At 32.5% G+C, this 52,327-nt stretch overlaps 2 protein-coding genes across 7 annotated transcripts; one reads left to right on the top strand and one right to left on the bottom strand.

The window, feature by feature from the left end:
- Nucleotides 1-964: 964 nt before the first annotated feature.
- On the top strand, nt 965-34,896 carry LOC148274144 (uncharacterized). Of its 2 annotated transcripts, none has more exons than XM_088237560.1 (20): nt 965-1,021; nt 1,278-1,404; nt 3,219-3,397; nt 4,738-4,816; nt 6,224-6,457; nt 6,934-7,064; nt 8,608-8,734; nt 9,369-9,474; nt 11,368-11,490; nt 11,866-11,969; nt 14,103-14,219; nt 15,763-15,888; nt 18,040-18,147; nt 19,174-19,359; nt 20,074-20,169; nt 21,131-21,237; nt 22,856-23,003; nt 25,615-25,725; nt 26,505-26,636; nt 28,273-34,896. In XM_088237560.1, exons 2-20 carry the CDS (start codon nt 1,279-1,281, stop codon nt 28,429-28,431), a joined length of 2,499 nt encoding a protein of 832 aa, XP_088093686.1. In that variant the 5' UTR covers nt 965-1,021; nt 1,278; the 3' UTR covers nt 28,432-34,896. The 2 variants fall into 2 exon arrangements, with proteins under 2 accessions (XP_088093686.1, XP_088093685.1); XM_088237559.1 differs by having other exon boundaries at nt 972-1,096.
- On the bottom strand, nt 33,089-48,271 carry TAF1B (TATA box-binding protein-associated factor RNA polymerase I subunit B). 5 transcript variants are annotated; one of them, XM_088237565.1, is made up of 6 exons: nt 48,022-48,238; nt 44,253-44,471; nt 43,174-43,372; nt 40,114-40,196; nt 38,585-38,693; nt 33,089-35,149 (listed from the first exon to the last, which is right to left on the bottom strand). In XM_088237565.1, the coding sequence occupies exons 3-5, from the start codon at nt 43,178-43,180 to the stop codon at nt 38,610-38,612; spliced, it is 174 nt and encodes a 57-aa protein (XP_088093691.1). In that variant the 5' UTR covers nt 43,181-43,372; nt 44,253-44,471; nt 48,022-48,238; the 3' UTR covers nt 33,089-35,149; nt 38,585-38,609. The 5 variants fall into 5 exon arrangements, with proteins under 5 accessions (XP_088093691.1, XP_088093687.1, XP_088093690.1 ...); XM_088237561.1 differs by lacking the exon at nt 40,114-40,196 and having other exon boundaries at nt 48,022-48,271; XM_088237564.1 differs by lacking the exon at nt 43,174-43,372 and having other exon boundaries at nt 48,022-48,259.
- Nucleotides 48,272-52,327: the final 4,056 nt, after the last annotated feature.

Here is a 52,327-nt window from a genome sequence, read left to right as displayed (position 1 = left end):
AATTATGGAACCAGAAAAATCTATCTGGCTAAGTTTATGAGACTAAAATAATATAAAAAAGTTCAGGAAGGTAAAAACTGATAGAAAATAGTAGTGTCCAGCAAAATATAATAGTTTATCAAATTTGTCGAAATATTCTTCTTTAAATACCATACTATATTGTTCCCACAAGATAAAACATTTTTTGATTTGTAATCAATGTTCGTTGGTGCTTCTAATAGCATATATCCTATCCTATTGCCAGGTTAGTTTAATCTTTTTGTTACTACTATTGCAAAGGTGTACAGTGAGATTTGCATGTGAGTGTAATCAGTATCCTGACAAAGAGACGTGTACGTCACAAAATTGGTATACATAGAAAAGTTTTCACTATTATGATATTTAAAGTATTCAAATGGTTATGGGACATGGGGAGTTAAAAAACAAGCGTCGTAAGCAGCGTTGCCAATTTCCATCAAGCTAAAAGCTAAAAACTAAAATCGATAGATTCAGAAAAGACTCGCCCCTGTTTCTGGCTATTTTTTTAGTCATTATTTGTACGAGCTTCTTTCGTTTTATTTTATTTTCAGCATAACAAAAAAAAGGATGATGTGTTAGCCACTGTCCATATGAGACATCACCCCCCTTCATCAATCTTCATAGTTTGTTTTCCTTAGGAATAATTTAGTCAACTCTGACAGAGTCCCCTGGGACTCTATAATGTCTTTAGACTGGCACCTGAATCATCGTAAGACTGATCACCTTTACTTTACTGTAACATATGATCTAGATAAACTTTATTCCCTTCACCAATGGAGTGTCCTATGCACCATCAGGTGCGGATAATGGTTTGATCAACCTATACTATATATTATTTGCACAGCCGATTATTCATCCTCTGGATAGAGACGTTGTCCATGGTCTACCCATATGACGTTTTGTCTATGTTCTTTAATTTAAATTTTATCTAAGCGCTAACGTGTTTGGGTTTTGAATTAATGTCAGATTCCAATTCTAACGAATTTCGTGAAAGCTAAAAAAGGTATTTTATTCGCAATTCGTATGCCTTTTAGTAATTCTATGATTATTTTCATATAATTATTTTGATAAATCTAACGTAAGCAAACCAAATAATATTAATAATTCATTTTTTCTTTAAATAAGATCTAAATGCAATGCAGATATTTCACGATTTTTACCGTTTTGTTTTGTTTAAAAACTTATGTATTATAACCTAAAACACTAATACATTGCTTTTATAAGTAACTGTTGCTTAATAATATTTTATTCTTATGTAGAATGAACGTTGATACTAATATGGAGAGTAATAAACTGCAAAATATGAAGGTTTTTGTGAGTTCAGCAAGAGAATACATTGCTTTTCACACCGATAAAGCTCTAAACACTATGAACAAATGTCTCATGGTAAGTAATATTAGAAATATACTGATATTTAGCATGTTTTTTTTGGATAATGAGGAACTTCAGCCTTATTAAGTAATTTTTTAATTATTTTTTAATAAAACAATGCTTATTTCACAACATTCAATTATTCTCAATGGTTTTTTTTGTTTCTTCTGTACAATGCAAATGTTTGTCGCAGTAGGCAAAATTAGCCGTTCGCCGTGGAGTCCGGGTGCTGACTCTTATGTATGGAATTGGAAAAGCAAGGATGTATGTAGGCTGAATGACGTTGAAATGCGATCTTTCAGGCAAATGTGTAATAAAACTATGGATAGGTGCACTAATGTCAAGATCTCGCATTGTGTAAGGCCGAGACGAGCATTATCAACAAAATCAAGAAAAGAGTGCTACTTTGGTTAAAAATGGCTAAAATTATTTACAATGTGGATGTTGATGGATGCAGAAATCGAGAATGACCGACGAAAACATGACACGACCAAATCCAACAAATTCTCGAAGATAGACATATCGAAAGTCGGAATAATCGCCGTAATCCAAAGAAATTTTTTGAACTCATGTAAAAACAACATTAAATTTTAATTAGTATGAATGTATTATTGTTTTTTGTTTATTCTTTATATATCCTATGTTTTTATTTTTCTTTTCATGTACTCGTATTAAAATTATATAAACTCTTATAAATAAACAACTAAAACAGTGTAAGTCACTCTCCAAGCACAAGAGTTAGTCTTTCTTTTTGGTGAGTTACAGTGATAAAATTGACTAGATGTGTAAAAGTAGTTATGTTTAAAATTTTACAAAAAACTTGTACTTTTTATGAAATTTATGAATTAAAAAAAAAAAAAAATTGTACAAGAAGATGTATGAATGTAGAGGAAGCGAGGTATGTATGAGGTTTTTCTGTAATTTTAATTATTTAATACCAAAAACACGTACGACTTTTGTTCAGAGGAATTTCTCTTTTGTGGCCCCAAGAGTGTTCGATGTCCTGGATGAACATATTAAGTTCTAAACGAAAGCCATTTTCGGAAAGAATGTTCAAGTTTGGATTTTGTCTAAGGGAGAGACCATTGCAGGAGACTGCTGTGAGATATTGCATAGATTTATATACTATTAAGCGTGTTGTCCAGATGTTTATTGAAATATATGTTTATGTAATAATTTTTCATTTTTATTTTTACTATTATTTAATAATGTACACGCTTCCACTTTCCATTATGTTGTATCCCAACTCAACACAGGCTCTTCGCCTCATAGAGTTTGGGATACGTTATTATTATACAGGTGTCCATTAAACCCTGTCACATCCGAAACCACGATGATTAGTATGAGGAAGACATATTGGAACATTAAAATATTTTTTTAGAACTAATAAAATTAAAAATAAATAAATATCAAAAAAAGTTGCTCACTTTTGCAGGGGAGAAGGGGGGAGGGGGGAGTCTGATACTGCGCCGCGCTTCCCTCACTTCTACCCTGCAGAAGTAAACAACCATTTGTTTTTTTTTATATTTTATTTTTAAAAACTTTCTTTGTTCTAAATATTTTTTTAAATATGCTAATATGTCTTCTTGCCCATACTGATCCTCGTGGTTTCGGATGTGACAGGGTTTAATGAATACCCTGTATTTTTGTAATAATTATGCATTTGTATGTATAAATAAAAAAGAGGAGTGATATGGCCCTTTATCCTCTCTGCCTACCCCTGCGGAGAAACAGCACGATGTTTTTTTGTTATACAAACAAGTAATTACTTGTATGTTTTCAGTTATTTTTATTTATGAAATTAAAATTGTGCAATGAAATATTTACAGAACATAAGCTCTCTGGATGCCTCGTCTTTTTGTCCCGGAAAATTAGAAGTGAGCGCTTTCTTTGCCACTCTGTGGGAAGTTATGGCTCAGGCTTCTGGGCCACATTGGGCGGGAATCTCAGCATTATCAAAAGCAGTTTTAGACCCTTCAACTTTACATGCGTTGATTCATAAATATAGGTAATAAATTTATACAGTCGAACGTGGTTATTACGGGGAAGATGGGACCGATTGAAATTGCTCGTTATAAGTGTTACTCGTTATACCAGAGAAAGGTTTTTTTTAATCAATCGCTATTGCACATTGTCACTAAGCAAACAAGTAAAACATATGTATATATATAATTCATACAGAAAATTTAAAAAAAATGTTAGGGAAAATTATAATAAATGCTTACAAACATACTTATCACATGAAGACATTATTACATTTAAAATCGTCGTTTCCGAATTGTTTTGCGAACTTTTCCGCATTCGCCTTCAATATTGGTCCATCGATGGAAAATCCTGCGTTTCTTTGGTTACAAAACCATTGGAGCAATGCTTTATCGACATTAGTACGATCGCACTTTCTAAATTTTTTTTGTCCGTGATATTCTTTTCAAATGCAGACAAATAAACATTCTTATTTTTCAACAATGTTGACAATGTGGATGAAGATAGGGAAAACTTTGTACACACTTCCTCATTTTTCGCGCCACTTTCAATTTCACAAATAATTGCCACTTTTTCACAAATTGAGATACACTTTCTCTTGTTACTAGACATGTTTATAATTCAGTGGTTAGGTATTAACTGATCATTTGACATCACCCACTTGTAATGTTTATTGTGTATTGAAATAAGCATAGAACATTAAAAAATCTAAAAAAACCCCGCAAAAACTTTCGAAACAAGCATGTCATTCATAAACTACAACAGCAACTGTAAATTGTAACAATGTGCCGAACCGGCACTTACTAAGTTCACAAAGCTTGGACTTTTAAAAAAACCATGTGGGTTCATTTTTCAATATTGTCGATGAAAAATCCAATTAGGTACCTAGACACTTACGTAGCTATCATAAACATAATCCGATCCCAACGCCCGGCGGTATTTATCCTTTACATTAGCCGACCCTTTGGGTTTTATTACTTAGGTTCTTATTTCGAGAATGATGTTTTTAACAATTGAAGATTTTTTGTGTAATTTTTGACAATATTTTTGTTCGGTATGTCCAAGTAGCTCATTATAACAGTGAATAATTGTATGGAAAAAACTACGAACTAAAATGTCAACTAATGTTTCCTCGTTACATCCGAGATCTTGCTATTTCCATGATCGTTATAACCGAGTTCAACTGTATTGTGTATTTTAACCATAGAACAAGCAGTTTTATTTCTATTATAAATTACAATGAACTTCTACCAAGAATTTTCACTAGCAAACTTGAATGTTTTACAATTGTTTACAATACCTATATGAATCTATTCATGTTCATATCCCTTTCATTCTCATTTGAACGCTTTTCATCATTTTCAGATTTTTACCAGTGCTAGCCAAAATGTTGACGGATAATTTGAGCATTGAGAAGAAAATGAAGTTGTTAGTATTAATGGAGGTAAATTATTCATAATATTTTTCTTCATTGTCTATAATTTATAGAACACCATTTTTATGATAATCACCTCAAGGGCGCGTACAGTTCTTACAATCTCATATGAAATAACGCAATAATTCACAATAATAAATAAAAAATCATAGAAAAATATTCCGTATGTGCAGACTGGAAGCTCCTCAGTCTCACAATGCTGCAGGAACAGCGAGAAAGGGGTGACTTCATAAGAGGTATAAAAAATACTTACCAGTCACGATAGCTTTGATTCCACGTTCAAACTAAAACAAGATACTCTGCTCCGAGACCATAGTCTCAGGCTGGAGAAAACCAGATTCAACCTAAACCCAGGGAATCATTTCATTGTGACATCATAGTTGAAGATAAATTCTCCCGAGCGATCATGAAGATACACTACTGACCCTTTATCTTCAAGTTTTGAGGTGTACATCGATAAGTATCGAGGGCTCAAGTACCCCACGGTACACATATCTACGCACTTAAAGTGACAAAAATTTTGATCCACTGAGCGATTTTAATTTAATTATGATTTATTAAAATTTTTAATCATTCTGAGATGGCCACTTTTTTTATTAAGGGCCTATTTAAAATACGAAAGAGAAACAAGTCAATTTTGGAGGCCAAATCAATTCTGACATAACTGTCAGTTTTCAAACCAAATGGCTAGATTCGGCTTTTTGTTTGACTTGAAAACTCAAGGTAATTTTGACGCATACGTAAGACCACGTAGCCTTCGAGATGTGGACAAAACATTGCCAATATGATAAATAAATAAAATTATTATATTTTTTCCACATTTTTTCCCATCTCCCTAAGAGCAAGTATCGACATATTGATAAAGCTGGTTTTATAATACGTAAGTAGATAGAGATAGTACAAGAGTTAACCATTTTGTCTTAGGAACTGTCAAACGTCGTATAAAAATCATGTTCAAGCCAGGGTTTTTTTGCTTTAATTGTGATTTATTCAAATTTTTTATCGTTTAAAAGCGGCTGATTTTTATCACGGAAGATAAGAACAATTTGAAAGAGAAATACTTAAATTTTAATTTAAAATTGAATGCAGAGTAAAGTTTCGGTGACACTTATTAGTAGAATTTGATCATATGACGTCTGCGGTGACATAATGAAAACACGTATCGACATGTCGGTAGAGAATACCGAGGTAGATAGAGATAGTAGGAATGTATACTTCGTCGGTATGTATCGATGAAGATAGCTTTTGTAATTGCGGCTCTAGTCTCAATGTGTAGTTTCAATAACTTAAAAAATAGGCAAGATTTGTTTTGGAAAAAATTAAAATACACCACCAATTACCTTTGTTATAGCTTATCCGCATTAAGCTGCTTTTTTACAAATAAAAATAATAGTAAATATCTCTTTAATTCTGCAGGTTTTGTCCTACAGTATAAAAATAACATGGGAGGAAGCTTATTTGGCGGATTTACTAAAGGTACTGGCCAGCTGGGTTGTGAATTACAATACCTCGGACCCACAAACTAAGTCTGTCAGCAACTTGGCACTCGCCGTATTGATCAACCTGTGTTCCGGCAACTCTCAAGTTGTTCTGACTCTCATGAGGACTGTGGATACTCGGGAAATGATCAAGAGACTAGTCAGTTTGAAGGTAAGACTCAATAAGCAATAAAGACGATTATTATTTGTCAATATTTTCAGGCATCGCTTAGTATGTTGCTAAAAAAATTCAGTCAGATGAATCTCACTGCGTCAATAGAGGTTTCAGCTCTTTAACTTCAATGTTAATAATAACTAATAATGTGCTGTTACTTGATCAGCACAGCACAAACTGCGCGATTTAAAAAAAAACATTCGTTTTAAAATGGTAAAATTGTATAATTTCCTAATTTTGCGAGCGTTTTACCAGACTACAGCCTTAAGTGTAGCTAAGTAAAATCCACAAAGTCCAAAGTGATTTTTACAGCATTTGAACGATGTAAGTTATTTTGATTTTATCGCCGTAAGAATTTTTTATTTCAAAACTGATAATGAAAAACGAAACACATCAGTTTCTCCATACTCGTTTACGAGCCATTCTAGTCTGACGATTGGAGAATTTAAACAGAAATTGTGTTAACTTTGCAGGAAGGAGATATAGCAGGTGTCCAGGTGTGTCGGTTGCTAATGGCACTTCAGGAATCACGAGGAGCTCCTACCTCTCATGATGTGAAGAACTTTCTGGCAGAGACAATGCAAGCATTTGTACTAGGCATCAAGTCGGTGAATCATTTTTCTCTTATCTCTTATTTACATGAATTAAATTTTATTTTCTTTTTGTTTATTTCAAAATAAGGTTTAGTAATCCTTAAAGGGGCCTTCAGACATACTCGACGTTTGACAATCATTAGGCTGTGAACAAGTCAGGACACATTGTTTTTTAATGTTGGCGGGCTCTGTGGTGTAGCGGTTAAGACATTTGACTTCCGGTTTCGTAGTTCGATTCCCGGTGAGAAAACAAAAATAATTAATTTGATTTTTCTCAAACCTGGGTGTTCTGTGCTGTGATTCACCACTGTGATTGGGTATCCTGGCCTGTTGTGCAAAACGGAAATTATTCATGAAAAAACATAAAACCAACTGATCCAGGAAGAAGCATGAAAATTAAAAAGTATTTTCAGGCGTTGCCTTGTATATAAGTGAAATAATTCAGTCGGATGAATTTCACCGCATCAATAAAAGTGTTTAACATTACAAAAACCAGCAGATCAGGGAAATGAAGAAATTAAAATATCCAAACATAGGATGAATGGTGAATGTTTCATAGTGTGTCAAGTGGTTACTTAAATCAGCCAATGACGAGTGAAAGTCCTGTAATTTTTAAATATTGTTTTTATTTAATGCTTCTTGTTTAATTTGTTTTTCCAAAAACAGTGATCTTGATTTTAACCCCCTCAAGCACAATATTGTTTACAAAAAATCTCATGTGCTTATATTATTCGAAGCAATTATTGCTTCTTAAAAATATGACATTGGGGCGCATTATATGATTAGTGTGCATTTGAAATTTCATTTGAAAAAAACAACTAATGTTTTAGGAGATAGAGACATATTGTGTATTTTTTATAACTTCCTTCCGTATCCTCACATTCATCCTTACAGATGAATTTATAAAATAAAAATAATAAATAAATAAAAATAATAATGAATGCTAAAAAAATTGTTACAATTTGAAAAAAAAAATACAGTATTGAGTTTTAGTCTCAACACTTATGCATGGAAGTGAAACATGGAACTGGCAGAGGAAGGATGAAAGCCGATTGAACGCGGTTGAAATGCGATCTCTTAGACAAATGTGTGGGAAATCAATGTATGGCAGGGTTACGAATGATGAAATCAGGCGAGAGTGTAAATCTGAGTCAAGTATAATTGATAAGATTAAGAAAAGGTCTCTGAGATGGTTTGGTCACGTAGAACAAATGGGCGGCGAAAAAATGGTAAAATAAATATTTTTTGCAAAAAGGAACGGTAACGTGAGATGAGGACGACCAAGGAAGACGTGGCATGATCAGATAAACCAAAATCTTAAGTTTGGTCGTGTCAAAAGCAGACAGAACCGAAGGGCGTGTATGACAAGATGTATGAATGTGGAAAAGGCTAGGAATGTATGCCAGGATAGATGTGTGTGGCGGTCTATTCTCTCTGGCTACCCCTACGGAGGAATGGCTTGATTGTAGTAGTAGTAGTTAAATGACTAAAATTGATCCATTTGTCTCAAAGCATTCTGAAAGTTTTCTGAATGTGTGTTTTCTTTTATTTCAGAAATTGTGACGCAACTCAACTAAGACACAGCAGCACCTTTTTTCTTGACCTATGCACCAATTCTCAAACTAAAACCTATGTAATTAATTATGATAGATATGACGCACCTCTACAGGAAGTCATCAAGGTAGGTATATCAACACTTTTTAGTTCTGATATTTTTCTATCAAGTTTTTCCTCATTTTATTTTGGTCATTGTGGATTCCCCAAATTGCTATATGCTAATTCGTATGCAACATCACTACTATTTCCATTATCATGATTTACCTATCCACGCCCAGTGGCGCATAAAGTACTGAATTTGTTCTACAATTGCGTGTATCTGCATCATTTTTATTACGTGTAGAGCCAGTTATGGACCAATGCATGTATTTCAGTGTAGAACCACCTTTAAAACAAAATTTAATTAATAATAAAATGGGGAAACTTATTTTACGGACAACCCTCGTAGATGGGCACACAAATGCCGAGATCCGAGTATTATGTAAGGCTGAGATGAGCATTATCAACGAAATAAAAAAAGAAGCTCTGCGTTGGTTCGGACATGTAGAGCTAATGGATGACTAAAAATGGCTAGAAAAATTTACGATACAAACGAAGATGGTAATGTACATGGCATGACCAAAATCCAACAAATATTCGAAGTCGGACTTGTCAAAAGTCATAATAATCGATGCGCGTTCATGAGATGTATGAATATAGAGAAAGTGAGGTCTGGTGGAGGGTGGTTCATTCGTTTAACAATTTTCTGTATTTTTCAGTTGTTTCCCTTACTATTATCTAAAACCAGCAGTGAAGACAGCGAATGCGATGGAAATAAATGTTTACAAAGTACCCTCAAATTTCTTCTGGCACTCGTCAAAACAGGTTATTAAAAAAATCTATATTCATATATTTTTCTTGACACTTAAGGTCAGGGAAAACAGCGCGATTCAATAGTAATAATGTGTTTTTCATAATTTTGTCAAATCAAAAATATTAGGTTTTTGCAATATTCTTAGGCCAAAAAAATCAATAAAAAATATTGAACACTTTTCATGGTGTGTCACTAGATATCTTTTTAAAATATGTATATACATATTGTAATCGTTAATTTTTAATATAATTAATATTGAATGCCTTAATTTTGCTACTCTTAAGGGATACTCGCAGAGATTTTCTTTCGACCAAATAAAGCTCAGCCGAAATCAAGTGAGGGTTATCACTCGAGCCTTTGCTGGGCACTGCATATTGAACAAACTCCTTGCTAGAATCAACATTTCTGAAACTTCTAGATGTAGGTTCTGCAGTGCAGACGAGGAAACACCTATACACATTCTATGTGAATGTGATGCTTTTTATCATAAAAGAAGCCACATCCTAGGAGGACCACTGGTTAAACCTGAGGATGTTAAAGAGCTCGCCCCCTAACTAATAGCCCGCCACTTTACAGATCTAAGCTTGCAGGTGGAGATTTAGCAAAATAAGAAGTCTCGCCTTTCACACAGTAGCCAGGCTCTTAAAAGACCTGGGCTTGAAGGGCGAGAACTATTCACAGGTCGCAGTGACATCAGGAGCTCACATAGCACTGACCCCCACTTTAACACTGTCATCGCTCTAATTTTCTTGCCTCCTCTTTCACAGTAGTAGCTGCTCGATTGTGGAATAATCTACCCACTAATGTTAGAGACGGCCCCTTCTTTATTTACATTTAAGTCAAGATTGGAATGTCACTATCTAAATATTTAAATTGTTCCTTTATCCTTCTTCTTTCCTTCCCATCCCCTCTCCTCTCTTCATGGTATAGTGTTATTTTTTATTTTATTTTTATAAATAATTTTATTTTTGTTAATCTTTGCTTTTAATTTTTGTATAAAATTTAAGATTCAATATGTCCATGTATTTATAATTTTCTCAAACTGAACGGTTTGGGTAGGTAGGAAGAAATTGCCTTAAGGCAATATGCTCGCCCTTATATGTATATTTATTGTATATGTATATAAAGTGTCAAAATAATAATAATAATAATAAAAATTAAGAATTAATTTTGCTGTTAAACATTTTAATAAATGTTAGTAAGTGGTTATATTGTAAGGGAAAGCGAACACACCTGAATAAACATTGTGTTTATCCAGGTGCGTTTGCTTCCCCCTACAATATAACCACTTACTAACTTTTCTATGTCTACCACTTTCCTCAGGACACTATCTAAGTCTTCTCCCGCGCCCTGTAAATGGCTGTTTCTCTTTGATCGCATCGCTCAAATTGATTGAATAGTTAGCCACTTTTGCAATTTGCATTAGCCGATTGGTTTAGTTCGACCAGCTCATAATACAGCACGCTTCCAGTCCCACCAGATTGCATAGCATTACTTTCTTTCCGTTGATATTTTGATTGTGATTTAAATTTATTTCTTTTGTAAACGTTTATGTACATTACAAAATATTTCAATGCATTCATAAAACGAAAAATATAATACTAAAATTTAAATATACAAAAATGGTAAAATAAAATACCCAGCAATTATAGAGAAAGAATGCTATCCTCTCTGAACTGTTTTTCACTAATATGAACGTATGGCTCGCCAAGAGTAACCTCAAAACGTTTGCGTTTAAGATTGTTCTGGTGAATTCACTTGCCATCTTCAGTCATGATTTTTCACAAATCTTCCTTCAATGTTTGCTCTAGAGGTTAAGGCAGCTTTAATACAGCCATTTTGTTCATTCGGCTTAGATTATTTGAAATTTTGGTTATTTATTTCTGAAATATTTTTTTTTACAGAACTCTATTCACTTCGGCCATTTTATAGTGTGATGGCTGAATTGTGTGTCAAGTCAACGCACATATCGAACTGTATGCCTTTCATATATAGTTTACTAGCTGCAATCATCACACAATATCATGGTAAGTTGGATTTTTGTATTCTTCACTCTTTAATATAAGTCAAGAAAATGGCTCCATAATTAAAATATTTTGGTTAATCATAAGAAAGCAAACGTTTCTTTATTAAAAAAAAAAGATTATATTATTTCACCGAGTCTTATCTTCAAACTACCAGTCTCTTGATCATTTCCCGAGTATCCACAGTTCTCATGAGAGTCAGAACAACTTGGGAGTTATCGGAACCCAGTTTGATTACCAATTTTGTAAGTTAATCGTATTTTAAAATTTTGAAAAAACTTATTATTATGTATGTTTGATAAATATTTTTTTTAAAATAAATCATTGGGTATTTGTAAAACTTTTCATGTGCCATGTTTGTTATTTTTTCTCTTGCAGAGGACGGAATGTTGCCAGATGAAGTGATGTCGGTACTATCTCCAAAATTTAACGAATTTCTCGCACCTAAATCCCTAGACCCCAAAACCTGTGGATTGGAATGGGTAATTTTAAATTGTATAATTTTTGTAATTACTGATTTAATAATTATATTTATCTATAAACTGTCAGTAGGGTCGCAGTGAGTCACATCTTGCTGGAGGGTGTGATTTTATAAAATGCTGCAAATCCCCAGTTGCATTTCACCGGCAACACTGCTGACTGGTCCAGCTCGTTAGCGTCCATGTCGCAAACCCTGGGCAATGGGATCACACTCATATCGGTGTGACCATAGCAGATAACGAAAGAATGAAAGGCGAGTTTCTGGCGCCTCCAAACCAGAACCAACCAGCTAAGGGAAGGTAACCCTGACAGAAAAATCCACCAGTGAAGGCAACGGGAAACCACTCTGGTCATCTTTTCCTAGGAATCATTACAGCGAGTATATCAGTAAGCAGTTGTCCTGGCTACGGAATATAAAAGTAGCCGGCGAAGAAATGCTTTTGCTGCAGTGATCGCTTACGTCGGGAGGACCTGACAAGGCACCAAAAGAAAGTTTTTTTTAAAGATTTAAAATGCCAATTTAATAAATAATTTTCTCACATTTAGATTCTTTCAGTTTCAGTCCTGCAGAGCAGCGTTTATTTGATAATTAAAAAATATATATAAGAATTTGTTACCCATTAAGTCTAAAGACTTCGGTGGGACACATTTTTTATATTTTTATGACAGGTTTATATTACATTTATTTTATTTATATTTTACAAATTTATTTATAAACAGGCAATATAAAGTATCGAGAAGATATTTCTTCAGTTCTTTTTTTTTTCATTGAAGATCTTTCATGTTAATGATGGTTTGTGGGAGATCATCGAACAATCTTGGAACAACGCAATTCAATTTAACTAAACCTATTAAAGTAGCAAAACCGGATGCCATTTAAAATAAAAAATACATGTTATAAAAATACAATCTAACGCATTTCACTTTAAAATTGAGATAAATGAGCTTGTAAATTAAGAAATAATATAAAGCACACTTTCTTCCCTACTCAAATAATAGTTTTATAACACAAAGAATAGAAGTAAACAATAAAACCGCGGCAAAATAATAAAATAAAAAGATCAGATATTATATCAAACTAAGTTTGACAAAAAATAATACGCAATACTCGAGGGAACTCCCAAAATTAAATGTCAATCATGCATTATTGACGCGTGTTAAACATCAAACAAAGCTCTCATTTGAATCACTGTTGTGTTGATAATTTTATTAACTCCTCGTGTCCTAGTGTTTTGTCAAGATTCCAACAGATGTTACTGTATATACTCTACTGTAAATACTTATGTATGTATGTTATGTAAAAGGTACTTGTACCGTTAATTCTTGGAAAAATAAAAAATAAATAAATAAAATAATAAAATAAATCTCGGAAATAAAATCTCGGAGTGTACGAAATCTAAAATCGTTCAAAATACTTGACCTCGATGCTTAAATTGGGTACTAAGGCACTATTTTTGTATGGCCGCCCCCCCGGGTACAGAGCGTATTAACACGTTTATGGCACTTAACCGGTTAAAGGTCTGAAAATAAAATCTAGAGGTTTACACAATATGTGTACCCAGGGGCACTAGAGGTCTTCTCCTGGGTTACGATCCTAGGATTGGTCTGTACCAAGCACTGGATTTCCGTCTGTCGCCTGCCGGCCTCTTCATTTTCTGATAGCTGCTACGGCGCTCATCTTTTTATCACTTGGTCTTTGCAGCTATATCCAGAGTGAACTCTGTGATTATTCCCTCGGCGATAGTAAAGAGCAGGCTCGGGTGTCTGATGTTGTGGTCTACCCAATGAGAAAGTTTGGTGATTTTTTTTATTTCTTAATAGACTATTACTAAGCCAAAAAAAAAATATGGATCGTATTTGATTTTTGAAATTACTTTGCGTGTGACGTCTTAAGTTCTGTTCCACTTCTTCTTCGTGAGTTCTGCTGATTGGTCCGTTGACTTACTGTAAACGGAAAATCTATCACAACTCTCTTATCATCGGTTGATGCACAGGAACTAGTGATGTCATTCAAAGTAGTTGGTTTTTTTTTTTACATATTAACCAAAGATCTAAAAATGACAGTGGCTAGAGACAGCCACTTTTGTATTTTAGCATCTTAATTCTTGATTCTTAATTTTTTAATTATTTTTCAGATTCAATTAGTTTCTGCATTATGTGAATGTAACGCTACCCAAAATGGAGTCATACATAATGTGAGATGTGACCAATTTGAAGGGATTGTCTTCGACATTTTACACACAGCGTTACAGGTAATTGTGAACATCATATATTATATAGTGAAACCGTCTTTTTACATTCTTCAAGGAAGAAAAACTGATGTGAGGAAATGAAAAATGTATAAAAAAAAGAGAATTGCTTTAAAAAAAATCGGTATTCTAAACTACAGGGTGTTATTTAAACCCTGTCACATCCAAAACCACTATGATCAGTATGAGCAAGAAGGCATATTGGCACATTGAAATAATTTTTTAGAATGACTAAAGTCTTAAAAAATAAAATATAGAAAAAAACCAATGGTTGCTTACTTCTGCAGGGGAGAAACGAGGAGGAGGAGGGGGGAGTCTGATACACCGTCAACCGCACGGCCGCGCCCCCCTCGATTCTCCCCTGCAGAAGTAAGCAACCATTTGTTTTTTTTTAATATTTTATTAAAAAAAAAAAAATTCATTCTAAATATTTTTTTATATGCTAATATGTCTTCTTGCCTATACTGATCATTGTGGTTTTGGATGTGACAGGGTTTAAAGAACACCCTGTATAGTGTCTACCGCCAAAAAAATTGTATATGTGAAAACTCTCATGGAGGATAATTAAAATATTTACCTATTTTCAATTAACAGATTTTGACATTTTGTATTTAAAAAAAAAAAAAATATTAGCAATATTTTGAGTTTGTCAAATGAACAAATTATTTTAGTTTGTCATTTAATTTTAAAAATTTGTTTGTCCAAACATAGGCAAAATGATGAATGTCACACAGTGTAAAGTGGCTACTTAAACCAGCTAATTACAGGTCATAAGCCCTGTAAATGCCTAGACTTCTGTATTTTCTTCCGAAAAATGTTCTTCACATTTGTTGTAATAAATTAATAATTCAATAAGTTTTTTTTTTTATCTACTTTTAAAACATTTATAAATAATTTGATCTGTTAACACTTACATTTAATAACATGATAGTTAAAGTAGTAATTTGAATAAAATGCATACATGTATTTAGGAAATTTTATTTACATCGAATCACAATAATATTAGTACAAGGATTTAATGAAAACTGATCCTAAAAGATATGAAAAATATATTGAAATTCAATGCAAAATAACCTGCAATAAAATTACTTAAACAAAAAAATCAGTTACCCTGCAACCAATTTGAATTTAGTTTGAGACAATAGCTGACCAGAATCGGGGTGTCAAAAAATGTAGAAAACGTTTATTGGGTGGAATGTTTGTATCGGAATGTATGGAGAAAAATGTAACCTGAATATTTCGGCAGGAAGAAGCTGAAAGAATGGCAAAAAAAATACCATGCTAATTAATCTATGCAGAAAACGAGGAAGTCCGAGACATACACGGCTTGATCAAATCCAACAAATACCTGAAGATGGACATGTTTTGTCCTCTCTGCCTACCTCTACGGGGAAATGGCATGATGATGTGTTTGTTTGTTTGTTTGATGTTGGCACAGATTTTGATTAGGTTAAACAACTTTTTTTTTGCATTTAATTTATTGTCAATTTTATCAGTCATTTTTTTCAAATTTACCTCTTAATTGATTTTTCTTCAATAATTTCAGAAAGGCAGCTTGGATTCAAATTCAACATATGACTCTGTGATCATTGCTTGTAATTTGTGTTTGGATTTGGCACAAATCAGTTCACCATGGGACTCTGTCTTACAAAAAATGCTTAGCAATAATTCTGTAAGTAAAATTATACATATTTATTTGCAGGTTTTAAAATCCATATGAGTAATATCCTTAGAGTAATAGTACGCCACCAGCTAATAGAGTCGTCCATACGGACAAAAACTGTTATATGATTATCAACCACGAAGTTAGTCGTAGTTTACAGCAATGCAACGGGCCGTAGTTACTCAGGTCGAGAACTGCAAGCGTAAATCGAAACCGCCCGTTACATGTTTGTTTTTTACCTTAAACCACACCAATAATTTGGAATACTTTGTTCTATGCAAAAGAGCAAAGGGCTTCTTTTTAAGTAAGAGTGAATTATTACTCTGAGATAATATCAAATGGAGGAATATTTCATTATAGACTCTGCATTCTATGGAATTAGAAAGTTTAGTTTTTTATTTTTTTATTCTTTTTTTTATGATTCATTTTATCTTCCTTTACTATCGCTTTCATTTTTCATTCAAACAAGAATGCGGACGCTCATAGATAACCGTGGTGTAAAAATTAAAAAAGAATGTATATTTTATTTACCATTATTTTCATTGAAATTATAATTTGCTCTTGGCAGGATAATAAAGTGACAAAAATAGATTAGAAATTTGAGAAATGAGTTTAATATAAAAACATAGCTGACGAGCTTAGAAGAATATTTGAATTTAATAAATTATCGTACTAAAATCAAATCAATGAATAATTGGTGTATACAACTTGCAGTTTTTTTTTGTATTCATTACACATAGAAATTATAGAATTTAATCCTGTTTTATTTTCTCTATTTTGAAATTACTTACCGTGAAAAGCACATCTGCATTTTGAAATAATAATTTGCACTACTTTGTATCCTTGAAACTTTTTATATAATAAAATAAATATAGGGCAACTTTCTTTTTACCCATTTTTTTTTTTTCTACTGACCGGTTTTAAAGCTACACAAACTTCTTCATCAAGGTATACTTAACTAATTCTGTGTAGCTTTGAAATTGGTCGGTAGAAAAAAAAAAGTAAGTGGCTAAAAACAAAGTTTTCCTATATTTATTTTATTATCACGAAAAACCACAAAGTTAGTGCTACAAATATAAATTTTATCCTGTTTGTATTGTTCATAAATATTGAATCAGGCCAAAGGAACATCAAAACAAAACAATTCAATTTATATATATTACAGAAAATAACAAAAATGAAAGTGGTAAGGGGGTACAGTAAAACCCCCTTTTTACGTTTTTCAAGGGAGCAAAAAAAATGTGTAAAACTGAGGAAAACGCTAAAGTGAGGAAAGGAAAAATGTATGGACAAAATAGGAATTACATCAAAATAAAATTGATTTGCTACAATAGTGTACATATACTCACAGGAAAATTGTAAAAACGGTGATAAGTGGTTATTGTCAATATTTTGTTACCTACATATTTTCAATGATTTCACTAAAAATATTTTTTCAAATAATATTATGTTATCGTTTTTTTTTATTTGATTTAAAAACACCATGTTGAATTTATTATTACAACATAATTTTAGCTTTTTTGACACATCAAATGAATTCCGAAAATTTTAAGTGTAAAACCGGGGTGATGAAAAATGTAAAAAACGTTAACTGGGGGAATATTTGTATTAGAATGTATGAAGAAAAATGGGTTCTGAACATTTTGGTGTAAAAAGTGGGAAAACTTAAAAATGAGGTTTTACTGGATATATAAGTTTACAGAAATAAAAAGTTCTTATTATTTACTCAAATATTTCAATTTTTAGACCATTTCCCAAAAGTCGTAAATAACTTGTGCTGGAAAAATGGGAATTGAGTTGTGGTAAAGTGGAATTTGAACCTCGGACCTTTGGCCCGTGAGTCCACAATACTACATCGGGACCACAACCCGGTTGTATAGAATATAAAAAAAATATCAAGTAAAATTATGCCTATTGTTCCAACGACTTGGTGTCCATTTTGGTCCGTATTATTTCATTTTATGAGACGCAACATTCATAGCGTTCATGCAAGATAGCGTTCATAATCGCAGCCCAGGTTCTGATGGTCGCTGACCAACACATTAACATACATATTACACTAATTATTAGTTTAAATTGTAGATGTGTAGCAAGCGTTTTTTCTGTCTAGATTCAAAGTTTTTATTTTAAAAACGTTATTCTGTATTGTATAATTTTTAGGTCCAAAAAGTCTTAAGTTCCTGTTTGAGCACTACCAAAGAAGAAAGAAGGAAGCAAGCGCTCAGTGTCATTAAACATCCCCGTTTTCCCACGGATAGAATCAACCAAGTAAGTCTAATTTACTTTATTTTCAGTATGTCCAAATCTTTGCAAACATGTACTGGAATCAGTCCTTTTGGAAATTTGTCAAGATTGACAGATATTTAACAGAGTTGCAAACCTTTTTGTAAAAGGAGTTTTGAATTCTAGGAATTCGCAAGGCTTATGACCTGTCATTTGCTGTTCTTTTTCTAAAAATACCTAGACTTTCATACTGTCTTCCCTAAAATGTTCCTCATCTCTGTCGTAAAACATTTGGACAAACTCAAAATATTGTTGGTCAAGTAAAATCAAGTTACATACTTCATGTTTAATTGAAGGTTAGTGGGCAAAAACAGGCTCATTAAAAAATAATTCCTTTTACAGGAGTGCAAAAAAGTCATAAAAACCCTATTTAATATAAAACATTTATTTTTACGTACATTGAAAAAATTAACAAAAACGTACTTTTATCAAAAAAAACTTGAAGCAAACAAATATCAAGCCCACTGTAGCAATCGTCGAATTTTTTACCTTTTTTTTTTGCCAACTGTTACCACATATTTTTTCCTTCAATTTATAAGACAAGGAGCCACATTTTATTACTTTTTAATATTGTATTATTTTAAAGTAATTCAGTATAAAACAATGTCATTAATTTTTAAAAAATACAAAAACTATTGAACCCGTTTTTCCGTGAACCTTTCAATTAGAAAATCACAAAGTTAGTGCTCTGAATTTGTTATTTTATTTTTGTATCTCTAATCTGACCGGCCTCGTGGTGTAGTTGTCAGCACATTTACCTACCATGCGATAGGTCTCGGGTTCGATTCCCGACATGGTTGACATGAATTATTTATTTAAAATAGTGTTTTTACACTAGAATATTTTATAGTCCCTGCACTGGCACCTGGAACGTGAGACTGATCATCTTATTTTCATGTAACAAAAAATTATCAAATTACGCTGTGATTGTGTATCAATGCAGTGCCCCATTCATCATTTGGTGTGGGAAGGGAATGATGAATCTGATACCGCATTCTTTTTCGATTTCAGGTTTTTTGCGCCGTACAGCCATGCACAGACTTGAATTCTTCATTAGAGAACGGTTACAGCAACAATGGAATTATTCTTCCAGAAATATCTCCTTCCCAGGTGACCTCGTTAGTACTCACCGCAAGCCAAGAATCCTCACTCGATAAGGTCATACTGAAACTCAATCTTACGCTTGAAAATAATGAGGTAACTGATTATTTATTTTAATTGAAAATTACATTAATAAGCTATGTACCGCAATATACCGCAAAACCTCAATTTTATGTCTTTACACCTAAATGTTCAGGTCTTAATTGTCTTCATACATTCTCATACAAATATTTCACCCAGTGAACGCTTTTTACATTTGTCATCACCCAAAAAAAAACATAATCACATTTTGAGAAACTTAAAATTCGTTTTATGTGTCAAAAAAGCCAAAATTATGTCGCCATAAAAACGTACCGTGCTCCACCGCTTGTGCCTGAACCCTGAAATCCTGAAGTGTAGACTGAAGAATACAAGCAGGTAAACAACTAATAAAGGTCCACTTATTGTCCTAAATTGAATTCAAAGCAGTTCAAAAGCAGGCAAAGCAACCTTTTTGTTTAAATGTTTTCCTTTAAGGTTAGTTTTCATTTGAACAAAAATGCCATTTTGACATCTTACTAAATTGTGGCACATAGTTTTCAAAAATTACGACGCTGAAAGTATGAAATATAATTTGAAAAGAAGACAGTTTAAAAAGTTATAAAAGTATGAATTAGTTTTGAATAATGTAAGTTTCTTCCTGTAGTTTGCCCCTCGGACATCCCCTCTATTCGCGACACACTAGATGTCCAATCCATCTAGCACGTCTTCATTAATTTATTGTTTACTAACCAACCGTATTAATTTATTTAAATAGTTGTTTATTTTCAGATTGAAGATATCAGTGTATCTAGTATAATGGAATTGTATGGGTGCAAACTGTCCTGTTTAGAGCAGAGACTACACGCTTGTTCGGTGGCTTTACAGGTAAATTTCAGCCATTGAATTATTTAGTAAAAAATAAGACATTAAGTCATTTTTTTCATGAACAACAATTGAATTTTTTTTTATTCGATCGATTTACATCAATAAATTTGTCCCATCTCTAACATTTTTGCAAAATGACCTAACCTTGTAAGAGCGTCCGAACGTTCCTCATGGAAAGCGGGGTAATCGGGTTGTGGTCTTGTGGCTAGTTTCTCGGACTCACGGACCAAAGGTCTGTGGTTCGAATCCCACTCTGCCCCAACTTGATTCCATTTTCTAATAGTGAGTTATTTACAACTTGTTGAAAATGGCCCTCAAAATCAAATATTTGGGTAAATCATAAGAACGCAAATATTTCTTTTTTTTATTTTAAAAAAACCTTTTAAAAAAAATCCCAATAAATTTTTTCCAAAAACTTATTATAAAAATATTTTTTTATAATTTCAAAATGGAGTAAATCTTTAATTTCTCGGACTAGCAGTCCCTTCACAAACCCCTACCCGTCTCCTACCCTGCCGCTTTCCTTGTCCGCGTCTGGTGCGTATCGCTTTGTTTGTCAAATATGTTTTTATCTCCATTTTTTTGTAGGGGAGGGGTAGGTGTTTGTGGAAGAGATAGATGCCAGTCCGATAAATTAAAGATTCACTCCATTTTGAGGTTATAAAAAAAATGGGATTTTGGAAAAAATTATTAAGATTTCTTTTAAAGCTTATTATGAGGATTGTCCCCTTGAAGTTTCGCGGTCTGGCCTTGAAAAACCGTGTATACAACTCCAAGCCAAGCCAAATATTATTATTCATATTTAATACTAATATATATTTTTTTGCAATTGCGAGATAGAGGGTTATAATATCCTGTAGGTGTTGGAGGAATATATCTGGAATACTTAGATATTTATATACATTTCCGATTTTGCCAGTTATTTTTTTTTAATTTAAAGAAATTTTGTTGAAATTTCCAGGGTGCAACTCACAATGTGGCTTCTCTAAACCATTCCATGGCCCTCCTCCAAGCTACCAATAAAAACCAACAGGAAGTTTTATATAGAACGCAAGTGCAAAATGAAAAGTGAGTACAAATCCTCTAAATAACTAAAACAGTGTAAGACCCTCCAAGCAGAAGAGCTAGTCTCGTTTTTAGAAAGTGACAGTTTTATGCATAAAAGTAGATTGTGATTTTTTTTTAATGTGTATCATCTCATGAAACCATATTTATAAATAATAATAATTAAAAAAATAATACTGACATGTGAGAATATATTACAATAAAACTTTTGAATTTTATAAAAGCTAAGTGACTGATGCACCAATATGGTCAAAATTGAGGTTTAATGGTCAAGTTCTTTGTAGATGACCATTCAAATACAGTTTTTATGTTCCTCAATTTTACGTTTTCCCCCTTTTTAAGCCGGAATGTTAAGGTCCCATTTGTTTTCATACATTCTCATTCAAATATTCCCTCCAATCAGCGTTTTATGCGTTTTTCATAACCCCGGTTTTACGTTGTAAATTTTTCGAAACTCATTCAATCTGTCAAAAGACATCGAGCCGCCCGCCGCCGCGCGAATGGAGAATAAAATCGAGGAAAATAAAAAAATGTGTAAATTATTGTCTCAAACTAAATTCAAAGTACATGCAGTGTAATTGACCATTTTGTTTAAGTGTCTAATTTTGACATTTTACTAAATAGTGACATGCAGTTGACGCATGTTTAGGAAGAATAAAGTCTTAATATCAATAAATTACGATGCAGAAGTTTAAAAATTTGGCAATAGAAATTTTATTTGAAGTTATGAACATAATGTGAAAAGAAGATATTTTAAACAGTTATCATAAAAGTGTGAAACATTTTTTCCACGATGTAAATGACAGTTTGTATTTTGTTTTAATTTTTCTAGTTATTAAGTTCTATCTTCCTTCTAATTTTACTGTAAGTTTCTATTTTCTGTTAAATAGGCACTATCAGGTTTTGGTGGGTTTTTCTGTTGGTGCCTATTTCAATTTATGTTGAAATTTTTATTTGTTTGGATATGTGTTTATTATTACAATTGATATTTTGATGTTATTCTTGTACTTATATTTTTCTTGTCTTTTGTTTGTATGTATATTGTTATTCCTGTCTGTTTATGTTTTTCTTATGTTTATAAATGTAACTTGTTTTTGGCCGATGTTATCAAGTTTTGGTAGTAGGCCCTAATAAAGAAAAAAAAAATGACAGTTGAAATTCTGTGGTGTCATACTAAAAAAAGTGATACCATGTAAAAAAAAAATTCAAATGTTTATTTTCGTGTTTTTAAGGTTAAGTACCTACATACAATTATTTTAACATGTTTTTTTTTTTAATTCAATAAAAAAAAACATTGTGATATTGATTGAAAAAATACAAAATATTTTTTATGAAATCATAGGTAAATATGAATAATCCCCAATTATGACCGTCTGCAGTTTTTCTTTTCCTCACTTTAGTGTTTTCTTCAATTAACCACTTTTTTTCCCTTGAAAAACGTAAAATAGGTGTTTTACTGTAGTTATTTTTTTTATTATCTCTAAACTCATGATTTGAAAATTTCTTTCTGTGTGGACTGGACGATTCATATGTATCTTGTTCAGTCACAAAAATACAAAAAACAACTGTGGTGGAATTAATTTTCCATAACTGATTCAAACATTCCTATTCTGGTACACAGGCTGAAAGAAAATGTCAGAAAGTTATCAGACCACCTTGGGGACGCAGAGCAGAGTGTTAAGAGATTCCAGGGGAAGTTAGCGGCGGAGAGGCTCGACCGAGAACAGCAACTGGCCAATTCTAACCACAGACATACACAGAAAATCAAGGTCAGTTAACAAAACTAAATCGGAGCGAAATTTGAGTATATTGGTTCGTCGTCATTGACTTTCCGCACTTAATGGTGATAGGCCCTGCATTGGTACACCGAACGCAGCGTATTTTGATTATTTTTCTTTCGTGAAAGTAAGATGATCAGTTTTATGCCTTAGGTGTAAGTATAGGGACTGTAAATTATTTTTTCTATACAAGTAATTTAATTAAGGCAATAGGGAAATATCGCATACTACAAATACCGATAAAAATAAATGAAATGGATTTAAAAAATTAATTGTATTTTCAAAATCAATAAGAATTTTGTGGAGAAATGTTTTTATGCATAACTTTAAGGAATTTATAAAAGAATATGTCTCTAAAAAAACGCGACATATTTGCCATTGAAAATGAGTAACTTCAGCCCTATGGGAAATTGGATACAAAAAATGTTTTCTTGCACGCGGTAAAAATTAGAGCATTTGTATTGCAAAGTTTCTTGAAATAGTACAAAAAAAAAATATATATATTTTTATAAAAATGCACTACTTTGATTGTGAACCATCCAATGATATGAGAGCTTTAAATGATATCTGGTTTGGTCGCCGTAAACGAACCAATCGGAAGAACTGTCAGAGAACAACCTCTGACATCACACGTGGAGTTATTTCAGAAATACAAAACTTTAAAAAATCACTGCGCTGATAATACGATATATAAAAATAATTTGGCTTAGTTTAATATTCTATTAACAAATAAAAAAATAAAAAAAAGACACTGAACTTCCTCATTGTGACATCAAGATTCGTGACGATGTTCTATGAAAATTTCAACTTTTACAATGTTCAAAATTAACATGAATTGTGACATATTAGGAGCGTGACCAATGCAATGACGGCTTTCGCGGGAATTCAAAATTATAAATTTTAAATATATTTTTAATGAGTAGTAAAAAAATTATTTTAGTTACTCAACAGTATTTCATAGATCCCTTATTACTTTATGAAAAATGTAAAAACCGTGATATTTTCCTATTTTGCCACATTTAGAATGTTTTTTTAAAATTGATTAATATATTTATATAATTGATTGCTACAGGTTTTTTTTTTTACTATACAATCTACTTTTTATAATTGTTTTCATGTTAAAGCTGTTACTTTCCAAAAGAGACTAGCTCTTGTGCTTGGAGAGTGACTTACACTCTTTTATTTATTTAGTAATTTGAAGTTATACGCAGTCAAACTTGGTTATAACGATTGTGGAAACATTCATCGTCATTTTAGTCAATGTTTTTCTCCATACATCTATTCACTTTTATAACGAGCTACTTCTCGGACATACCGAACAAAAATACTGTCAACAGTTGAGCAAAAACTCTTCAATCGTTTAAAAACATAATTTTTAATATAAGAATTATGTCTACTAACAAGAGGAATTATAAACATGTCTACTATCATAACTGTGTATAAAATCTTCTTACCCACAATGTAAATATTGTGGAAAAATAATAATGTTTTTTTATCTGCATTTTAAATGTAGAAAGTAGTATTTTATTTTATAAATTTATTGCCAGAAATAATATAAATTTATTGCATAAAATAAGTATACATATTTAGTAAAAGGGAATCTATATAAAACTAGTAGTGAATAGAAAATGAAAACGGAGTGTTCTCTGTTTAGGATAGTTTTTATCTTTTAAAGCACAAGTAGTTCTATACTAATATAACAATAACAAACAAACAAAAACTAAAACTACTTAATTATAAATGCATGGCTAATCAAATGTAAGAAATTAAAAATCATTATTATACAAATAGAAATTAAATATATGTGCCAGGAATACATGTTTCTTAAACATTAATAATATAGTATAGTATATAATAAAAAGCAAATATAAATATAAAGTAATGAAATACATAAAAATACAATTAATGTGTACCAATTATATAAAGTACTACATTTATTGATCTACATATGTATATCTTTAAAAAAATCTTGTTACACTATTTATATGTGCAGTTATTTTTCTTTTCAAATTTGATTTACATTGTGAGTCTTTTATATTTGGCAATAAATCATTAAATATTTTTGGAGCAATTACATTATATTGCTTTTTACCAAAGGCTGTTGGTACAAATGGGACAATACAGTTGATTTATGTTGCTGAACGAGTGTTTATATTTTGTTGGGTTCTTTTGACCTCACTTAATTTATCATAAAATTTAAGTAGTAGGCACCTCACAAACAATTGTCTTACATCCAATATCTTTAACTCAGTGAATAGATCTTCCGTTGGATACCTCAAGGGTTTTTTGAAAATGATCTTCATGATCCATTTTTGGGCTACTTTCACTGGTTCAAGGATTGAACGAGAGCAACCTCTCCAAGCTAAATTGCAATATAATAGTTTGCTTTGGCCTTTATTATAATTTAATTACATCGGTATGAACTATACATATATCTATTTGTTTACTTAGAGACATTATGCAATGGCTATTGGATTTTAAAAAAACCCTTCTCTGGTATAACAAGTAATGCTTATAACGAACAAATTCAGTCGGTCCCACCTTCAACCAAGTTTGACTGTATAATATACCTATATTTTTAAAATTGGTCCCATACTTTTAGGAGTTGGAAGGTGAAATTGAAAACAAAGAAGCCCAGATCTCAGCAGCTACCGCACAACTGACTGAAATGGAAGCCAACAACAAAAGCATGAGAACAAAACTGACTGAACAAGTAAGTTTATTATTTTATGAACCCTTTCAGGCTTAAATAAATTTGTGTGGATATAAAAATATTTTCTAGTATCTGTGTACTGATGGAATTCTTTGCCTTTTTTTTGGTATTTTTAATTGTTTAAAATCTTTTATAAGGTCAGGTGGGGTGAGAGTTTCATACTTTTTTTATAAATTGTCTGGTTTAAGTGGCCACTTTACACACTGTGTAACATTCAATTCAATAAACCAGCCAATGACAGGTCATAAGCCCTGTAGATGCCTAGACTTCTATATTTCCTTCTCTAAAATGTTATTCATCTCTTTTGTAGTATGTTAATATTAACAGCTCCCCGGGGAGTTGAATTCAGTCCTGGTCTACAAAAATTTCAACAAACTCAAAATATTGTTAATAAATCCACCTGGTCCATCAAGAAGTACAGAAATTGAAAAAAATCTATCTTTCAGGCGTTGCCTAGTATGTAGGTGAAATAATTCAATTAGATGAATCTCATCCGCATATTTATTTAAAGGTTTCAGCTCTTTAACTTCACAAACATCAACAGATAAAAGAATTGAAGAAATATATATGTTTAAATGTTGGCAAAAGCACTCAGTCAATTAATAAATTAGTAAAACTAATCCATGAATTTTCATTGATATTTTATATCAAAATGATTAAATATCAAATTTTATATTGAAATATCTACAGAAAACATTAACATTCAAACAAATTGTTGAAAAGATGTTAATATATATAAAAAAAGTTGATTCTCACATATTTTTGTAATCTTCTCTCAGACCGCAAAGAATAATGAGCTGGCCGGAGTATTGGTCAAGTTTGAAGAGAGAGTGAAACAGAGGGATAAGAAATTGGAGGAAACTACAGCATACGGCGCTAGCATGAAAAGTGACCTCAATCAAGCTCAACAGGTAACAATATATATGCATTTTTCTTTTATTTTTGTTTTCTTTTTTCAATTTTTTTATATTAAAAAAAAATGTTTTATGGTTTGCACCGTGAGTGCAAATTTCTCATTTTTGATGTTTAAATTCAAAATAATCACATTCGTCATAAGCTTGTAAGTAAGTGTAAAAGGGAAGTTAGTTTAAATTAAAACATTAACGCATAAAAAATACAAGTTTAAAAAACCAGTTTTTTTAAGCAAAGTGAAATTGTCATATCTCTAAACTATAGTATTTGGTCATACATGCTACGGTTTTACACTCTAGTTGCGATTTTATTTTAGTAATTTCTTATCATTATAAATATATGCTCATATATAGCTTTGGAACATATATTTTCAAACTTGCCATACTATTACAGTAAAAATCAAATTATCAAGATCAACAAGTGCCAGATTTTGTTGCTTTTGAAATAATACAGCGAATTGGAATCACATTAAAAATTTAAACATGTCCAGCTGAGTTAAAAACTTTCTTATTTTTTATTTCCCGATAACGATCTGGATATTTGGCAATCTGGATGACTGGACTTCTCGATAAACGGAGCTCTACTGTACTAAATGTAACAGAAGTATGCATGGAAACTGGGCAAGAGCAGTCTATTTTTTTTTAATTTCAAAAATATTATTTTTCCTTTAAAAGTTTCATAATGTTCAGGTTTGTAGTTTCTTTTAGAGATGTACAAAAAATGCAATCAAAACTTTGAGTGCCGTTTTCTCGTCATCAGAGGTCCCCAAACTTTTTTGTCCTGTAGACCACGTGCCGATTTTATCGGTTTTATTGTTTTTTTTTTTTCTTACAAAAGAATCAACTTTAAATGTGTTTTTGAACACAGAACTACTCGTTTCGATAGGATCTGTAGCGGAATTTTTTAAAATAAAAATTCTTTAAATAAAATTCTTAAAATAATTCAGTTTTATAGATACACAAGAAAAAAATAAATGGCAAAATATGCAAATCTGGTAACTTTTTTTACGTAAAATAAATACACTGAAAAATGAATGCATGACGTAAAAGGTACTAAATATCTGTGTTAGGTGGATTATTACATTTAGAAGAAGTCAAATTTCTGGTGATGGCCTGCCGGGATCAAGATTGCATCGGGATCCACTCTCGGACTCCCATTTACATCTCATGCACCTCCATTTTTTTTTCACTCACATGGACTCTTTGCGAGCCACTTTGGGAATCACGAGTAGAGTATCACAGCATCCTTCCATTTTATCTGCCTATTTTTAAGACAGAATGAGGGTATTAAAAGCAAACTTAGAAATCTCCATTGAAGGAGTTACTGAGATATTTGCTAAAAACTTTTTTTGAAATTGTGGGATTTCTAATTATGCTTCACTAACACAATGGAGAATGCTAAGTTTGCAGTGTCAAGTAGTATTATTGAAACGTGTTAGAGGTAGGTAGGTTTTTATGTACAATTTATTTTGGCATCAATAAAGAACTTTCCATTTTTGGTGGAGATTTCTAAATTTGCTTCTAACACCCTCAAATATTGGTCACCTCTCCCTTTTACTAAGAATAAAACCCACACCTTTTTTAACCTGGCAGCCGCACCAAATCCATTACTATATTTATTTTTCTTATATTTCAGACTATCAAAACTATGGAGAAGACTCTCTTAGAACGGGAAAAGAGACTCACCCAACTTACTTCGCAACTCGAAGAGATGAATCGCATACAGGAGATTATTGCAGGTCTTATGGGGAACAAAGGAGCCTCGACAAATAGTTCCAACAATTCTATGAACTGATGGTTAAAATATTATCAAAATGGTCATATAATCAATTTATCCCTTGACTACGATAATCATGCTACAGGTAGCCGTGGACTTACGACTGTTCGACATTACAAATATTCAATCATGGGTAGAATTGTGAATGTCACGCAGTTTGTATGATCACTTTAAGGGGCAATTACAAACACTTTCTCTATAGGCACTTGTCAAGATGGTCATAGATGACCCAGTGGTGCATAGGGAACTGCATTGGTACTCCAATTTTTAGTGTCAGGTGCCAGTCCTCGAGCATGATAGGCGAATGCACAAACCACCATGTTACATACCTCTGCTTGATTTACTTTTTCAGGATTTTCGAACAGTCATCTAAAGCTCTGATTCTATTGGGTGTTAACGTTAGTTGTGTCCATTTTTTTAAATTTAAAAATGAGCACCAAAAGTTTTTTAAAAAGTCATCATCATCATCATTCCCTATCCGCACCTAATGGTGCTTAGGGCACTCCATTGTTGCACCAATCGTGGCATATCTTGATCATTTTTGTTACGTGAAGATAAGATGATAAGTCTTTCGCTTCAAGTACCAGTCCAGGGACTATGAAATATTTCAGTGTGAAAACAACCTTATTAAACAAATATTTCACATTAACCCTGTCGGGAATCGAACCAGAGACCTCTTGCATGGTAGGCAAATGCGCTGACCATTACACCACAAGGCCGACTTAAAAAGTATATGTCATTCGAAACAAAATTTTCTGCTCTAGAAAATATTGTGTTTGCTTTTTTACGTTAAATATATTATTTTATTTGATTGCGAGCTTTCAAAATAGAATGTCAAGTAGATGATAGTGGGCAATTTTGACACCTTCTGTTTGCGTTCAATCGGGGGAATAAAGCTGCCAATGCTGCTCGCGATACTTGCACAGTGTACAGCGAAGACGCTACAAATTATTGACTAATTTGTTGTAAATTTAATGGCAAATTTTTCGTAAAATTATGAAGGAGAATACATTATTGACTAATTTACTTTCAATTTTTTTGTTGTGTCCTCTTTTTCTCTTCATTCGAAAAAAAACACTCAACTTATGTCAACACCCAATATTGTCTGTCAAAATTTGAAGATACAGGGCCATTACCATATATTAGTAATCGCACAGTAGAAATAATTTTTAACTACATCGGTACATAGCATATCTTCTGATTGTAATCGCTCCCAGACAATGATCCATTTCTGTAGAAATAATCTTTATAATTACTACACCAATTATTGTGCCATAATTTAAAAAATAAAATAATGAACTTCCTGTACATACTAATGTTTTTTTTATGTAATCAATTAATTAAACCTTTATAGAAAAAAAAAAATGTTTATTTACTTTAATTAAAAACCTCCCAAATGAATTGGGGGACAAATTTCAGAATTGAGGATATTAGAAGAAAACTTAAAAATCTCCACCAAAAACAGAAAATTAGTTATTGATGCCAAAATCAACTATACATAAAAACCTACCTACCTGAATAATAGCGTAATTCAAAACCATCTCTAAATCTTGCAAAAACAGATTTCAATTATGCTACTTGATACGGCAAACTTATTCTCCATTGAGTTAGTGAAGCATAATTAGAAATCACACAATTTTTTTTTTAGTTTTTGGCAAATATCTCAGTAACTCCTTCAATGGAGATTCCTAAGTTTGCTTCCGATACCCTCAGTTATGGATGTAACTGTCTCAGGAACATTCATATTACATTTTTTTTAGGCATTCCTTTCCTAAAAAGGATGATTTCTGTCAAGGGTTTTAAAAATATAATGAACATAGCATTAGTTGTATGATTGTGTAAAAATGAAAGAAGCCAAAAAAAACCTAAATGTTTACCTAATTTTCTGACAAGAATTTTCCTATATGGTGGATGACTTCAGGATCGACGATGAAGAGGAGAGATGATATGTTGATAGAGTAAGGGTATGTTTTTAAGGAGGAGTATATTGTACATTTGTCTCTTGTTGGACAGCCAAAGAATATTTGATCTGGAGTCTTGTGCTCCAAAACACATTCGCAACATTAATTTACACAATTTGTAACCTACTAATGTTAGAGAACAATCTCTTAAATGGGTTTGTTGAACGGAACCAAGGAGAGTTTGGAATTCTCTCTTAAATACTTTATAGAATACTCCCTTACATTTGGAAGCCAATTCTCACTGGGCATTCCATCGACTTTTTGCCACTTTCTGAATTCGAGGGGACATGTCAGAAATACACTCACGATAGTCGAGAGGACAAGAGCCATATATTGACGTCGCTTTTGCCAGTTCATCTACTATTTCATTACCTCTAATGTTAAATATTACTCGAGAATATGTATATTTTTGCGTCTGCGAGAGATTCTCGTTATGTGATAGAACGATTTTTATGGCATAAAAGAGAAAGAGTCAAAAACAGTACAAAATCTGCTCTAGGGGAATATAAAAGGAAGATTTGAGTATATCATTTTTAAAAATCTACAAAATGACTGAGTTGCAAAGGCCGCCCTGACTCGTGTGTAAATCGTCATACGTATAATGTAAAGCAATGAGGAAATTCAAAAAATGTTTTCTTGCACCCAGTAAAAATTAGAACATTTAATTGTACAGCCAAGTTTTCTAAAAATGTATGAAAAAAAAACTTATTTGAACTTCGTTAAAAGTTCTTTCGATAAAAAGAATGATAGTGTTGTTCAGTTTCCGGGAAGCCAACCCACCAATCAGCAGAACTCACCGACAAGAACTCGTGATATCACGGGTGGAGTATTTATGTTTTTCTGTGCTTAATTGTAAATTGGAATTGTATAAGTATAATTGATTGACATTAGCAGGGAGAGGCTATGATGAATCCTATGGCAAAACAAAGAGAATGGAATTGCAGATGATTGAGATTGGAATTGTAGTGTAGAATTCAAAATTGGTGTAGCCGAATAATTATTGACTTATTTCAGTTGAAATAAAGAGCTGGCAGTATGTCCAAATTATTTTTTAAAAATATGTGTGCATTCGTATTTTATTAATTAACAACAAAATATTACAGAGCAAATAATAAAAAGAAAACTATTTTAGGCAAGCAGCCCCTGGGTGAACTTATATCTGCTTTCATGGCCCCCGTAGTGTTATATCCGACTCACGTACGGAGGGTTCGATTCCCAGAGAGATTACAAAAAATAACATGTAATTTTTCTCTTCCTGAATGTTCTGCGCTGTATTTGGGTCTCTCGGCCAGTGTCGTCCCAAAAAAGAATCTTAAATATCATCCATGCGATTTTTAAAATTGGTTAATCTAGTAGAAGAGATGACCATGTTTTGGCAAGTTATTCCAGTCTGCTGAATAGAATGATATTTTTCTCGGGGTTGAGGAAAAATGGGGATGATAGAGCTTCCAGTGATGACCATATAAACATGTGCCTATATATGTGACTATACATTAATTTAATATGTATCATATTATTGATAAATGTTGATACGCGATATAAAGTTATTTACTTGATCAATGTAGTTCTTAGGATGTTATGAGCTAACATAATAAAGCAATATCTGTTAAGTGATTTTTCTATTTTAAAAGTATCATTAATTTCTCATCAAGATTACATCACTTTGTTTCAATAAAATAAACTTAAATATGTGTTCAAAATAAAATTACATATTTTTCCTTTTTGTCATCTAACAAGTACTAAATAAATAGTCCAGATCTTGTCTTGATGTCCCTTATGCTTGTCAATGCTTCTTTTCTTTTTTTAAAAATATTTTTAACTATTCTTTTATAGTAATATTTAAACCCTATCAATTGTATAAATGGAAAATGTCCGTTAATAAATAAATAAATAGAAAAGTTAGAAAGAGGAACTGCAATTCTTGGTAACAAAGGTCTACGATGTATGCAAGAGAAGCGATTTGCTGATGAATGTCGATAAATCGAATGTGATGGTTTTTGAAAGAAATGAAAGTATGACTAAATGTGAAATCACTGTGAATGGAGTTATACTGAAACAAGTAGAGGAATTTGTGTATCTGGGAAGTATGTTCACTAGGGATGGAATGACTGAGAAAGATATTGAAAGGAGGGTGAGTGCCGGGAACAGAGTAAACGGTGCACTTATATAGACCTTGGCAAATAAATGTTTGTCACAAGAGGCAAAATTGGCAGTTCACAACGGAGTCCTGATCCCGTCCCTGATGTATGGACTTGGAAAAACAGGGATGAAAGTAGGCTGAATGCTGTCAAAATGCGACCTCTCAGGCGAATGTGTGGTAAAACTATGTACGATAGATGCACAAATGTTGAGATCCGTACATTATGTAAGGCTGAGACAAGCATTATCAACAAAATCAAGAAAGGAGCTCTGCGCTGGTTTGGACATGTAGAACAAATGGACAGCGAAAGAACGGCTAAGAATATTTACAATGCGAATGTTGATGGATGGAGGAAGACCGAGAAAGACATGGCATGACCAAATCCAACAAATACTTAAAGACGGACATGTCAAAAGCCGGAATAATCGGCGTGCGTGCATGAGAAGATGTATGAATGTAGAGGAAGCGAGATATGTATGCAAAGATAGTGTTGTGGCGTTCTATCCTCTCTGCCTACCCTTACGGGGAAACGGCGTGATGATTTGTTGTTGTTGTTTTTAAAAAAACACTGTCATCAGAAGGTACATTGTTTTATAAACCTCCTCCATAATTTGAACAATGTTACTCAACAGATATTGGCGGCGCACCACCGATAAATAAATCATGATGCCTTTTTTTGTTTCATTATAAATTATTTGGTAAGAGGCAAAACTTATCACAATGTTCACTCAGTTACACTAAGTAAAGAAGCATCTAATTCTGATATTTTACTTAGATTCACTGACTGTTTTAATTTTTCTTTTTCTCTTACCTTCTGTTCGTTTTTCATATTGATTTTTTTCATGACTAATTTTTCGACACAACACAATTCTCTATACAAATCTAAAGTGGTGATTTCTGCTATCGAAGCGCATTCTCTCAGCAGCCAAGAGAAACTAGCGGGAAAATCTGTGTCGAGTCTGTTATCAAAGGATTCAATATTGAACTTGCTGACGAAACTCGGATAATGCCTTATCCAGTACTTTTCGTAGCAAGAGTGGAGATCTAGCGATGTGTAGTTGCTTTTTTTTCTTTTGAACCCGGCGTCCTTATTCAATTTGGGTCCCGCATTGCATCCCCTTTTCAAATCTTTCAAAGTGATGGTATTTACTTCTAATTTGTCACCTTTGAAGTTCATAGACTTGAAAACATTTGACATTTGAACAGTCTTCATCTCGCAATCCCATTTTGGCACATCACAGTCGATTATTTCAACTTTTTTTTTGAGATCCTGTTTGAAATTGTCTTTCTTTTCTCGCATCGAATATATTTTTAATTTCCCATCTACCGTCAAGTCGACATTAGAATTAAAATGATGTATGTAAAGTTGATAGCCATTTGATTTGAGCATCTTTTGAAGAGGTTTTGGGTTTATGAGAAAAGACAAGTTATACTGCGAAAAGTCTTCTTCCAGAATATCTCTATTGACTATTAAATCGGAATACGGAGTATCTAAATATTGCCAGTTTAAGAGCTCTTCAATGTAAGACAAATTGGGTGTTAATGTGCAAGTGAAACATGGGAACTGCATCTCGACAAAATCGGAATTATCTTCAACATTTTGCAAAAGGGATTTGATGATTGAACTCTTGGGATCTTTTACAACACCGTCGGTTGGAGTTTTTTGCGTTTTATTTCGATGATGTAAGAATAAATCAGGTTTGTCCGAATCACTCGGGTCTAATTTCATTCTAGTCGGATAGTGACACTGTCTTAAACTAACTTTACGGTACTCTATATATTTTATCCAGTCTCGCCAAACGAATAATCTCCTGAAATTAACTTCGACCGAACTCGATTTAAGAGTACGATTAAGACTCAATATATCGTTAATCCGTTCGACACTGGAAGAGATATTATTTTCTGACACTCCGTCTAAACCGAAGAGCATTTTAAAAGCGATAATAATGTAAGAAAGTGCAACAGCCTCGTAGTTAGGAAAATCTGTACACTCGTGGGCGTAGTAATTGTCTAACTTAGTTGAAAACATCACTATTTTTATTATAAACCCATACAACTCTCGGGGAAGCTGTAACTCTTCAATAAAGCGTTTAATCAGCCCTTGAATGTCAGGACTTTTGATTCCTTTTAGTTTCAGAACCTTGCAAAAGCTGTGTGCTGTTTTTAATATAGATCTATGAGAAAATGGCGTAGAGCTTAAGCGAAGTCTATCCGAGGGATTCAAGTGCATATCTTCGGGGAAGAAATGTTTATAAGTTCCGAAAGTCAAATGTCCTTCGCGACACCACCTTAACATGTCTCCGAGCTGAATTTCATCGTTGTTGATTCGTAAACCCAAAAAAACAAAGACGTAGAGGTTGAAAATTGACGTCACATTTTTCCTATTGTGACTTTTAACTTTGATTTTATTAAAACATTTACAATGGCTGCTGCAAAAACCTTCTTTTGTATGTTTTTCAAACTCTTCGGCAGTGAGACGCTTTTTCAAGATATTTTTTGTTGCCGTGTTAAACTCTATGGTAGTTGGCTTTTCACCTTCTTGAATTTTAATATTCTCTAAAGTCTGCGAAGCAAGGGGCACTGTAGATGTCTGTGTGTTCAAGTATTCGTCGTGTTGCTGTTTGAGATAAGCCTTCTGGAATAAAAGTAAGACATAAATTAAGAAATATACAACATATCATAATGCCATTAAACTTTAATAAACAAATTTAACTCTTAAATGAATACATGCAATGGAATGCGCACAATGCAAAAATTATAAAAATAGAGTACATGTTCGTTAGAATTGTTTTTTTTTATTAGGTATCACTATAATATTTTAGAGATTCAGATTTTTTAAATTGCTAATTTTCCTTGTTCTATGAAATATGAGGATTGCTTCCACTGTGGACGTTAAAAAATTCAACGGGCTTTATGACTGACAAATACCTTCGAGTATTCGGGTATTGTCTGCCTCGTGGTACAGTAGTCAGGGCATTTTCCTACCATGAAAGAGGCTTCAGGTTAAATTCGCGGCATGGTCGACTTAAATATTTATTTTAAAAGGTGTTTCTTACACTAGAACATATATGGGCAACTATTTATTTTATTTAACACTTTATATACAATATATATATATATATATACATAAAAGGGCAGGCATATTGCCTTAAGGCAATTTCTTCCTACCTGCCCAAACCGTTCAGTTTGAGAAAATTACAAATACATGGATATATTGAAACTTACAATTTTATATAAAAATTAAAAACAAAGATTAACAAAATAAAACTATACTATGAAGAGAGGAGAGGGGATGGGAAGGAAAGAAGAAGGATAAAGGAACTATTGGCCCGCCGAGCTATTTTGTCCGGCCCTCAATTTTCTAATCTTTTTTTTGAAGGAATAACCGGCTAAGCCTCTATTTAGAGGCTTGTCAACAGGTGGGATAGAGGGGATATGGAAGGAGGTAATGAAAAATAGACCACAACACCCAGACCAATTGAGAAAAAATCTTTCTCGCATCTTTTTTCTCGCAAATGGCGGGAATCGAACCCGCAATGCCAGTTTCACAGTTGGCTGTCTAAAATATATCTCTCTTTCAAAAAAATAGCGACAATCATTATCATAATACTAGAAATAAAAACAAATTGGTAATCCCGAAATTGAAGCTGAGTAAGGTAAGCGCATTGCTTGTACAATGTCCTAATTATGACGGACAATGTCCTAATTACGACGGACAATGTCCTAATTATGACGGACAATAATTTAACAATTTTCATAAAAAGCGTACTTCAAAAAAAGGCCTATTATGGACTTAATGAGAACATGGAAGATAGCAGTATATGGAACTAAAAGAATTATTTTATTTGTGTTGGTTTATTTAATTATTTTTGGAATGTGTAGTCATTTATTGAAACCTGACTATCTCTTTGTGTTGTTTTGTTTATTTATTTATATATTGACTTTCAATAAGCTTATAAATTATACCTATATTGAAGAAAAAATAAACTAACAACAAAACCAACTGCGCTACGGCACTTGTCAAAACAATATCATCTCTGCAAAGTAATAGAGAAAGAAACTAATAGTTTCAGGGAGAGATTAAATAATGGAGATGACACGGACGCATCACATATAATTCTTATGGAAGATGAAGAAAATAAGAAAAATCATTTGTCTTTTTGACAGCACACATACATATGAACAGTTTTTTTCGAGGATGAAACACACTAAATCAAAAATTCAAACAAGGATAACTGATGCAAATCTTACAATAAAATAAATAAAACAACTTTGTTTTTAACCACTAATTTTTATTTTGCACCGACCGGTTTTAAAGCAAATGAATTTTTTCTGAATTTGCAAATCATCTGATAGAAAATAATCATAACTTCAATAAAGACACTGGATTAAAAGTACTTCATGTTGAAAATAAAATATTAAAATTAGGCAACTTAGAAATCTTAGAAATTGAAAAAGCGATTTATAATAAGAAAACAATAATTAATAACCAAATAAACAATATTTCTTTTAGTCTTCTCCTGTCTAACTTCGAAAATAATGATATCAAATTACCACCGGTGTAAGGAAAAAACGACTTGATTTATTGGGTCTCTGTGTAGTATTTAGTGAACATGATAAAAATATTTTAAAAAGGAAATCAATTCATTAGTTACCCTGGTGGAAAATAAAAATTAGTGGTTAAAAACAAAGTTGTTTTATTTATTTTATTATGATGAATAAACACAAAGTTAGTGCTTCAAATATAAACTTTATACAAATCTTACAAATTCTAAGCGATTATCATTAAGCAATACTAACGCTAATTGTTGTTTCCTATTGATCCGCGTGAACGGAGAATAAAATCGAGGTAAATAAAAAAATGTGTAAATTATTGTCTCAAACTAAATTCAAAGTAGGTGCAGTGTAATTGATCATTTTGTTTAAGTGTCTAATTTTGAAATTTTACTCAATAGTGACATGCAATTGACGCATGAAGAATAAAGTCCTTACACCAATAAATTACGATGCAGAAAGTTTATAAATTTGAAAATAGAAATATTATTTGAAGATATAAACATAATATAAAAAGATGATAGTTTAAACAGTTGTCATAAAAGTGTGAAACAGTTTTGCCGCGAAGTAAATGACAGTTAAAATTCTGTGGTGCCATACTAAAAGAAGTGATACCATATAAATAAAATAACCCAATATAAAGGGAAAAACCATTGTATGCATTTTATGCAAATTCAAATTTTTATTTTAATGTTTTTAAGGTTGTTTAAGTACCCAGATAAAATTATTTAAACATATTCTTTTCTAATTCAATAAAAAATAACACATTGTAGTAGTGCTTGAAAAAATACAAAATGTTTTTAATAAAATCATTGGTAAATATAGATAATCCCCAATTATGACAGTTCGTACATTTTTTCTGCAGTATATTTACTATAGTCTAGTACAATAATAATACTTTTATGTAATTTCATTTGATGACACAAAACATAGTGATGTCGCATAGCCCGTGACTATCAGTTTGAATATTAACAAGTTATAACTTGACGCCGGCTCGAGTAATTTGGTAATCAAAACAATAGGAAGAGGTGAAATAGTTGCAATCGTAGTAAGTTTGTAGTTTATTTCATCCATTTATAAGTTTTTTCTTAAAATCGGAATGAAAAATAACAGATGTAATTTTTATGTGACACTGCCGATTTTTTTATGCTACCCACGTATTCACTAAAGTCTATAATACGTTGTTGAACCACTATTGATTTATCTGTGACCCACTGTACCCGACCTAGAGTACACAGTAGACTATTGCCCATTTTTTTTATAAAACCATTGTAAGTCTTTATATTGTTGCAATGCAATGCAGTCCGAAAATACGATAATTAAACTACAATGATAACAAATTTTATCTTTCGCGTCTGAACCATTACCAAATTACAGCCCTCCAAAAAAAGGGTGATCCATTGTCAGCACCCGGACCCTATACATATTTTCAAATATTATATTGTGTTTTGTGAGAGTTTTTTAATAATAGCTGAACCAAAGATTTCTTAAACAGGTTGATTTGATAGAAACTTACTTTGCTTCTAATAGCCTTACGTCTATTAGCGATATATTCTCCCTCTTCTTCGGTGGGTTTTGCAACTCTTTTCCTTTTTTTCCGCATTCCATAGAGTAACTGGAGATCTCTGAAATGTTGAAAAATATTTGTAGCGATTACGTCTGCGTCTGGACACATATAGAATACAGTTCCGTGCGTGAAAAGGACGACTGTTTTTGACTCGATGGAAACTCTCAGGCGGAAATCCTGAAAAGGGAAATAAAGTGAAGAAAAGTCCGCCTTGTAGTAAAGTGGTTGGCGCGTTTGCCTACCATGCTTGAGGTCCCGGATTCGATTCCTGGAAGGGAGGATCTGAAATATTGGTTTCCAAGGTCCAGCCAACTTTTCTACTTCCAATTCTATCTTCACTTTCGTACATTAAGGTTGGTATAAGAATTCCAATGTGAATTTTAGTGATGTTCCGTAGCTGTATCCAGTGGTACATAAGGCACTGCATAGGTACACTTATTGCGGCATATTTGGATCATTTTTGTTAAATGGAATATAAGATTATCAGTCTTACACTTTAAGTGCAAGTATGAGAACAGTGAAATATTGCAGTGTAGAACCACCTATAAACCAATATTTTACACTTATCTCCACTCAATTTCTTTTTTCAGGATTTTTATCCGAGAGTAGCCATCGAGATGAAAAGATTTGTCAGGGGTACTGGCTCTATTTTACACGCAGAAGAGATCTAATTCCTTCTTCTGGGCAATGCATTGGTACACCGATCGCAGCGTATCTTGATCATTTTTGTCACACAAAGGAAAGATGATCAGTCTTACGCTTCAGGTGCTAGTCCAGGGACTATGAAATATTCTAGTGTTAAACACCATTTTAAATCAATATTTCAAACCAACCATGGCAGGAATCGAACCTTGCATGGCAGAATCTAACTCAGTAAAATAATAATAATAATAATAACAACAACAAACGCGGTTTCCAAGGCATATGGACTTTAAATTTAATTGGAGAAAGAAAACTAAATAGCAGAGATACCTAGAAGAATTGAACTAGGCTAGAAATGAAGAAATCAGATGCCGGACAAAAGTCGCAGACATAGCAGACCGTATCGCTAAATTAAAATGGCAATGGGCAGGTCATGTCGCGAGACAGGGAAACGAGAGATGGAAACCCAGAGTTTTAAAATGGATACCGTGGGAAAAACAAAGACCGGTAGGGCGACCCCAAAAAAGATGGGTAGATGATGTGATCCCAGTAGCGGGAAAAAATGATTGGTCGAGAAAAGCACACAATAGAAAAGAATGGAAAATAGCAGAAGAGGCCGCAGTGGAGAGATGGCTAAGAAAGAAGAAGAATCATAAAATTTAGGCCTGTTAAGCAAAACCTGACATCACGTAATTAAAAAAAAATAATTATTTATTTATTATACAGGGTTTTCTTCATCAGTATGGGCAAGAAGACATATAAGCATATTTAAAAAAAATATTTAGAACAAAGAAAATTTAAAAAATAAAATATTTAAAAAACAAATCGTTGATTACCTCTGCAGTGGTGAAGCGAGGGGGGCGCGATCGCGCAGTTGACGGTGTATCAGACTTCCCTCTCTCCCCGCCTCGTTTTTCCCCTGCAGAAGTAAGCAACCATTTGTTTTTTTTAAATATTTTATTTTTTAAGAATTTAGTCGCTCTAAAAAAATATTTTAATGTGCCAATATGTCTTCTCGCTCATACTGATCATCTGTATATACGGCCTAAGCCAACTACAACACTTGCATGAAGAAACATATTTATTTATTTATAAACACCCAGACAATATTATAATATTTAGTTACGAAGAACATAAAGCATTATATAAATTGACATAAAATAGAATAAAACAAAAAGAAAATAATGGGAAAATTGTATTTGGTAGCTATACTGTATACTAAATTTTTTTATCTGATTAAACTGAAAAGCAGAAAAAAATTGTAAAGATAAATAGAAATTAAAAAAAAGGAGAATTGGGGGGAGGGCCGTTCAATGGAAAGGATAGCTAATTTAATAGCAGCAGAAGTGGTGTGGAGCAAGTCAAACAGCTCAGCATAATTATTAGCTGTTTTGTGGATGCTCACCAGGGAAGAGGAGAATGGTGGGTGAAGTTTGTCGTATTGTACTCACACTGGAACATGTGTCGGAGTCTGGTGGTCCTTGTGGATACACGAACGAAAAGAACATAAAACTATGAAGCAAAGATAAACAAAGGCAAAAAAATAATGGCATACAATATGCAGTAAAACCCCTGTTTTACGTTTTTCAAGGGAGCAACAAAAAAAGTGTAAAACTGAGGAAAACTTTAAAGTGAGGAAATGAAAAGTGTATGGAAAATATGAAATTTAATTAAAATATAATTATTGTACAAGACTATACTAAATATGCTACAGAAAAATTGTGAGAACTGTCATGATTGGGGATTATTCATATTTACCAATAATTTCATTAATAATATTTTGTATTTTTTCAAGCAATATTACAATGTGTTATTTATTATGAATAAAAAAAAAATACATGTTTAAATAATTGTAACTAGGTACTTAACCTTAAAAACACGAAAATAAAATTTTGAATTTGCATAAGATGCATACAACGATTTTTTCCCTAAATATTGGGAAATTTTATTTATATGGTATCACTTTTTTAAGTATGGCACTACAAAATTTCAACTGTCAGCATCGCGGCAAAACTGTTTTACACTTTTATGATAACTGTTTAAACTATCTCCTATTCACATTATGTTTATAACATGACTTTTTGATTTGTTTTAACTATGTATTTTTTCTTTTATATTTTTATTACATCTTTTACTTTATTTTTTAATATGTTGTTTTTTTTTCTCTTTCTACTCGGTATTTTGCTAAGTTTTTTTTTCTTTCTTTAAATATGCTTTTTCAAGACAACATACATTCTTTTTTTTATTATGACTTTAAATATGTTTCTTACTATGTATTCTGTTTTTATTTCGCATTTTACTGAGTTTCAAAATATTTTTATAGACATATTTATATATTTTAATGGTTTTTACTATGTTTTCACTGCATTTATTACTTTGTTTTTATTTATTTTTTTTGCTACGTTTTTTTACTACATTTTTACTATGTTTTTCCTACATTCTTATTATGTTTTTACTACATTTTTACTATGTTTTAACTACAATTTTACTATGTTTTTATTACATTTTACTATGTTTTTACTACATTTTTTACCATGTTTTTACTCCATTTATTACTTTGTTTTTCACTTTGTCCTGTATCTTTATAACTGTTTCTATAAATTGATTACTCTTTTTTATATTTTTTTTACTATCTTAGGGCCGGTTGCATCGACAAAAGTTAAGTTAAAGTCAGGGCTAAAGTCAAATAAAAGTTACTTTTATGTCAAAATGCATTGCATCAAAAAAAGTGAACTAAATATTAACAAAAAAGTTACTTTTATTTGACCGGCTGCCAGGGGACCGTTTAAAGTTAAATGCGATCTGCCATCTGTCAAAAAAGCGTCGTGAGTGTTGAAATCTATTGATCGATCTGAGAAAAGTTGCACAAAATGTCCATTTTATCTGATTTTTCGTCTTCCGATGACGAATTTATCATGTATTCTAAACCGAAAACAAAAACTGTTCAAACCACAAACGGACCATTTTTTTGTGGGAAGAGTCCGACTTTATCGCAAGATTTCGAATGTCAAAAAAGTGATGAACTAATAATTATTTGAATTTTTAATTGTTAATTATTTTTCAAAACACGGGACTTGATCATCAGCGGCGTGGTGTAAAATAAATCTAAATCATCACTGTATTGAAATGCTGTTTATTTATTTTTAAATAGAGCTAGATTGAGCTCAGCTAACTCTTTCTGGGCATTTAAGGCTGCCATAGTTGCCTGAAAAATTACCTTTTTTGCTCTAATTCTAGAGTAAAAAGTTCCTCATTTTGTTTTAGCTTTTGCTCTTTTAATTTTTTATCTAGTTCAAAAAGGACGATGTCCATTTTGTTCTTTTCTTCTCCGAATGCGCAGTGTTGCTTCGCCCTTTTGCACACACTGAAAATTGGAACGAAATTTAAACGTTTGTGGCCAAAGACGCGTCGCGGGGCATGTGTATTGCTACATGTAAATAAACAAGTATGTGCTTGCGTAAAAATCCCAACAATTTTTAGGGTGAGACTTGAACCTTTACAGTGGCAACATTCTTAACTTTAACTTAACTAAAATAATGTTGATGCAACGGAATTTTTCAGTTACCAGATTTTGAGCCTTAACTAAGTTTAAATATTTAACTTTAAACTAAATTTATACCAACTTTGATGCAACCGGCCCTTAGAACGGGGTAAATAACCCTAGTTAGACAGTCAAAGCAACTTTACATAAATTATAATTTTGTGTATGTAATATAATGATAGTAAATAAATAAATAATATAAAATCAGGGAACGTAAAAGCGAGGTTTTACTGTATTTATAAAAACTATAAACATATAAGACTTTGAGATATATCAAGTCTTGTATTTCTATTATGTGACATACAAGAGTTAAACATTTCACAGTATATCACTTGTGCTGGACTCCAAAACATACCTGGCATTGAATCCCATTGTCACCTTAGGTGCCATAGTAACTTTAGAAAAGAAAGCTACTTTATTATAGCGAAGCCAGCGACTCCATAATCTTAATACGATACTCGCAAGCCCAGCACGTGCTCCACACATGTTTATCTCTTCTACTAGACCTATTAGGATCATGTTATGAGCATGCCATGTACTCCACATGTTAGAAACTATAAAAAAAAACCAGTATATTGTTTTTAAAATATTGACAAAGAGTGGGTTAGAATGTTTAATATACCTATGTTGAAGTGTTAGTGCCTGTCGGTGAACCAAGTAAACACACGCATCTGAATGATTTACATTTATTTATTTATTTTAAAGAAACAAACAGTCGACAATGATATAATAACATTGAAAAAAAATACAGCTTAAAGACAGACCAGCAAAGTTTCTAAATAAAAATCATACATATTATTAAATTGTGTTACAACAAAAGGATGTGTTTATGTGTATTTGTATGAGAGTAAGTGTAGATGTGTGTTTATGTGTATTAGTGTGGGAGTAAGTGTTCAGGAGTGTGCATCATTAAATAGTAAGTGGGATCGTATCGCAGCCAGAAATAACAAGTCTTAATTTATTTTTAAATAAATTAAGGGGTATGCAAAATATATCAATAGATGAAAAAAAACATTATAGTTAGAGCAAGAACAATACAGGAAAGAGTGTTGTGCATAGTTAGTGCTACTGACTGGCAGATGGAATAAATACTTATTTCTTGTCACGCGAAAGGGGACATTAAGATTAATTTTGGTGAGTAGGTTAAAAGAGTCTACTTTATTATTTAATAATTTATGTAAATAGCATAATTCAGATACAGTGCGTCTATTTTCAAGGGTAAAAAATCCATTTTGTTTGGCAGATTGGCTGTAAGTACAAAGCGTTTTATTGTTTTTATAATCTAGGTATTTAAAAAATTTTCGTTGAACATTTTCAATCCTTTCTATGTTTGTTATGTATTGTGGGCTCCACACAACGGATGCAAACTCCAAATTACAAAACAAAACATTTATTTATTATACAGAATGTTAAAATATTTATTTATGAACTTACACTTTTCTTTATCTGTTTTTTCTTTAGTCAACTTTTTAGTCTGCATCTTGATTCCGGTAAAGTTTTCCTGGGAGAACTCCATAATGGGGCGTGACTCGGCAGTTCTTGTTCCGCACTCAGCGCAATACAGATAGCCAGCCCTGACCACGGCTTTGCTGAGCCCACACACTGGGCAACTCTCCTGTACGTCAACAAACTCACCTTCCTCCATCGTTGCAGCTGCGGAAAAGAAACACGATGCATTATTTTGGTTTTGTAAAATGAACGTAGAAATCTAAATTGACTTAAAATGTAAGTTTTTATGTTCCTTAGGGATAGTATATTGCGCCGTGAAAAGAAAAAAAATGATGTGGATCCTCCTACATGTGCCAGTGCTGAATCAAAATGAAAACATTGGAAACAGACATTTTCAAATTTTCTGGGCAAAATCAAGCAGAAGATAACAAGTTTCAACTTCCATGCAACTGTATATTTACGAAACTTTCCCTTAAAATTAGTTTTTTTTTTTTTTTTTAATTTATTTGGAAGTTCAACAAAAATACATAAAATTCATATATTTTTAAGTAAGCATAACTAACGTTCTTTATATATATTCTCAATTATAGAACTCCACCATATTTCATAAATTATATAAAATAAGAGTGTAAAATCAATTTAAGTAATAATAAATATTAAGTTTAGTGAAAGATAAGAATAAAGATTGAGTTAAAGAAATTAAATTGAGTTAAAGAAATTAAATTGAGTTAAAGAAATAAAATTGAGTTAAACATAAGAAACTACATTTTTTTTTTAAGAAAAGAAAAGAGAAATTAAAAACATATAAGATATGATAAAATAGACTAAAATTAATTTACATACACAAAAAATAAGGATTAGGCATTTGATTTCAGATACACAGTAATGTTTTTTTTATAATCATTTGCTCTATCATGATAAATGTCAATGTTAACTTTTTTTTCCATTTTGTTGAGTCTTAACATACTTGCAAGAGGGTTAAAATGTGCCATATTGTTTGTAAAAATTGGAACGTACAATGACACATTTTGAACACAAAACACTGAATCAACATTATTGTGAATTATATTATACAAGTACATCATATCTATAATTTGTCTCCTAGTTTCTAACTTTTCAATTTTAAAATACTCCAAGCGCTCTTCATAACATTGAAGTATTCTGCCCATGTTACACTTAAACGACAAAGAACGAAGAAATTTTTTCTGTACAGTTTCAATTATATTTTTATAAATCACATAATGAGGTGACCAAACAATACTTCCAAATTCCAACTTGCTACGTACAAGAGAATTATACAAACAAATTATTGATGCTGCATTTTTAAATGGCTTGGATATTCTGTGTTTGAAGCCCAGCATTTGTAAAGATTTCTCTTTAACAATGTTGAAATGATTGGAAAAAGTTAAACGTGAGTCAAATGTGATTCCAAGATCTCGGATTGGCAATTGATCAAGTACCTCCTGTATCTTTATTTTTTAACTTAACTTCTGACTGTAGACCAGTGACTACAAAATCAAGATATCAGACAGAGAAAGACAAAATATTCATTGCAACTGAGATAAGTAAACTACTTGAAGAAGGTGTAATTGGGCCAAATAATTCACCTTGCATTTGTTGTAAAAGGAGCAAATCATAAGCCCAGAATAGTTGCCGATTACTCTTAGACAATAAAACAAATTTACCTTGCTTGATGCTTACCCTCTCCCTAAAATTTAAGGAATTCACGAGTTTCTAAATAGAAAATATACAGTACTGTTGACCTTTAAAGTACTTATTATCAAGTACTTATCAAGGAATCTGAAAAACATACAGCTTTCGGGGCTGATGGGAAGCTTTTATCACTTTCTGCGTGTTCCCTTGGACATGACAAATGGTGTGTTGTGTTTTCAACAAATAATTGACAAAATAATTCGAGATAAATGCTTGGAGGACACACTTCCATATTTGGATGATATAACAGTATGTGGAAAAACTCAAATTGAGCATGACTCTAATTTAGAGAAACTTATGTCTATGACAAAGAAATTTAAGTTAACATGTTTGGTGCTTCGGACACGACTCCCGTGTCCGTGCAAACATTGTATTCCCGCATCGGTCACGGGAGGCGTGTCATGTAGGTGCTTTCAGGGTTCCCAACCAAATATTCTACAGCGTGTCTACAATTGCTGTTTTATAGTCTGTAGTTTAGCACTGTAAAAAAACTGTCACTGTTAGTAAGTACTTATTACCGTGCATTAGGCCATTGTTCGCGATATATTGAACGCAGTGAACGCGTAAGCATTGAATGAAGAAAAATGTGTATTCTCTACCAAATCTGTTCAATTATTGGGATATACTATTGGAAACAATATGATAAAACCAGATTCTGATGAACTACTATGGTTTTCTAGAAGTCTTTCTTATTTCACTACAATAATATAATTCAATTTTCTATCTACAAATTAGAATTAAATCTTTTGTGATGTATATCATTATTATTCTGTATATTTGATTATCATCATCATCATAAGCTCGACAGCCCTGGGTGGGCCTTGGCTTAATTCAGGAGTCTCCTCTACTCTTGCCGGTCTGCTGCCCCTTTTCTACAGTTCCTTACTTCCAACATTGTCATATCTGCGCTGATGCAGTCCATCCATCGCATTTTGGGCCTTCCTGGTCTTCGTTGTCCTTGTGGCAGAGAGAGTTAGGCGTTTTATGGGGTTTTAGCTGTCCATTCTAATTATATGGCCAGCCCACCTCAAGCGTCCCACCTTGATGGAGTTGATTACATCTGACGCTCGGTAGATATTGTATAGCTCCCTATTGTAGCGACAATGCCAATGGTTGTTTTCTCTCACAGGGCCATAGATAACTCTGAGGATTCTTCTTTGGAAAGCTGCAATGGTTCCCTCAATATTCTTTGTCATAACCCAGGTTTCAGAGGCATGTGTCGGGATTGGTGTTTAGTCAGAATTTTGTACAGTATTATTTTAGTGTTTTTTCATACTAGTATATTTGATTTTGTTTATAACTAAATTTGTATAATTTATATTTTAATATTTATTTCTGATTATATTTTTAAGTTATCTTCTTTTGAATTTTATCATTTATACTTAGTTTTTCTTGATTGTTATTCTATTGCATAACATGTTTTTATAATTTTATTAATTCTACGGTGTATTTTTTATTGTTAATTATTATGGCTTAACACGGGCACAGCCTAAAAAGCCTCAATGAGTACACGAATATGTAAACGAGCGTAATTTTTAATGAATAAATAAATGTCATCACCATCAGCCATTTTGAAAAATAAAAACAATATTTAAAAAGTAAGGGATGGAATGATATTTTTCAGTAAGCTTAAATGAAATATATTGTAGTGTATTAAATAACAGGAATTTGAAACATATATTAAATTGTGTCAAAATGTCTATCAACAGCTTTGTGAACCGATTATGCTAAATCTGACGAACTTTTTTATTAAAATTGTTTGGTGATCGTCGCATGAATGGAGATGACCATGTAAGCCACATTTGAACTAGCTACGGTCACGATATTACATGTAACATAATATTATACATATGACAGAAAATTAAAAAACATAACCCCAAAGTCATCTATGTTAGTTCGCAGTGGTTAAGCTGTATTTATAGATATGTTTTGACCAAATTTGAAAACAGATTTTTTGCTGATACATCGTCATCACAAAAATTATAATACAACACAGTAAACACTGAATAAGTAATATTTAAAAAAAATGTTTCATACTCACGTGTTTACGGCCGGCTTGGTGGGACTTTGGAGGCCGTTGATATATATATGGATGTAATAAAATAACACGTTCAGTTGATAATACGCTTGATTACAAATTTTATCTTCTTGTATTTGTTTTTGCCATTATTACAATCAAATAACAGCTTTAAATAATATTTAAATTTAACGCCTGACAGAATGACAGTTGCGAGACCACAGATTAATCCACAGACTACGGTTATCTTCACAGATTAATTGATTAATAGTACAAGTAGTTATCTTTAGACATATCTTTAGTCTGTGCTTTAGACCACAGACTATAGATATTTTATTTAGACAGGAAACTCTAGAACAATATCTTAGTTTGAGTTTTCATTTGTTCTTTGGGGTTTATTTTTTGTTTCTCATATTAAAATATTTATGCAGTGTATTTTTATTGTGTACGCGCTGTAACGTAAAACTGATAAAATCATTCCCACGCACGGGCCATGCCATGTGGGTTTTTTCTTATTATTTTATTCTGTTTTATGTTAGGTTTGTATGCTATGTATATAATTATATACTTGTGGGAGGTATGGTGAGCGGCGATAGCGGGGGGGGTCCGCTGTAATTCGCCTCGCTGTCGCTTCTTGCTGAGCTGCCTGCGGGTGCGATACCCCACCGTTGTCACACCATAATGTAAAACTTGCATCTTGGTACGGGTTTACCTTCATAGATGGATGGAAAAAAAGGAATTATATAAACAACATTGTAATCTTAGGGATTTTATACAAATATTATCTAATATAAATACGCATTCTATCAATATTATTTTGAATATGTAAAAGTGATTTTTTGTCTCAACGCCCAATAAATATTATTATTATTAATTTAAGAAAAAAAAATAATTAAAAAACTGTCATCAAGCGGAGGCGATACGGTTGGCTGGGCCACATACTGCGGATGCCTCCTGGACCTCGATTACAAATGGAAGTTAACATTTAACGAGGAAAACAAAAAACAAACTGACACGAGCGTTGACTTAGAGATTACACAAGCGTTGACTCATGACTGCGATAACTTAAGCATGTACATTATCGTCCGTTGTGATCGCTCAAATGCTTAGCATTTTTTTAAGCACGTCGATAGTTATTTGTGATTGAGCTACAGTGCCCCGATTACAATGGGAAGTTAACATTTATCTTCAATTCTACGTTCAAAGTAAAATTAAGTTTTCTGTATGAGAGGCAGAATATGCATACAATTTTTTCTTTTAAACATGTTCATTTATAGATTACTGACGAAAACACTTTAAATGTTCATGCAAATATACTCATTTTTGAAATTAAGAAGGATTTTTGCTGGTTCGATATTTATACACAAATTAATATCTAACTGTATAGATGCCCATGATATCCTTGCTCAGATAAACCTTAATGTACCTTGCTGTAACTTGCGTATCAATCCTGTCTTTGCTGTGGGAAATTAAAAAACTAACATCGGATTATTTTCCCCTCTGCCAAGGATCCACAGAACAATGAACGAAATCTTACTTAACGGTTTTGTCGATGTGTTCCTACAGCAAGGGCAGACATTTAAGAAGCAAGCGGTGTTGTCTCTCCTGACTCGCTTTGTCACACTTGCCATTTCCGCCTAGATTGTGCTATAAACATACCTTTTGTTGATTTTACACTTTGTTAATTTAAGTGGATTCTAAGAATGTTTAGATTAAGTACTACACATTAATGCCAATCTATTAGGGCTTACTTAAGCCCGTTGAAAGGTTTTTAAAAAAAGAAAAAAAAGATAACTCTGTAAACTTCCCATTGTAATCGGGGCCCTGAGAGCCTTATCACGCTTTCCTACTAGTGAACGTGACTCAGTATAATATATTTTACATAACAATTTTATCTTGGAACTTGGAACATACTTAGAAGCCAAAATCCATCAGTACAACAAACTAATAAAAACAACGTTTTTTACATTTTACTTTGAAGATGTTACCTAACTAAAACTAATTTCCCATTCGTATAAAGAAGTACCTATATATTAAAGGTGCCTATGTAATTAAAACTAAAAAATCTTCACTCGACAAATACTTATGCCTAATTCGTGACAAAACCATTAAATAAAAACGTACACGTAAAATTGAAAACGCAAATATAAGGTGAGATGTCCATGTATTGAAATATCAAGTTTATTGTTGAAGATTCTTTTTTAAAAAAATCATATGCACTTACCTAATATAAGTGTTTTAAGGATTACCTTTTTTTTTTATTAAAAAAAGAGAAATATTTCCGTTTTTATGATTTCCCCAAATATTTCATTTTGAGAGCCATTTTCAACGAATTGTAAATAACTCACTATTAGAAAACGGGGTATAGTGGGATTTAAACCACGGACCTTTGAGCTGTGAGACCGAGAAACTAGCCACGGAATTACAACCCGATCCTTGTATGTGTCCGGGTGGATAAAAAATACAGTCATGTGTGTGAAATAGAATCATAATCTTGGACGAATATTTTTGACTCGATGGCTGCTCTCAGGTAAAAATCCTTAAAAAGAGAATCGAGTGTAGAAACGTCTGTCTCGTAGTATAAGTGTGGAACGTTTGACTAACATGCTAGAGTGCCCGGGTTCGAGTCCTGGGAGAATTGACATGAAATATTTGTTTTCTAAAATGGTTTTACGTTGAAGAGTTTCATTGTTCCTAGACTGGCACAAGCGTAAGACTGATCACCTTAAATCCATGTAACAGGTAATCGAGATATGCTGAATTTACTTTAGAAGTGCCCTATGTATCGTCGGGTTTGGATAAGGGTTTGATATTGATGATTTTCTTTATTATTTGTATGCAACAGAGACGGAAAACATTTTTGAGAAAGGATTACCTAGACTTCTATATTACATTCTCTCAAATTTTCTTCATCTCTGTTGTAATATGTTAATATGAACAGCTCCCCAGGGAGTTGATATTGTTGATTTAAAACATAGGTAGAATAGTGAATTAACATAATACATAAAGTGGCTACCTAAACCAGCCAATGAAAGGTCATAAGCTTTGTAAATGCCTAGACTTCCATATTCCCTTCTCGAAAATATTTTCTTTCTCTGTTGCAACAAATTTTAATAAAAATGTATTTTATATTGAAAGCATTGGCCTCTCCTGGAACGCCTACCTAAGGCAAATATTTTTACCCGAGTAATTTAGCTCTTTGAAAAGATTTGAAAATAATGTAAGGTCATTATCCTTTGAACTGCGCAATAATTTATAGCCTTTTTATTTTATTTCAATACCATATTTATTTCGCGTCCAGGAGGATGCAAAATATAGTTCTGTAAGTGTGTCATAGAGGCAGAACCCTGTAGTTCAATCAGAAATAACTATCGACGTGATAACAATTTCTCACCTCGGTTGTTTATCGTATTCGCCATCACAATGGAACATCCGTGAACACCTAATGTTAAATGTCAAAATATTTACGTTTCGCGACGTGTGATCCTGCTGCGCAATCACAAATTTGAATTTCACCGATGTAAATTTGGAAAATATTCCAAAACTGCTATTTTTATTTATTAATTATTTTTCATGCTATTTATTGCATTTAGCCAGCGGTAGGCAAGCCAAATGTTAAGAAAAGCAGTCGCCATAGTAATTGTAATTGAATTTTCACTTTTTTGTATTAGATCATCAGTGGCGTTACAGCCCATTGTGGGCCCTGGCCTCCTCCAGAATTTGCCTCTATTCGTCCCTGCATCCCGCAGCTCTTCTCCAGTTCGTCAGGCTAATCGCTCTAATGTCACTTTCCACATTATCCAGCCATCTTAATTTTGGTCTGCCTCTGCTTCCGGAGTGGTATAAGGAGTCTTTTTTGGGGTGCGGTTATCATTCATTCTGTGCACACGGCCCAACCATTGTAATCTTATTTTTTTTATTATTTTGATGAATTAGTCAATGTATCATACAGTGCCTCTAATTCATGATTAAACCGTCTCCTCCACACTCCGTTTTGATTGACATAACCAAATATCTTCTTTAATATTTTTCTTTCGAATACTAATACCATATTTTCATCTCTCTTGGTCGTAACCCAGCATTTGGCACCATATGCAATCACCGGTTTGATGAGAGTTTTGTAAATAATGGTCTGAGTTTTTCTAGTGAGTAATTTGGATCCCATATGTTTAAACAGTTATATTTTGTATTAGATACTTCTTACTATTTTCCAAATACAATATATTGTATTATTTTTTACGTATAGTAAACTGTATTTATTTACGAGAAAAACAAAAATCAAACCGACACGGGCGTTGACTTAGAGATTACACACGCGTTGACTTGTGAC

This window comes from Micrasema longulum, unplaced genomic scaffold (genome assembly GCF_059751315.1).
Source record: "Micrasema longulum isolate JH-2025_06_02 unplaced genomic scaffold, ASM5975131v1 h1tg001739l, whole genome shotgun sequence".
NCBI classification, from domain to species: Eukaryota; Metazoa; Arthropoda; class Insecta; order Trichoptera; family Brachycentridae; genus Micrasema; species Micrasema longulum.
This window is presented reverse-complemented; position numbering and strand designations above follow the sequence as displayed.

Excerpts from the sequence above, each read along its gene's own strand:
- TAF1B (XM_088237561.1), bottom strand. The coding sequence starts at position 44,463 with ATGGAGGAAGGTGAGTTTGTTGACGTACAGGAGAGTTGCCCAGTGTGT. Across the intron at positions 38,694-43,173 it reads ACAATGGGATTCAATGCCAG|AGATCTCCAGTTACTCTATG; the intron begins GTATGTTTTGGA and ends TCAACATTTCAG. Across the intron at positions 35,150-38,584 it reads GTAAGGCTATTAGAAGCAAA|AAGGCTTATCTCAAACAGCA; the intron begins GTAAGTTTCTAT and ends CTTTTATTCCAG.
- LOC148274144 (XM_088237560.1), top strand. The coding sequence starts at position 1,279 with ATGAACGTTGATACTAATATGGAGAGTAATAAACTGCAAAATATGAAG. Across the intron at positions 8,735-9,368 it reads CTCTACAGGAAGTCATCAAG|TTGTTTCCCTTACTATTATC; the intron begins GTAGGTATATCA and ends TGTATTTTTCAG. Across the intron at positions 20,170-21,130 it reads CTTGTTCGGTGGCTTTACAG|GGTGCAACTCACAATGTGGC; the intron begins GTAAATTTCAGC and ends TGAAATTTCCAG.